The following is a 72,089-nucleotide window of genomic DNA, read 5'->3' on the forward strand; positions in this document are numbered from 1 at the left end:
CGAAATGAACACATTACTCCACTCAGTTTTGGCCTGATGCAGTAATAGTGGTTCAATGTTTCAAAAACAGATCGCAATCGTTTTATCAAGATTGATGCGTTTCGCACGCTCAGCGCATCTTCAGATTATCTTGAACAGCGGAGACGGGATTGGTCTTACTTAAAAGCAATCATACCAGTGGCTTTTAAGTATGAGTAATGCCATCTCCGCTGTTCAAGATAATCTGAAGATGCGCTGACCCTGCGAAACGCTTCACTGTTAGTGAAGATAATTGCAACAAAGAGACTGTTTTTTTAATTTTTGGAACGTTCTTCCCAAACGTTTGAAATTTGTTTTATAAATCGCAAGATAGATTAGGACTTCTTTGAATTTGCGCTTTTCCTCCAACTCTTGTGCGGTCACCTTAATTCGCCGCACGTCACTTGTTTTTAGTTGTTTAAGAGTTTTCACAGACGCATTTTCTTGTTTTGCCTTCAGGACTAGACAGCTTCTTGAGCCGTGCTCCGGCTCGGGTTCGTGCCGTTCACACGTTCGCGTCGCGCATTCGGATTGTGAGCTCTCGTTTCCTTAGTGCGTTCACTGGCGCCACTACGTTGTCGGTCCGTGTGGTCGCGAGAGTGCACGACCTCGTCGAGGCCCGGAGTCATCGAGTTTAAGCTCAGTGGATCGTTATATTCGAGTAGTGCAACCTTGACGTGTGTGTCCGTTGAAGTGACCTCATGCCATCAAGTTGTCAGTTGGCGGTTCCATACTCCGACGTTTCCCTTGCCTGACTTGATTGCCAACCACCGACGGTTGGTCGTTCGGTCGGTCGTCTCAGTCGATGACGTGTTTCTAGTCTTTCGACAGTTTCTACGTTGTTATCGTTCATGTCTACGTGCAATTCATTTTGCTGCTGTATTGTGACTGTTTTAGAATTGTTTGAGTTCTTTGTGGAATTGCCTTTTGCGGTTCCATGCTAGTCAGATTTTGAATAGGCAGTTTGGCCTTAACCATGTCTGCGTACTAGGATTTGGTGGAGTCAGTTTGTGTAATTAAATGCTTCGCATTTGACGATATTAACTTATTCTATCGTGGTATTGATTACAGGCTCTTAGGTGGATTTTTCGAGTGTGCTGGTCGGCGTTTAAGATGTCTCTAGCTTGAGTTGCCATCCTGTTAAGTGAGCGTAACTCTTGGATGCCTGCCTCACCGCTTACGAAGCTGCAGGGACTTTTTCTCAGGTCAATCCTTGGAGCACTGTCAGTGAATCACTCCCTTCTTTATTTGGTATGATTCTGTCAATTGTTTAAAAACAATATTTTGTTTAAATTATTCCTATTGCTTATGGCCTTCAGCCGACAAATAATTTGAATTCTTCTTAATAAGGCCTTCAGCTGTCAGTGTAGCTTGTGTTACAGTCAATTTTTTTTTAAATAATTGTTTTTCAAACATTATTTCCTTAAATAAAGTGTACGTGTTTACTGTGCAACCAACGGTAACAGATTAGGCCCCGTCCACACCTTTTCCTGGCTAACCACCACGTCCCACATTTGTTTTGCACTGAGAATGGTAATAACTGGGTAACTTCTAGGACGTCATAAAGCAAAACTTATTTTACTATACTTCATGTGAGGTAGTTGACCAACCCTTTAAATTTAGATCTCTCACGAGATGGTTGAAAACGATCATCACTCACTTTTCAGAAATAAAGACAAGAGGACTGTGACGTTGACGGTGAGTTGGAACAGCTTTAAACGACTGAGCAGTCCAGCGTCGTGTAGAACACGCCGTAGTTTTAACAGCCGAGAGGACAATTCTTGTGAAACCCAGTAGTAGTCTCTAATTTTTGCTATTTTAAGAAATCAAGAAAGATACGGAATGGAAAAAGTCTGTATATGCTACGTATCTGCCACATCATTCCTAACGTCGTGGACAGCAAGTTTCATTTTGTGGTTCATACTATACACAACATTTAAGTTCTTATATAAATGATTACCATCATCTGTTGCGATACCTACAAGATGTTGTTTTTTAGTACAACCTATTTGATGTTATGCTTTTCAAGAGCTACTAACAGTGTAGTAAAGATAGCTTCTGCTATCCACTTTCTGATTCAACAATATCGAAAAAATAATTGCAACAAACTCGCTGTAAGGAGACATGGACATTTATTATTAAACATATTTTATTGGAAATTCTTCGAGCATTCTACTAAAGTTTGTACCTGATCTAATAAACATAATTATACTTCTGCATACCTAGTCAGAGTGAAGCATATTGTCGACTGATAAACCATGAAGCTTCCGTAGTTCAATTAGTTCGGAATATGATTTGAATTACAATTTCTGTTTAGCTGTTACATATAACTACGTTAAGAAAAAAAATAAGTTTTGGTTATTTTTTGTTGACGTTTTGTTTCCCCACGATGTTTTACTTTACGCACACATTTTTATATACTTTGTTTTTTCTTGCTAAAAATGCTTTGTCGATAGGCACACGTTCCCTCCTTTCCACTTAATGTTTAGGAGCCTCTGAACATAATGTGGATTTTACCAAATATTTCGTCCTTTTTAGACAAACAAGGTATAGCTTTTTTCTAATTTTGAAAACGTGATAAAACAACACCATCCCCTTCCACAACTTCAAGACCTATGTTATTCATATTCTACTCACAGTTCTCAATCACCAAAGATGCACTATCTCTCTCTTTGTTAGTATTATCATTGACTTTTTGTTTTTTGGATTGACCGTCTATTTTAAATCTTTTAGAACCGCTGTCAGTATGCTGTAATTGTTTGCTCATGCTGCAGCTCCCTCTAGTACCATGGAAGTCATTCCCTCATGTCTTAGCAGATGTCCTATCATCCTCTCCCTTCTCCTTATCAGTGTTTTCCACATATTCCCTCCCTCTCCGATTCTGCGCTGAACCTCTTCATTTCTTACCTTATCAGTCCACCTTATTTTCAACATCTCGAAAGCTCCAATTCTCTTCTGTTCCGGTTTTCCCACAGTTCATGTTTCACTACCATACAATTCTGTACTCCAGCCGTACATTCTCAGAAATTTCTTCCTCGAATTAAGGCCGATATTTGATATTAGTAGACTTCTCTTGGCCAGGAATGTCCTTTTGCCATAGCTAGTCTGATTTTGATGTCTTCCTTGCTCTGTCCGTCATTGGTTATTTTACTGCCTAGTTAGCAGAATTCCTTAACTTCATTTACTTCGTGACCATCAATCCTGATGTTAAGTTTCTCGCTGTTCTCATTTCTACTACTTCTCATTACATTCGTCTTTCTTCAATGTACTCTCAGTTCATACTGTTTACTCATTAGACTCTTCATTCCGTGGAATTCCACTCCTGAACCTTTCTTTTATTTCCATCATTGCTTCCTCGATGTATAGATTGAAGAGTAGGGGCGAAAGGCTACAGCCTTGTCTTACTCCCTTCTTAATACGAGCACTTCGTTCTTGATCTTCCACTCTTATTATTCCCGCTTGGTTGTTGTACATGTTGTATATGACCCGTCTCTCCCTATAGCTTACCCCTACTTTTCTCAGAATTTCGAACGCCTTGCACCATTTTACGTTGTCGAATGCTTTTTTCAGGCCGTCAAATCCTATGAACGTGTCTCGATGTTTCTTTAGTCTTGCTTCCATTCAGAAATGCCTCTTTCGTGCCTTTACCTGCTTCCATTCAGAAATGCCTCTTTCGTGCCTTTACCTTTCCTAAAACCAAACTGATTGTCATCTTTTGCATTCTTCTGGATGTTATTCTTGTAAGCAACTTGGGTGCATGAGCTGTTAAACTGATGGTGCGGTAATTCTCGCACTTGTCAGCTCTTGCCGTCTTCGGAGTTGTGTGGATGATGCTTTTCCGAAAGTCACATGATATGTCGCCAGACTCATATATTCTACACACCAACGTGAATAGTCGTTTTTTTTTGGCACTTCCCCCCAATGATTTTAGAAATTCTGATGGAATGTTATCGATCCCTTCTGCCTTATTTGACCGTAAGTCCTTCAAAGCTCTTTTAAATTCTGATTCTAATTCTGGATCTCTTATCTCTTCTAAATCGACTCCTGTTTCTTCTTCTATCACATCAGACAAATCTTTCTTCTCATAGAGGCTTTCTGTGCAATCTTTCCCCCTTTCCACTATCTCCTCTGAATATAAGAGTCGAATTCCCGTTGCACTCTTAATGTTATCATCCTTGCTTTTAATGTCACCGACTGTTGTTTTGACTTTCCTGTTTGCTGAGTCTGTCTTCCGACAATCATTTCTTTTTCGATGTCTTCACATTTTTCGTGCAGCCATTTCGTCTTAGCTTCCCTGCACTTCCTATTTCTTTCATTCCTCAGCGACTTGTATTTGTTTATTCCTGAGTTTCCTGGAACATTTTTGTACTTCCTCCTTTCATCGATCAGTTGAACTATTTCTTCTGTTACCCATGGTTTCTTCGCAGTTACCTTCTTTGTACCTGTGTTTTCCTTCCCAACTTCTGCTATGCCACTTTTAGAGATGTCCATTCCTCTTCAACTGCACTGCCTACAGAGCTATTCCTTATTGCTGTATCTATAGCCTTAGAGAACTTCAACCATATCTGACTTCTTTGCATATTGATTCTTCCTGACTAATGTCTTAAACTTCAGCCTACTCTTCATCACAACTAGATTGTGATCTGAGTCTATATCTGCTCCTGGGGTACGCCTTACAATCCAGTATCTGATTTCGGAATCTCTGTCTGACCATGATGTGATGTAACTGAAATCTTCCAGTATCACCCTGCCTTTTCCAAGTATACCGCCTCCTCTTGTGATTCTTCAACAATTCGCTATTACTAGCTGAAATTTGTTACAGAACTCAATGAGTCCTTCTCCTCATTCCTTGTCCCAAGCCCGTATTCTCCTGTAACATTTTCTTCTACTATTTCCCCTAAAATTGCATTCCAGTCTCTCATGACTTCCATTTTCGTATCCCTTTACATACTGTATTACCCTTTCAATATCCTCATACACTATATCTCTTTAGCTTGCGACCTCGGCATGTATACCTGAACTATCGTTGTCGGTATTGGTTTGCTGTCAATTCTGATAAGAACAGCCGGCCGGGGTGGCCGAGCGGTTCTAGGCGCTACAGTCTGGAACCGCGCGACCGCTACGGTCGCAGGTTCGAATCCTGCCTCGGGCATCGATGTGTGTGATGTCCTTAGGTTAGTTAGCTTTAAGTAGTTCTAAGTTCTAGGGGACTGATGACCTTAGAAGTTAAGTCCTATAGTGCTCAGAGCCATTTGATAAGAACAACCCTATCACTGAACTGTCCACAGTAACACACTCTCTGCCGTACCTTCCTATTCATAACGAATATTACTCCCTCTATACCATTTTCTGCTGCTGTTGATATTACCCGTTACTCATCTGACCAGAAATCCTTGTCTTCTTTCCACTTCACTTCACTGACCCCTATTATATCTAGTCTGACCCTTAGCATTTCCCTTTTCAGATTTTTCAGTTTCCCTACTACATTCAAGCTTCTGTCATTCCACGCCCCGACTCGTAGAACGTTAACCTTCCATTGATTATTCAATCTTTTTCTGATGGTAGCCTCCCCCTTGGCAGTCCCCTCTCGGAGATCCGAAAGGGTGACTATCTCGGAATCTTTTGCCAATGGAGAGATCATCACGACACTTCTTCAACTACAGGCCACATGTCCTGCGGATACACGTTACGTGTCTTTAATGCAGTGGTTTCCATTGCCTTCTGCATCCTCATGCCGTTGATCACTGCTGATTCTTCCGCCTTCCGGGATAGTTGCCCACCCCAAGGTCAAGAGAGTGTCCTGAAGCTCTGTTCGCTCCTCCGCCCTCTTTTGCATGGCCGTTGGCAGATTGCAGATGCACTTCTTTTGCCGGAAGTCGTCGGCTGCCAATGCTGATCATTAATCAAAATTTAAGGAGCGACGGGATTGGAACCCGGGACCGAAGACGTTTTGATTATGGATCAAAGACGCTGCCCCTTTTCTTTTTTTCTTTTTTCTTTTTTTTAACCTGTTTTTTCAAAGCTAGATCTCCCTCTGGTCGATTTGATACCCCATTTGTTCATTTCCCGCTATTCGTTTCGTTCTGAAACCTGGAACATGAAAGGCGTCAGAGTGAAAACCGCTAGAATGTCAAGCAATAAACACTGAGCCACAAGGAAGTAAGCCATTGAAGTAACACTACAATTTTTTCCTTGTGCATTTTACAGAATATGACTCGGATTATACTATGAATCAATTGATAGAAAAATCAACTGGTAGGAAAAAAAAATTACCCAATAAGGTTGGCTCTGAGCACTATGGGACTTAACATCTTTTTTTTTATACAAATGGGTAAAAGGAAGGCCGTTCCTCTTCGGCTACATAAACAGAATAATAGGAAGTCGTCCAGTTACGAGAAAGGATGCTCCATACTATAGCCCGCTGTGAATTTTTCGATGACTGTCTTCTCGTTGCTGTGTTGTTTCCGTTGTTTGTTCAATCGCATAAAAAAAGCAACTGGGAAGTGGTGCTATGGTTATCTTCTCATGTCATCGATAATCCAGCTGCGAGGCGGATTATGGAATGCGCTCCAAAGGGAATTAGAAAAATATTGCCTGTATTTAGGGTTCTTGACGATCGCACAATGTCGTTCGTTGAGGTAATACCAAAAATCGGGTACTGCCTTTTCACCATTACCGAAGAGGTAGTGAACAGCGTGGCCGCTGACCCACGTCACAGAGTTCGTTTTTGCTCTTGGGAAATAAATCTTATCAGGGAAAAGAAGTGATCGGGTAGTTATCCTGTCGGGAATTGTGCGTGTGAGAAAATCCAATATCTGACGCACGAAATACCATACGTTCTTTGCCGACCCGCATTCGAAACGATGTTCATCTGTGTCAATCGCTTGGCATGTGGCACACAGGGGGGAATCAGCGAGTTGGATGCGATGTAGGCGGGACTGGCACAACTGTCTCCCATTAACAGTTACGTACCATGCAGATTGCACGTCAGTATCAAGGGTGGTGGCATTCACTGCCTGCCACACAGCGCGTCACTTTGTATTGGGGTGTTTGCTTTCAATCACATTCGGCGTCAAGTTCATTTGCATGGCAGCGTATATCGCCCTCGTCATCATCAAGCGTGTGGGTAGTAGTGGAGTGCGGATGTAGCTCAATTCAAGGAAGAATTGGCTGATGTAGAAGAAAGGTGCTGGGATGTCCGATATCATCACAGGGGGTGCGAGTGAGATTGGTCGTAAGACTTCCAGTAAGAGACTTGTGAGGCACGTTGGACTTGTCGCCACAGTGGCAGGTGACAGCTGACGAACAGGGCCTTCGCTCTGTTCTGAACATGACAAAGGCCTAAACCCCCTCTGCTCCTCGGGAGGGTTAGGGTCTCGCAACGAATCTTAAATAACATGCCCGTATTAACAAAGGATCCCAAAACCGCCAACATGAGGTGAGCCAGGGTAGGTGGTATGGGGAGTATCTGTGCAAAATGGGGGATACGTGACGCCAAATAGACGTTAGCATATCGTGTCCGTTGCACGAGGTCTAGATGTCTCAGACGGTGGTCACTTATTCCTGCTCTCATCTGATTCAGTAAACGCCTGTAGTTAAGGGCTGTTGAACGCTTCATGTCAGCTGTGAAATCAATGCCAAGACAGCGGATTGTGTCCCTGACTCGTAGCGGTGCGACGCTCTCGTCGGGTAGGCTTCTGCCTATAGACAGGGCGTGTGATTTGTGGAGATTGAGATGGCTCCCCGATGCCGCGCCGTAGGTCGCCACCCACGCCAGTGCTGCACGAACATCGTCATTATTGCGTAGAAGGAGTACCAGATCATCCGCATAGGCAGTGCAGCAGAAAGTGTGTCCACCGAGGGACATCCAGGTCAGGCGTTGTCGGAGGCCGCAGAGGAGTGGTTCCAAGACGAGGGCGTACAATATCGCTGAAAGCGGGCAGCCTTGTCGCACCGATCGCTGGATCTGCATCGGCGGCGTAAGAAGGCCATTATATAACACCTTGGACGTCGCGCCGCGTAGGAGACGCATCAGTACATTAACATGACGTCCGGATACCCCATGTGTCGCAGTACCTCCATCAAAAATGTGTGGTCGACTCTGTCAAAGGCCTGGCTAAAGTCGAGTGAGGCCAAAACTCCTGGCAGTTGGCGAGCTTTGGCTAGCGCGATCATATCTCGATATCGGCACAGTGCAGAGCGAATATTATGGTCACCACCTAACGATGCCTGGTCCTGCGACACAACACATCGTACTGATCGCTTTAGGCGTCCCGCCAGAAGCCGGGTGAAAATCTTTAAGTCACTGTTGGGTAAGGTCAAGGGCCGACAGTCACTGATCCTGGATCCGCCTCGTGGCTTGAGTATGGGCACAATCAGTCGTTCTAGGAAGGCCCCAGGTATCTGCGTCGTGGGAGACATAAGATCGCGGCAAATATCAGTCCACGCTGGTGCCAGCAATTGTTGATACGTCCGGTAAAGTTCCAGAGGAAGGCCATCAGGTCCCGGGGACTTACGAGCAGCCCCAGCCTGTATTGCTTCAATGATTTCCTCTTCCGTTACATCAGCAGTCAAATCCGCCGCCGCTGTCGGAGAGATCGAGCCATAAGTGAGTTGAGAGACTTCGGTGATCACCTCTGGCGGATGTCGATGTTCCGAGTACAGCCTAGTGTAGTGAGCATGAAGGGCGTTTCCTATGTCGCGCTGGGTATCAAGGCGTCGTCCGTCTTCCGTCGTGATAGCTTGGATCAGTGTCCTGCGTCGGCGCCGTCGTTCTGCAATGACGTGGTACATAGACGGTTCCTCCTGGGCCACTCTGTCTTGAGTGCGCGCTCTGACGATCGCACCCTCAAGGTGGTAACGTGTTAATCTGATGATCTGTGCCTTGGCACGGTTCACTGTCACCTGCCATACAGGTGAGTCCGGTAGTGTTGCACATTGCCTTAAGATGCTGTAGTAAAAGTCCATGGTGTGTCTCTTCCATGCTGCAACATCTCTGTCGTAGCCTATCAACGTCTTCCGGAGGGCTGGTTTGGCGCAGAATAACCACCACGGTAGGTGCCACGCCGGCGGCTACAAGAGTCCTACGTGTTCTCTATAAGGCGGCGGCATTTCTGAGAAGCTAGGTGGGCGACGTTCAACTTCCAAGGACCACGGCTGTGCCATATCTTCTGGCGGCCGAGAGTAATAGCGCAGATGTAGGCCTCGTGGTCAGAAAAAGCTGTCGGCCAAACTTCGGCAGCTCTTGTCCCCACAGCTATGGAGCGCGAGATGTAAATCCGGTCGATGTGGCTGGAGGAATGGCTGGTGTAGGGAGTAAATCCGGGCCGATCGCCACAAACATGTCCCCACGAGTCCACCAATTGAAGATTATTTATAATTGTCGTAAGTTCTGCGCAGGGAGAATGATGTGGTAACTGATCCTTAGGTGCTTGGCTACAGTTGAAGTCCCCTCCCATTATAAAGGCGTCCTGACGGCCCATAAAGAGGGGTGTGATTGTATGAGCGAAAAAGGTGGATCGTTCGCGACGCCGACCAGATCCTGACGGTGCATAGATGTTAATAAGTTTGACTCCTTGGATAGTGAGAGCCATGCCTCTGTCGTCAGGGAGATACTCGACGTCTTCTGCGGATATACCTTCGCGGAGGAGGATCGCCACACCACTGCCATTGGCAGACGCATGTCTTGTAGCCATAGGGTCCCTTGAAGTCAGCGACATACACCTCTTGAAGGAGCGCAATGTCGATGTCTGCTGCGTTGAGTAGATCCTGTAGCATCGCTAGTTTATGTCGGGCACGTATGTTGTTGATGTTAATCGTCGCTAGACGGTATGTTTGGTCAGCCAGGTCGGCAACTGGGTTGTGTAGGAGGCCAGGTGTGGGCGGCAGGGGCGGCCCCACAGAGGCTGACGATACAGCCGTAGTCACTGTTGTTGGCTGGTGCTGGGTACAGCCGAGGGAGCATCTCTGCCTTCGGCATCCTCCTGGTGCTGTGGCTCATCCTCGACATCATCCGCCCAAGAATCAGATGCAGCAATTGGTAACTGTTGATTCGTGCTGTCAGTAGAGCGCTTGCGCGTATGTTCAGTAGCAGAAGTGATGTTGTCAGACCGAGGCTCAGAAATTGTATCCGCCGTAGCATCGTGATGGGAAGGTTGAGTTGCGGTGGTAGAGTCCTGAGCGTCGTCCGACGCCGGATATTCGTCTGGGTCGCACATCCGAAGCAGGCAATCATCGGACGGCGTATGGCGCCGTTTCTTGCGTTTTCGAGGGGACCGTTGTTTCCGGACATGTTGTTCTGTGTCAGAGCTCGGGCGACAATCATCTGATGCGGTCTCCATTGGTAGGAAGGCAGAGGTCGGCACAATTTTAGTTTCTACTTCCATCTTCTCTTTAGGCTCGTCTTGGTGGCACAATTGATCACCGTCGTGAGGCAAGTCTGCCGATGACGTCATAGAGGGGCCTATGCTGTCCGCCACACTGTCGTCGACCACTGACTGCGATATGGTGTTTCGATCCTGGGCAGGAACAGCTGTTGCGGTTGCAGCCGCTGCATACGTGATGGGGAGTGAAGTAGGCGTCGACGGGGATGGAACTTCACCAACCGGTGACTGAGTCAGTCAGCGCTGAATACAGGCCGATCGGACATGTCCTTCCTGGCCACAGCCGGCGCAAATACGCGGTTGTCCGTCGTACATGACAATGGCTCTGCAGCCGCCAGTTACTAGATAGGATGGCAAATGCTTCGTCAGTTCAATCCTTACATATCGAGACCCCACAGCTTGTCATCCGTGGCGACCTCTCAGCACGGCGCTACCTCCACTATACCCTGCGCCCCGTTTTGTTGCCTTTCGTGGCAAGATAATCCAGCCGGCACACGGCACACGGCGGGAGTCTCAAGTGCTCGCCTTCGTGCATGCCAAACCATACTGTGGCCAGCAGAGTCTCTGGGTCTCTCCCCAGTTGAGAACGTTTGAAGCACTATGGCCAGGACCCTCCGTGGAGCTGGGGATTCTGACGATCTTACGCTCTGACGCTTCATTTGGGCAGAATTCGGCTTAGCACGTTGCCGTACGGTTTGAAAGCTGTCATCACAACATCTGGCGGAACTTCGAATGGCAGCTCGAAGACCCTCAGAGTGCGAAGGCCTAATCCAGCGTGGTCGATCGTGACAGTTCCTATGTGACCATCAGAATGCTTAAATTTAAAAGTCCATGAGCGTGTCGGCACACATCATCAGTGCACGCCTTTTCATTGATCATTTTTATGTAGACGACATTTTGTGTTATAGAAAAGTGGATCCCAGTGATGTCTTGAGGTGCAATAACAAGTTCTTTTCGGATGAAACGTTCAATGTCAAGTGCTCGAGGTTCTGCGTAGTCTGCTTGAAATGTGATCTTAACTGTGGACTTGCGATACGAGTGCCTTGTGCCGCGGTTCTAGGCGTGCAGTCCTGAACCGTGCGACTGCTACGGTCGCAGGTTCGAGTCCTGCCTCGGGCATGGATGTGTGTGATGTCCTTAGGTTAGTTAGGTTTAAGTAGTTCTAAGTTCTAGGGGACTAATGACCACAGCAGTTGAGTCCCATAGTGCTCAGAGCCATTTTTGATACGAGTGCGCCATGGCGCTACCGAGACACGGACGCGTGACACTCGACGCAGCGGAAGGTAAACAGTGAACAGTGGCGCGCGGTGCGCTGACAGGGGGACACGGGCGCGACGGCCTTGCCCCAGCGCTGCTATCAGCGGACTGTGATCGTAGCCCGGTGACATGGCGCGTTGTCAACCACAAAAATCCCATCGACGTTTGGAAACGTTAAGTCTGTGAGTGGCTATAAGTGACCTCCAGTGATCCATGTGAACACAGCCCACACCATCGAGGAGCCACCAACGCAGCTTGCACAGTGCTGTGTTGAAAACGTGGATCCATGGCTCCGTCAGATGTGCGCCACACTCGAACCCTGCCATCCGCTCTTACCAACTGGACTTGAGACTCTTCTCACCAGGCCACGATTTTCCAGTCAACTACGGTGCAACCGCTATTGTCACGATTCCAGGAGAGCCACTACAGGCGATGTTGTGGTGTCGGCAAAGGCCTCGCGTCGGTGGTCTGCTGCTATAGACCGTTAACGCTGAATTTCGCAGCAGTGCCATAACTGATACGTCCCACATCGATTTCTGTCAGTGTTTGACGCAATACTGCTTGTCTGTTAGCACTGACAACGCCACGCAACTGCCACTGCTCTCCGTCGTTAATTCGAGGCCGTCGGCCACTGCGTTGTCCGTGGTGAGAGGTGAGAGGTGATGCCCGATATGTGGTATTCCTGGCACACTCTCGACACTGTGGATCTCAGAGTATTGAACTCCCTAACCATTTCCAAAATGAATGTTTCATGCGTCTAGCTGCAGCTACTGTCGTACGTCCAGAGTCTGTTAATTCCCGCCGTGCGGCCATAATCACACCGCAAAAAGTTTTACGTGAATCACCTGAATACAAGTGACAGCTGCGCTAATCTAATGACCTTTCATTCCTCGTGTACGCTACTCTACCGCCACCTGTATATGTGCTGTCCTGTGAGTTCTGTCATCCTAGTGGAGTAACAGTACAATTTCTGTGTACGACTCCCCAAATTTAAATTAAATGTTACATTTCAGATATCTAGTAAGCGGAAAATAAACACTACTGGTTGGGATCGGTAATATAAACTCAGATAATGGTATGAACTGTAGACGAGGGAGGGGGAGGGTATACCATCCCTCCCCTCCGCCATACAGATCGCAAAATGCGTGTGGGACATGATGAGGGGGAACTTACTAGTTAGCGTTGCAATGAAAGGAGCAATTTACTTGGGTCGTCTATGGCTGGATGTCATTCAGCAAATTTTTGGTCGTGTACATGCGAGAATACACGCCCCCATTCCAGCCAAAGGGGATACACTGTGTACTGATGCGAGTGCCTGGGCACTCTTTATAGTGGTGTGTGTGTCTCAAAGGTCTGCATGTATCATAATACACTCATAAAATGATGGACTACCTGTTACCTTACGTGTCAGTACAGTGACCTTTTCCTTGAGGGCGTCGTAACTTTTTTATTATTCATCCGTGTGCAAATGCTCAATGAGACTGTTCTCGATGTTTTTTTATCAACTTTAATGCGAAGCTCAAGTCTCCATTTGTGAAAATACATAAATACCTGTCAAGTATACGAGCCACACTCAGCAGATGATTTAGTCAACGCTTCAGCTTGCTGTCCGCTTGGCGCGCTGCCGTCGCTATAAATAATGATAGACGAGCGCGTGTGTCTCGACTGTGTGTGTGTGTGTGTGTGTGTGTGTGTGTGTGTGTGTGTGTGTGTGTTTTCTGCAGGGTAGACTCTGGTACCAGTGTGGATGACGGGGTCCTCCAACGCACGAGTATGAAAGCTTCTCTAGATTTTAGTAGCAACCTTGATGGCGTCCCATGCACGCTGCAGAATGTTTTGCACTAGTGGTAAGATTCCTTAGTCTTCAGATGTGCTTACAAAACCTCGATGTGCTATTTTTCGTAGTTGCGAGACGCTCTTTGTGCGAGCTGTTGATGGCCCATCTGAAGAGGTAGGCAAATGTTTGCAGTCTCCCCCGCCGTCCCGCGTAGCGTAAGCACGTGTGACGCTGTGGGTGACGTTACTGAGCTCTGAGTCTACACCCACGGCTGCTTGTAGCCTACACACCACAAGCGACTTGACAGTGTATGATGGAGACTACTTCTGCTAGCACTCTAATTTCTCCGCTTTCTTCTTGCATTGGCGAATATTAGGTCGGAAAAACAACTGCAGCAGAGATCCGCGTGGAGCTTTCGTATACTAATTGTTCGCATTCTTTTCACCGCGCTGATTTGGCGTGACGCGTGGGAGGAAGTAATACACTCTAAGACAGAGGAAAACGACGCACCACGAAGGAGTTGGAAGTTTCGTCACAAATTGATATTCGTACTGATATCGACTGAAAATGCAGAATTGTAAGCTTTGGCGCCCGGTGGACGAACGTGTGATGCTGCAGCGCAATTTCGCCCCACAGCTGGCAAGGACAGTAAACAGTGTACATGTCGCTACCAGGAGATGAAGTCTTTGCGAATGTCTTTCCATTATTTGAGAGAGTACGGGTATTTGCCCTCAAAGAAGCTACTTGGAGTAATCGGCGAATCGCAGGACCGATGCTACTATTCGCCGATGTTGGCAGGAACGGGTGAACACAGAATCAAGATGGACGCGGTCCACCAAGAGAGAGGCGACAGAGCAATAGAGAGACACTCAGAGCCACGGATTCATCGTTGAAATCGATCCGAAGTGCGGCTGGTGCTTCAGTGACCTCAAGGACCAGCAATAAGCGTCTCACAGGGACGGGACGGAGTTCCTTGAGCCGGCTGCCGCTGACCTCTGGACACCGACGAGCTCGTTTGCGCTGGTCGCGGTCGCGGTCGCATTCGGCCTGGAATCTCTTTGACTGGAGAAGGGGTGTGTTCAGTGACGAGCCTCGCTACGGACTCCGCCCCGACGACCAGGGAAGTCGTGTCTGGGGACGCCCGGGACAGCAATGGGGCACCAGCCCGGCAGTCAGGAGTGCTGGTCTGGGGCGGCCTTCCCCTTACATATCGAGACCCCACAGCTTGTCATCCGTGGCGACCTCTCAGCACGGCGCTACCTCCACTATACCCTGCGCACCGTTTTGTTGCCTTTCGTGGCAACATAACCCAGCCGGCACACGGCACACGGCACACGGCGGGAGTCTCAAGTGCTCGCCTTCGTGCATGCCAAACCATACTGTGGCCAGCAGAGTCTCTGGGTCTCTCCCCAGTTGAGAACGTTTGAAGCACTATGGCCAGGACCCTCCGTGGAGCTGGGGATTCTGACGATCTGACGCTTCGTTTGGGCAGAATTCGGCACGGTATCCCTCAGGAGGACATCCAACATGTCTGCCAATCACAGTCAAGCTCAGTAATAGCTTGCAAGGAGGACAGAGCTGGACTTGCTCAGTTTCTGAAACTCTTTCTCTTGAATAAATAACCCATTTTGTTTTTTTGTACACTAACGGCAATTTTGGGAGCTGCTTCCTTCATAGCCCAGTTACATTTCCTGAGGAATGTCGCAGTCAATCTAATTCCTGAAGGGGAGGTTTACTATCTTTTGGTTCAAAACATCAGTTTTTTTATATTGCATTTTCGGATCAATGAAAGTGTTTACAATCCACCCCTGAAACGGTTTTTCCGAATACGGAACGGAAATGTTTGTTATTCGCGATTCAACAAAAAAATGCACCTGCCTGAAATCGGCCATGTTCATGCACCAGTTTTTTTCGGGAATTTCAACTTTGTAGCCACGAAAAATTATTCTATATGCTAGCCCATGACTAAAGCTGATAAAGTGCTCAAGGAGCTTACCACGTACTATGGCTTGGCAATCCGACGGCTTTCCAATTCGGTGTAAAAGATGAAGAAGTCAATTTGGGCAACGTATTTCGACAAGTGTTCGACGGATGACCACCCACAACACCAAAACCGTCCGGCTGCGAAAATTGGTTGGTGCAAGTGGCGCATTGCAGAGGCCACCGGATGTGTGCACCAATATCAGCAGCACCAGCCGCTCTCAAAAGAAGTTCAAAAAGTGATTCATCCCATCTACGAGGCCCTCCCGGAGGACGAGTTATTGTGCCGCTGCTTGGGAGGAAACACAAAATTCAAATTACAGTTTGAACGCCTGCGTTTGGAAGTTAGCCCCCAAGCATTTGCATTCTGGTGCGAAGACTCTGGAGATTGCGACTTTTCTGGCAGTGAGCAGCTTCAACAAAGGGTATTCAGCAATTCTAAACACCATGACAACGATGGACGTCGCCCTGGGACTCTATTCGACGCAGTCCCCCAAGCATTCGGACGACCACCGGATTCAAGCGGCCGAAAACCGCTTGTCACCGGTCGTACGAGCGGCTCTGAAGCAGAGCAGGATGGCCCAGATCGAGCAGAACGCCCTCTAGGAGGAAGGACTAGTTTATGGACCCGGAATAGCACATTGAACGTACGTTGCGCCTCGATGGGGATGTAATGATGATGATTAGGACAACACAACACCCAGTCTCTGAGTGGAGAAAATCTCCGACCTAGCCGGGAATCCAACCCGGGCCCTTTGGATTGACAGTCTGTCGCGCTGACCACTCAGCTACCGCGGCAGGGAAAAAAAAAAAAAAACTCTATTTTTTTTCAAATGGCCTCATTTTGTTTCCTATGGTTCAAATAACTTAAGCGAGGCACAACTCTTACAGAATCTTATATACTTCGCAACCGTCAACTCAATTTTGATTTCAGACGAGCCGGCTGACCTGTGACATACGGCGCGTGGAGCTCTACATCGAAATTTTGTTTCGTTCCGACGGCACGTCCGCATTTGCTCTGTGACATTCCCGTTCGAAAAAATTCCAGTTTGCAGAGGAAATATCAATAAACATTTCGACCAAATTTCTCGTTGATATCTATAACGCCTCCCGAGAAAAAAATTCTCAAAGAACATGCTTTCCTCTGGCCACAGATAATAAACCTTCCCTTAATGGCCGATTCTATGTGGCCGTCGGTGCGGACGGTTACCTCAGCCTTAGATCCTGATGTATCACCTATATCGACATAGTTACTTACCTGTTCCATAAATCGTCTGAAGGAATCTGATACGGAAATAACGTGGAATGATTCAGTATACAGAATATATGTACTTCGATAGCGTTAACGTTAATGAGATATCTTTATTCCTAATCTTGCAGCTACACTTAAAAACTAGCTTTTTTTAACAGGTTGCCTGTTTTTAAATAAAAACTTTGCCATGGGATACAAGTAGTTCTGCAGAAGAAATGTTCTTAGCTTAGACTGAAAACTTTCTTTCGTACCTGTCATTTTATTGGAGAGATGTTCAACATTTTTATAGCTGCTTTTTGAACTCCTTTCTGAGCCAGTAACAACTTTAATATTGTGCAACAAATGCCATTTTTTTCTCTGGGCTCGTAGGTGTGCATATTACTGTTATTCTCAAATTGTGATCGATTATTTCATTAGCGAGACAATGCATTGTAACGGCGCAGTTAAATGCCTAGCTCCATGATGACCGTCGTTGACCGTCAGATATTAGCCATACTGCTCGCATTTGTGCGATCAGAACTTGCTTTCAAAGTGACGAGTTACACAAGATAATTATTCTACAAGACACTGTTGAGTGGAAACATGCACATTACGCCAGGAGATTTGTTCGCTGTTTCCAAGACTTGCTAAAGTAACTGACAAGCTCACAAATACGCTTCTTCCAGTCCAAGTTTTCATCAGTATATACACACAAAAATTTGGAGCATTTTCTATCTTTCCAACATTGTCTAAACTATATAGTATAGCATTTTTGCATTCTATCTGTTAAGCATGATTCAAAGGCATCGATTCCATAAAACTTGTAACGTGATCTATGCAATCAAACTTCTTGTAATTATCACAGAAAGTAATAACCGGCGATATTTTGTCATTTACGTCTTGTAGCTTTTGGATAAGACTGGTTATTACAGTTGAATATTGTTTCGTGGCTTGTACGCTAAAGGTTTTATTTATCAGCCTCTTACAATCATCGAAAAATATTTGGTCACAGTTCTAAATGGTTCAAATGGCTCTGAGCACTATGGGACTTAACTTCTGAGGTCATCAGTACCCTAGAACTTAGAACCACTTAAACCTAACTAACCTAAGGACATCACACAACACCCAGTCATCACGAGGCAGAGAAAATCCCTGACCCCGCCGGGAACCGAACCCGGGAACCCGGGCGCGTGAAGCAAGAACGCTACCGCACGACCACGAGCTGCGTACCGTGTGAGAAACAACATTCTTTTAAATTCACTCTTTTCGAATGATTGCCCATGAGCTTTACACTGAAGCGAGAAAGCTCATGGCACACCTCCAAATATCGTGTCGGACATTCTCTTACCCAGCATTGACCTGGCCCTTAGTCTTGTCTTCATCAGTGTCACAACAGCCCAATGCTTACCTTCTCCTTTTCTTTCTTGCTTCTTTTGTCATTTGCTGAGCAGCTAACTCTGCTTCACGTAAACGATGTTCACCCAGTTCCCGCAGTCTTTTAGCTGTGTTCTGTCCAAATCTTACCCCTAACTTCTCCAGAACCTTCTCTAGTTCCCTCCATTAAAAGTTATTACAGCATCAGACACTGCTAACTTCAGAGTTATAAGGCCAACAAATACATTTATAGGCACAAGGCACCACACAATATTATTGAAGCACTTATTCACATTCTGGGCCCTCACATGTTAACACTTCTTTAGCAGCCAAATCTCTGTAAATAGATTTGATTGCCTCCATTACTCAGCTTGCCTATATTTACACCGACGGTTTGGTGGAGGTGGACACAAAGCATGACATGGCTTTTCATGGGTTGATATTCGATGAAAGAAAGCGCTCCACAAAGCTCTTTTCATCTTCTCTAAATTGTCATAGTTATCTCTAATGGCCTTCCCATAATATTCCTGTAATTCATCAATTACTTCGTCCATTAGTCTTCTAGCACATTTTGTCGTTTTGCCATCAGACAGTTTTGTGTGACCCAGCTAGGTATTTAGGTTACACAGACGTGTTCCCATACTCTTCTTGACACGTTCTACACACTACACACACAGCCTTCTAGACTGTGGCAGTATATACGCAGCCACGAAATTTGACAGTCACACATCAACATTCAAAATATTATTTGAAGGTCTCACAATTGTCTGATTTTAATGTATTATATACCAAAATGTTCAGGAAAGTCCAAAGTACATTATGGAGTAGAAAACAGAAAATGTCAAATTTCAACGAATTTCACATACAATGTCTCCTTAACGGCTGAATTTCCGAAAATACCCTACGTGTTTTTATTTTATTTTTGGCTGAGAAATCAAAATTTTGCTAGTTTTAGCTTCAAAATTACCTTAATAGAGACATTTTCAAAAGGCTTTTCCCCCCTATTTCACCCCCTTACGAGTGGAATTTAGAACAGTCCCTTCTGAACCAACAGTATAAAATCCTCACTCTCTCCAAATTTCAGTTTTCTATCTTTACCGATTTGGGCTAGGCCATGATGAGTCAGTGATTCAGTTTGATCCTATTTCACGCCGTCAGGGATTCAGTTTCCAAAAACAGTGCAACACTATTTTTTGTTTCTAACCAAGAAGCCAAATTCAGGTTTTCGTAGATTTAGATTTAAAATGTTTTCATAATGATATATTTCAAGACACATTCATTCCTCTTTCTCATCCCCTTTAGGGAGAGAATTTCCAAAAACACTGAGACACGTATTTTTAAAATTGTAACCAAGAAGTCAAATACCAGTTGCTATAGATGTTGCCTTAAAAATACTTTAGTTGTTCATCAATAATGGTTCATTTCCGAGAAAACCTACCCCACTATTTCACCACCACAGGCGTTAAATTTCCAAAAATGGTGGAACAGGTGTTCCTTCGTTTCTGACCGAGAACCCAAATGCCAATTTTCATCGGTCTGGCTGAAAAATTCCCGTTACACTGACATATTTTTAAAAACCCTTTCATCTCTTATTTCATTTCCTTAGGAGTGAAATTTCCAAAAATTGCTTCTTAAACGATGCCTGCAGTATAAGATACACACCCGCTCCAAATTAAATTTCTTATCCTCAGTTGGTTTGGGATGGGTGGTGTTGAGTTAGTGAGTGAGTGAGTGAGTGAGTGAGTGAATGAGTCATTTAGTCGGGACATTGCCTTTTATTTACAGAGACTACACATTAGTGGAAAGTGATTCGGCAGTATCCTCAGGTAAGTGTCATCGTCAGTCCAGATTTCTGTTTCCAAAAATGAATTAAGTAGGATTTGGTATAGGGAACTATATTAGAGAAATCCACAAATAAAGCAGCTAACGCCAGAGTTTTTGTAAGAAATATTTGGTATTTTTTTATTTGCAAGATATAAAAATACATGTGAACATATAAACATAACTTATCACAAAACGAGATGATGAGTGCTAAGTATAAAACGTGAGACATGAGTGGAAGCTACAAGTAACACAAAAGCACATTTGTACCGTTCGGTTATGCAGGGACCCTTCTGGTATGTAGATTTCTCAGGCTCGCGCAACGACTGAGAGATCTTAATAAGTTATATTGCACATTGCGGTGCCCCTGAGCCTTTCGTATTACACTGGATGGCATCTCGTACGACCGTGACTTCGAACAGAACCTGGACTCTCTCTCTTTACTCGCTCGCGAGGACGTTTGTGCAAAGGCGTTGGTGGTTCAAAGTTGGCGTCTGTGCACAGCGACTCCGCCAGCGGAAACAGCAAGTGTCCAGGGTCTGTTCAAAGCAATAGAAACGGTGTGGTGGAAGCAGCATGGCCAGATCTGTACCATTTGGAAGATAGAAATAAGAGCTTAGTTGTATGTAAGTGGTTATCGGTGCCAACTGCTGAGCATCTTCATCGGAAGATCTCGTTAGCGGACTAGATTATTTTTTTTTATGTCTTCCGAGTAGCTCTGTGGGTAAGGTAGCAGATCTGGACAGAGAGAGCGACAGATGGAGGGAGATTCCACCAGGAGTCAGGCCATAGCCACTGGTACAGGTACATGCAGATGAGAGTTTAGAGACATGGGGTGCGTGACAGTTAGATGTGTGAGGCGACTCGAGGAGCAGGAACAATGGCGAGGAATGATGATCAGCAAGACGTCTGCACGGCTCTCACGAGGTGTTATCAGAGACGTGGGAGCTCGGTCCGGACGACTGGCGACGATGCTCGAGGTGGTGGCTTCGTGATGGTGGTGAGGTATGTGGTCGGCGGTACTGGCGAAGCGGAGAGGTTCCCTGACGGTGACGCGGGACTTACTTGTGGTGGTAGCCGCCGTCGTAGCCACCGCCGTAGCCTCCCAGACCGCCTCCCAGACCACCTCCGTAGCCGCCTCCGTATCCGCCTCCGAAGACGATGCTCTCACCTCCGCCGTAGCCTCCGTCGTAGTGCGACTTGACCGGGACGGCCACTGGAACCTTCACGGGGACCGGGTAGGGCCTCTCCACGGGCACCTTGACGGGCACGGGGACGGGCCTCTCCACCGGGACCGGGTAGGGCTTCTCCACCGGGAAGGGCACGGGCTTCGGCACGGGCACGGGGTAGGGCCTGTCGACGGGGACCTTGACCGGGTAGGCGACGGGCCTCTCCACCGGGTAGGGCACGGGCTTCTCCACGGGGTAGGGGACGGGTTTCTCTACGGGCACGGGGTAGGGCTTGGGGACGGCCACCGGGTAAGGACGGTCGACCGGGACTTTGACCGGGACCGGGTAAGGCTTCTCGACCGGGTAGGGGACGGGGTAAGGTTTCTCCACCGGGTAGGGCTGCGGGACGTGGACCGGGTAGGGCCTGTCGACAGGGACCTTCACGTGGACGGGGTAGGGGCGGTCGACGGGCACTTCGACGGGCACCTTGACGTGGACGGGGTAGGGCTGCGGGACGGGCACCTTCACTTCCACCGGGTAGGGCTCGGGGACGGGCACCTTCTTCTCGACGACGACGGGGTAGGGCTTGGGCACGTGGACGGGGTAGGGCTGGGGCACGGGCACCTTGACCTCGACGGGGTAGGGCACGGGCTTGTCGACGGGCACGTGCACCGGGTAGGGGCGGTCGACGGGCACCTTGACCGGGACGGGCACGGGCTTCTCCACGGGGTAGGGGACGGGTTTCTCCACGGGCACGGGGTACGGCCTGTCGACGGGGATCTTCACCTCGACGGGGTACGGCTTGGCCACGGGGTAGGGCACGGGCCGGTCCACGGGCACGTGCACGGGGTACGGCTGCGGCACCGGCACGCCCACCTTCTGCGTCACCGTCACCGTCTTCACCTCGCCCCCGTAGCCGCCGCCGAGGCCGCCGCCGAACCCGCCGCCGAGGCCGCCTCCGTAGCCGCCGCCGAGGCCGCCTCCGTAGCCGCCGCCGAGGCCGCCTCCGTAGCCGCCTCCCAGCAGCTCACCGCCCCCGTAGAGGCCGTGCCCGCCGCCCAGGTAGCCGATGCCCAAGCCGAAGCCGTAGCCGCCGCCGTAGCCCAGCCCGAGCAGGCCGCGCTTCTTCTGCGTCTTGCTGATCTCCTCCTCCGCCTGCTTGGTCCTCTCGTCTTCCTTGGTCGCCTGCGAGTCTTCGGCCGCCACCGTTGCCGCGAGGGCGACGGTAAGCAGGACCAACAGCGTCTGCGAACAGAGGGCGCGGTCGTGTCAGGCGACGTCACACACAGCAGGTGGAAGGGGCCACAGCCCTCAGGGTCTGAGGACTCGGGAGGGTGTGCTTATAATAGCGAGAGATCGTGGACAAAGTAGATTTCAAGTGCGGCTGGAACCAAGAGCGGATGGTAACACTAAATAGCAAATTTCAGGCAATGTCGTGCACTAAGGAGAAGAGTCTAACGAGACATTCACGAACCCTCTGTGGAATTTGTATGGTAAGAGGTCGCTAAGTGCAGAACCGAAGCAGTGCTGGGGATGGCCAGCCACTGGATAGCTCAGCAGTAAGCTCACTCTCCAGGAAAGGCAAGGGGAGCCACGTCACTTCTAACGTATTATTCTCAGTAACACATGTTGTGCCGGCAGGGGTGACCGAGCGGTTCTAGCCGCTACAGTCTGGAACTGCGGGACCGCTACGGTCGCAGGTTCGAATCCTGCCGCGGGCATGGATATGTGTGATGTCCCTAGTTAGGTTTAAGTAGTTCTAGGGGACTGATGACCTCAGAAGTTAAGTCCCATAGTGCTCAGAGCCATTTGAACCATTTTTGAGCACATATTGTAGAATTTCTCAGCGCCCGAGGAAATAACTGGTGCCTTTACGATCGTCCTACTAAATTTTTGCCAGATGCGCCTTCCTGCCCACAGCAAAACTTGAACGTATATCCACGAAGTGGACTGGCTGCCGTGTCCTCCGCTGATGACTTTACACAGAGACTGGTTCATACTGAGACAGTGATTTAGTCACGTGGCGGGCGTTTTAGTAGCTAGCGCTTCTAAACGATGTAAGGATTAATCTGGCAGAAGTGGAAGAAAAGATTAAAAATATGAAGAAGAGAAAATGAGTACGTAATGGCTGAAGAATGTAGAGCGTTAAATGTGCTCCGTGGAAGGTTGAAGACGCAAAAACATGCTTCTTCACGCTGAGAACGTCCACTGAGATCCTTTCAGAGGAGCCAAAGAAAGGAGCGGGCAGTGTTTAGCTGTCTCCCCACCCAGTGACTTGGACGTCTTTAACGACGTAACGTTAGCTCACTATAGAGCAGGGAAGGGATCGGCCGTACCTTTGCGTAAGCAGTCGTTTTCCGTGATTTTTGGATACCGCGAAAAACTAGTCTGTGACGAGGATTATAACACCGCTCCTCCTACGTACGAAACCGCGCTCGGTCTCGTACTGAGCCTAAACACGAAGTGATTTTCTGCTGCACCACGTACAGGGTGCTAAGGGTACGGTCAGAGTTAAACTCACCGCAGATGACGCCGAGTACTTTGAGATAAGATGCAAACGGCCGAGAATGAAAATTTCAGGCAATACTAGCAAAGGTAATTGGGCACGCGATTTTAAATTGCTGTGTCCCTGCCGTTACACTCAAATGCAATAAGCAGTCCAGGGTGAATTTGTTTCGTGTGGTGTGCGTAAAGAGAGAAGAGTGCCTGTTTCGTATGATCGTGGCAGTCTGTCTCATTGTTCGACAGACATCTGGTGTATCTGAAAGAAGTGCAGAGATATTTCACGCGCCGTTGTGATGTTATGCGCGAGTTGCTGGCGTGGACTACTGCATGCTGTAAGTTCTTTATCTCAACGTAAAACTAAACACTGGTTCTCTACTACTGATTGTTGACCTCAAAGTACTCAATACTCGGATTTTCTGTCGTCTGCATATTTTCGAGCGGCAATGCTTGGGAGTGCTCTATGTAGAAGCAGACGTGTGTCGCCACGGCACAGAATCGAATGTTGTGAGTTGGAGCAGTGACATGACTCGATCAACTTACGTCTGACCCTCGAGTTTGACCTACACGTCCGTAACGTTTTTGTAGCCCACTCACTGCAAGACAAGAGATCACCACATCTGTAGTCAGCAAACCACTCTACTCTGTGCTGCTGAGGGTACTTTTTGTCTTTTCCTCTCTCCCTCAATCATTCGGAAAGTTAACTGAATCTTCTGTCGGTTCCTGGTGGAACAACATTATTATAAATGAAAAGCGCTATTGCAGAACAAAAGCAAACTAGCACTTTTCATTCATTAGCGAAGTGTGTGTGGAGGGTAACAACTGCCTTGTCGGTAGATAAACCTGAATTAACATGTTCCATGACTGACCCCGCCACGTAGTGTCTGGGGTTTCTATTAGTAAAACTCTCAGTGATGCAAAACGCCTCTCTTGTAGTGCCTGTTACTGGAGTACTGCGTCCGGCCATCCTGATATAGGTTTTCCGTGATTTCCCTAAATCACTCCAGGCAAATTCCGGGATGGTTCCTCTGAAAGGGCACGGCCGACTTCCTTCCCCATGCTTCCCTAATCCGATGAGACCGATGACCTCGCTGTCTGGTCTCCTTCCCCAAAGCATCCAACCAACCAACTGGAGTACTTTGTATGTATCTGTGAAGCTCTCGCGGTTAGTAAACGACCACCAAACTGTCCTATCTCCTGATCTTTAAAGAATCGGACGCCCACGTATAAAACAGCTCCAAACGTCTGATTACATTACAGATTATTTACTACGCTAAACGTTTGACGTTGATGTAAACGATAGAAAACTATACAGAAGGTTTGAAATTATATTTACAGTTTGTTGGAAGTGCTAACGGCTCCCATTACCATGCACTTGGTGAGAATGGTGAGGATAATTTGCGCTCCGTTTTAAGCAAAACCAAGTTTTTCACGAGTCTCAGAAATTCTGACATCATATTGCGTGAACTGCGTGTCGTGCAATGATATAGCCTAATTTTGGAGCTACATCGGATGATCCAAAATGGGATTCTGTCACAAAAAAATGTGTTGCAAAGGTGTTAGCAGTAAAGAAGTAATAAATTAAAATGTCATACCGGGTGCCAGAGCGATGAACTTCGTTGCTTTCATCATTTTGTGGCGGATGTCAGCGGCAAAAAGTTTCGTAATGGTTTGAAATTATGTACGAAGTTTACTGCATGTCGCTAACTGCTCCCATTGTCAAACACTGGGTGAGAATAGTGAATGTTTTCGGATATTTGGCGCCTCTTGAGTAGAACTGCCATAAGACGGATACGAGGTGTGTGGGAACAGTAATGAGACTTGTACCCGGCGAACGGTCTACCCGACGGGAGGCCCTTGTCACACCACATTTTTATCATCATCTCATCATCATCGAAACGCAAGTCGCCGAACGTGGCGTCACCGGAAATAAGACTTGCAACCTCAATGCCGCCCGATCATTTCATTTCAGTTTCTTGTGGACAGAAGTCCTTCTGTGTGAAGGAAAGTCACAGCGATCACGATTTCCGCGCTCTGCAGCTGTACAATGCCAGCCTTCACACACTTCAGTCGGCGGCCGGGGAGGGAGGGGACCCCTGTGTGCGGACCGCGCGGTCGAGTCGCTAGGTGGACAGGCAACCGGCCCAGTTCCCACCACTCTCCCAGCCTGGGGACACAGACACAGAGGCCGCTCTTGTCTGGGACGCCGCTAACCAGCCAGCCCCTCTCTCTTTCTGAGGTCCCGCTGTTCTTTTTCTGTCACAGTGGGGTACTTTCGCGCCTCGGGCGACGCGACCTTCACCGTTGAGTCAGAACTTGTGCGACTGTCGTTGTGTGACGGTGTTACCTGTCTGGCATTCCGCTACGCCTCCTGTTTTTTTGGTCTCCGAACCGCAGGAGCGTTGCGGAACGGAGCGAAACCGAACCGGGACGCTCTAGGCAGTCACTGGGGCCGCGGCGACCGCTCTGCCGTAACAGCGAGTTCTGGCGTTTCGAACCAAAACAGTCCCTCCTCAGGCTCCGGCCGTCTACTTTCTCTAGCTATAACGCAACGCGTCCGAGATATTCTTTAGTATTGGTCAACGGTCTGGGTCCCTTACTTTATACGCTAGACAGAGGAAATGGAGCAGATCCTAGCAAGAGCATCGAGTAAAACTGAAGTGATATCAGGTGTTCCCCAGGGAAGCGTCCTGGGACCTCTACTGTTCCTGATCTATATAAATGACCTGGGTGACAATCTGAGCAGTTCTCTTAGGTTGTTCGCAGATGATGCTGTAATTTACCGTCTAGTAAGGTCATCCGAAGACCAGTATCAGCTGCAAAGCGATTTAGAAAAGATTGCTGTATGGTGTGTCAGGTGGCAGTTGACGCTAAATAACGAAAAGTGTGAGATGATCCACATGAGTTCGAAAAGAAATCCGTTGGAATTTGATTACTCGATAAATAGTACAATTCTCAAGGCTGTCAATTCAACTAAGTACCTGGGTGTTAAAATTACGAACAACTTCAGTTGGAAGGACCACATAGATAATATTGTCGGGAAGGCGAGCCAAAGGTTGCGTTTCATTGGCAGGACACTTAGAAGATGCAACAAGTCCACTAAAGAGACAGCTTACACTACACTCGTTCGTCCTCGTTAGAATATTGCTGCGCGGTGTGGGATCCTTACCAGGTAGGATTGACGGAGGACATCGAGAGGGTGCAAAGAAGGGCAGCTCGTTTTGTATTATCGCGTTATAGGGGAGAGAGTGTGGCAGATATGATACACGAGTTGGGATGGAAGTCATTACAGCATAGACGTTTTTCGTCGCGGCGAGAGCTTTTTACGAAATTTCAGTCACCAACTTTCTCTTCCGAATGCGAAAATATTTTGTTGAGCCCAACCTACATAGCTAGGAATGATCATCAAAATAAAATAAGAGAAATCAGAGCTCGAACAGAAAGGTTTAGGTGTTCGTTTTTCCCGCTCGCTGTTCGGGAGTGGAATAGTAGAGAGATAATATGGTTGTGGTTCGATGAACCCTCTGCCAAGCACTTAAATGTGAATTGCAGAGTAGTCATGTAGATGTAGATGTAGATTGCCGGAGGACTGACCCACTGCAGGCGTGGCTCACGCACGGCCTCGGTTGCAGGTTGACTAACATCTTCCAGGGTGAAAAAAATTGTGATTTTCAGTGTTGCACATAATTAATGACACAATTTAAAAATTTAAAACGCTGTCTAGTCTATTTAAAAACTAAAAACCCACCGTGATTGCGAAAAAAGCACCTAGTGTTAAATGTTAATCCATTTTTCGGCGTAGATAACTACGCCTTCTTCAGAACAATAAAACCCACCTATATACATTCCGCTCAAGGACAGTAACGAAAAATTTAGGAAATTAGGCGTCATTTGGAGCCATGTACTCGGTCGCTTCTTCCTCGCTGTGTTTGTGAGGGGAACAGGAAATAAAATGACTCATAGTGGAACAAGGTATTTTCCAGAGTACCTCAAGGAAAAGCGTCGGAAGACGTTTAAGACTCTTCGCAAATGTGGTTGTCTAGGATAAAGTAGCAACGCCAGAAGACATCCTCGATTCAACCAATGACCTTCAGAGGATTGATGAATGGCGCAGGCTATGGCAATTGACCCTGAATGATTATATATATATATAGTGCGTACACAGGATAAGAAATCCACTGATGTACAACTACCCTGTTGCTGACAAAATACTGGCATAAGAATCTACGGGAAAATATCTAGGAGTAGCTGTCCAGAGCGGCTTAAAAGTGGAATCGCTACATACAACATATAATAAGAAAAGCAGATGCCTGACTGAGATTCGTAGTGATAATCTTAAGGATACGAAACTCATCGGCGAAGGAAGTGGCTTATGAGACGCTTGTTCGACCTATTATTGTTGTTGATCAGTATAAGATCCATACCAGGTAGGACTGATAGGAGAGGCAGAGAAGGTCCAACGGTTTCGTCACGGGATCATTTAGTCGGCGCGACAGCGATACAGAGATTCTCAACAAACTGGAGTGGCAGACGGTAGAAGAGAGGCGTTCTGCATCACGGAGAGGTTTACTATTGAAACTGCGCCAGAGCACTTTCAGTGAAGAATCGGACAACATAGTACTTCCTCTCTAAGACATCTCGCTAAATGAGCACGTCGAGAGACTAGATCTAATACAGAGGCTCCCCTACAATGATTCTTCCCATGCGCGACTCGCGAGTGGAACAGGAAAGGGGCGACCAGTTAGTCGTATCAGAAGTACCCTCCGCTGTGTACCCTCAAGTGGTTTGCGCAGTGCTGGCATAGAAGCAGATTAGCGAGATGGAACACGAAATTTGGGAACGGTAGTGCGGGCACAAGTTGGTCCGCCACACACCATTAGGCGGCTCGTGAAGTTCTGACACAGAGATGTAGGTGAAGACGTAGCAATACCATTGTCTGCGAATCAGCGCAGCACGCTACGGCCGCAGGTTCGAATCCTGCCTCGGGCACGGATGTGTGTGATGTCCTTAGGTTAGTTAGGTTTAAGTAGTTCTAAGTGCTCAGAGCCACTTGAACCATTTTCAATCAGCGCAGTCGCCGGAGTGTGGACGACGGCACACACACATCTCAGCCTGACGGTGTTCATGTCCATCGACATCTCTATTTTGTAACCCAGCAGGTTACTTGTAGTGTTTCGCGTACTGGTAGTAATCCGCAGTCAACCACCAGACTCTGTGAACTGCTTTCGCGGTAATCTTGCGAGAAGTGTATGGGAGGATGTGAATACAGTGGCAGGCTCTACATGTGACGTACTCCGACGGAATTTCAGCAGCAAACCTCCGCGCGATGCGCAACGCCTCTCTTATAACGTCTGCCACTGACTTTCCCTGAGCATCTCCTTATCTCTCACGTGTCGAGCATTCCCTATATCTTCCGTTCATTTGTGTTACTAGGGGCCCTCACCGGCAGTCGGTACTCGACAACTGCTCAAGTGTTAGCGACTTGCTCCATGAATGAACGAGATTTTCTCAGAATTCTTGCAGTGTGTTAACGGATACTGGTCTCCACGTTCCCAGGTTTACCGTCTGTCTTTCCACCTTTAATTCCTCGTTACAATCCCTCCTAGACAGTTGGCGATTTTGCCTGGTGCCAAACGGCGGAGCGTGTGGTCTGAAGTGCCGTTGAGGATGCCTCTACGAGAATTTCATGATGGCGAGTATCATAGGGTGTGTGTGTGTGTGTGTGTGTGTGTCTGTGTGTGTGTGTGTGTGTGTGTGAGAGAGAGAGAGAGAGAGAGAGAGAGAGAGAGAGAGAGAGAGAGAGACGGACGAAACAGTAATCAATACCGTCGTATTGAAAGTTATATGTCGCACTTATTATTTTTTTTATTTTGGGTTCGCAGTTCAGTAGCGTGCCTATTTCTCCTCCAGGACGCTTAATAGAGACGTCGGCAAGAGGCAGTTCCTGGCCCAGCTATTAACTGTGCTTCATCGCCAAAAGGAACGCGGCGCTGTATTCCAACTTGCCGGGCAATATCGGTTCTACTTTATACCTGGAAAGACCATTTAACGAGGTACTCCTGAAGATTGACTTGTATACGAGAAGTAATGTCTACGCGGGAAGCCTGGTCGGTTCGGCAAACGACCCGTCTGAAGCGGGGAAAAACTCATCCCGATGGCGGAGCCCCGCGAGACGTCTCGATCCCACCGCTGCCGACAGCTCTTCGACGGGCCAGCAATTACTTTCGCATAATGGCCGGGACGGCGCCCATTAGCTGCCGCGCGCGTGTTTACTCTTCGGCGGTTTAACGACCTCCGTAATTCGCGCGCCTGATGGAGCCGCCTCATCGGCTGTTATGACGCCGGCCAGGGGCGGTAAGTCTTCGCTGTGGAGGATCGAATGTACGGCGACAGCAAAGGCCGGCTGACAAGTGATCCACACCCAGCCACACAGCTCCTGTAGCAGGGACGTACAGGTGACCGAAATTGGACTCTCTTGGAAGAAGAACGATATTCTTCTCTCGATGGTTCTACTGTGAGGTCACAAAAGTCACGGGATACCTCCTAATATCGTGCCGGACCCCGTCTTGCGCGATGTATGGCACCAACCCGACGTTGTATGGTCTCAACAAGTCGTCGGCGGTGCCCTGCAGAAACAGCCGTCCACAATTACGAGAGTATTGGCCGTGCAGGATTTTGTGCACGAACTGACCTGTTATTACGTCGCATAAATGGTCGGTGAGATTCATGCCCGACGAACTGGATGACCAAATCGTAGCTCGAATTGTGTAGAATGTTTTTCAAAACAATCGCGAACAATTGTGGCCCGGTCACACGGCGCATTCTCATCCATGGTCATCAGCTGTGCAATTTTTCTGCCCAAATAGCATAGCCCATCTACTGCTTCAATGTGCCATTTGCCAATTTAATTTTCGAGCGCCACGCAGTTACCTCCGACTACACTAAAGAGGCAGTTGGTGTGGTACCTTTGTGAGCACGATCTCTCGCAGCGGTAGCACTTGACCACTGTGGAGGAGACTGCAGTGTTTACTGTGCACTGTATGCAGGGTGGTCCAGCTGCCCCTACCGATGGGTTTTATGGAACCCACAATAACTTCAAATGCCACTTGCAAGGTTTTCATATCGTGTCACTTACTTTGTGCAGAGTGTCAGAAGAAACGAAGAGGATCTTTTTTGTAAATGTAAAGGAGTTAATTTTTGCACTGGGATACAGTCTCGCTTGATGCCATGTTTTTCGAATTACTCAATAAAAACGTATAAAAATGACCTTCAAAGGCGTTTCTCTTCAATAACTCGAAATCCGTGACCTCTGGTGACAACTTATTCTAGTGCAATACTGAGCTAGTATACATTTCCTACAGAAAGGCCCCACTCGTTTTTTTTCTGTAGGACTAATAGTTTGCGTATAGCGAGAGAGAGAATATGAAGATTTTGCGCATGATTTTTGAATGTGTTGCGGGTTGCATGAAACCCAGCGGTAGGGTTAGCGGAATAGGAAATACGGCGTTTCGAAGTATTGTATGAAACACTTACGGGTGCAATAGCATGTGATGGGGAACAAGTTCCGTTAGGAACAAAAGGTTCGGGAGGACGATGGTTCAATCCCGCGTCCGGCCATCCTGATTTCCTTAAATCGCTCCAGGCAAATCCTGGGATGGTTCCTCTGAAAGGGCACGTCCCTGCAAACAGCCCAACCAACTACAGGTTCTCTGTCACGTCCCAGCGATACGAGGCATGTTTTTATTGAATTTGCCGGCCCTGGTGCGACGATATTTCATGGAAGTAAGAGTGGCCACTGTGTGCTATATCTGCAAACTACCTACCGCGGTAAACTAGCACAGTTATTTTCAACAAGGAAATCTAAAGAATCATTGTGGAATAGAGGAGTGGCTTACAGAACAACACTCGCTGCATACGCAAGTTGCAGACTGCCTAGGCCGCAGCGCCTGTCAGAGACATGACGCTTAGCGTCGCTGGGAAGAGTCAGCGAACATTTTGCATCGAACAAAAGTTGTTCCCTACCACGTGATCTATCACGCCAAGACGTTCGAGGCAGAGACTCGGAGAAACCCCGCATATGGAGGCGGGTGCTGGACTGCAGTGTGCGTGACGCGAGGCGCGCTGGAGAAAGCTGGAGTCCAGCGGTGCGTCCAGTCCAGTTCCGCTCGGCCCGCGACGCAACGCAACGCCGGGCCGCCGCCGGCGCTTTTAATTGCCGCGCTGTGTTGCTCAAGGGCCTCCGCGGCGCTTCCTGCACACAGGAGCTCTCCTCTCGTAGCCTTCGCTTTGGCACGCGCTGTCCGACCACCGACGCCTCAGCCCCGAGGATTCCAGCGACGGATGGCCGATCGCGTACTGGAAAGGTCGCATGTGTTTTAGGTCTAGTACGCCCATTTCACCGCGTCCTATGTGTGTGGGACCACCTGCTGCTATCAGCAGCAACTGTTGATCTCCAAGTGTGTCTTCGTTTCGTAACAGGTTCCCGACCACGGTGCTCTCCCGTTCACGAGTTCGTTCGCCAGCAGAGCCACAGGAGATATACGGCAACACTTGCCGCCATACCATAGATCCATTACGCGCAACGAACACTGCCCTCTCTTTCGACGACGCTATCCCATCGAGACCACGTTAGAACCTACTCCGAAATCCCGTAAGGAGCCGCCTCCTTAGCCGTGTCCGCTAATGCACTGCTGTGCTACGGCACTTCACTCTGAGGTAAGTCGCTTGGAACGCCGGCGGCGTAGGCGCTGCAGTCATGGACTGTGCGGCTGGTCCCGGCTGAGGTTCGAGTCCTCTCTCGGGCATGGGTGTGTGTGATTTTCCTTAGGATAATTTAGGTTAAGTAGTGTGTAAGCTTAGGGACCTTAGCAGTTAAGTCCCATAAGGTTTCACACTCACACACCAGTCTTTCCGCCGGTCTAACTGCTTTTTATGAGAAATGTGTTGGAAACTTTCCTCATGTCAGCACGTTGTAGGTGTCGCCACCGGCGCCAACCTTGTGTGAATACCCTGAAAAGCTAATCATTTGCAGGTGACAGCATCTTCTTCCCGTCGGTTAAATTTCTCGTCTGTAGCACGTCATCTTCGTGGTGTAGCAATTTTAGTGGCCAGTAGTGTAGTTTCATGTGGCCGTCCCACTTTACAACGCGCCTTAGACATACTTCTGGGTATTGAAAGGATGTATGTGCTTCCAGTGATTGCTATGCAGTCGTGTAATGATCCAATAATGGGTCTTTCTGCCTTCTTATCGTCGACACGTTACATTTGCTTATGTTGAGCGGCAACTGCAAACCCTTGCACCGATCGCCGATGCTCTGCAAGCCTTTGTGCGCTACAGAGAGGTTCTCCAGTGCTGACAAGTTTCCTGAATGACGATAGCCCCCCTTAGAGTGCTCAGCACACTGGCAGCTGGCAATTTTTAAACAACTGTATTGATTCTCTTAGTGACAAAGGCAGGCTCTCGTTCAATATCACTGGCTGATCAAAAATTGTCTGCTGACTTTGAGCTCAATATTGTGACTGTATCGTTACCAACTCGGTAATTCTGTAGCCATTCAGAGCATCCAAAATACTGGAGTACTATTATGATCTAACGGTGATAACATTGAAGGTTCCTTTTCCCACAACTCTGGCGATCTAGATTTGTGCAAGGAAACAGTTTCGAACGTATTAACTGGCACGGTTAACCATCTCCTCCTAGTCTTTCCTACGAGTTCACAGATATCAACAAGGGGTTCCTACTTGCTTCTAATTGGTGAAGATATTTATGAAGGTATTTATGTCGTGGCGAAATGAGAGAAATTTTCCGTGAAAAACGCCCGAGGCTCAGAAAAATCTATACCTGGCCGGCCAAACAAAATCAGATTCCGTATTGACGTGTAAACACTACAGCGCAGACTGATTTACGAAATCCTTTCTGCCCCCGCACAGGTCGTGTCCGCTGAAATGGAGGTGGCTACTGCAGCCCTCGCAGCGGTGGACCAGTGTGTGTGTGTGTGTGTGTGTGTGTGTGTGTGTGTGTGTTTTGCCAGGCAGCGCGCTCCGTTGACAGATGAAAGTCAAGAGCAGCTGCAACCTGACGATGAGGCCCGGAGTGTGCGTGCGAAACCTCCACACACACACACACACACACACACACACACACACACACACACACACACGCCACGGCGGGACATGGAGGACACGCTCTCACTCGCCTTTCTCCGCCATTTCTTTCTTTTTTTGCCGCTTATGGCGACTCTGCGCGGGACGGAGACAGCGGGGCCGGCTTCGACACCTGCTGCGGTCCGCTTTCTCGGAAGGAATCAAGCCCGGGGTCAGCGCGTCCTGCCTTGCCGACCACAGATGCCGCGCGACCAAATCGCCAGATGCTGCCTCTAAGCTTTCTAAATAGTGTTCGCGAGAAAAGCACATATTCTTACCTCGAGCCATCCACATTTAAGTTTCCCGTACATTTCCACGATACTCGTGTGTCAATCGGAGCTACCGGTAACAAATCTAACAGCACGCCTCCGGTTTGCTTCGATGTCTTCCTCTATTTCGACCTGGTGCGGATCCCAAACACTCGAGCGGTCATAACTGGTACCACACAACCGTTTTATGCGCTACACACAACTCAACGACAAATGATCTCATAACCAGGTTCTCAGAAGCAGTCCATGGGGTTAAAACGCTAAAAACTCTACCGAAACAATTGGGATCGGCATTTTAGTTATTTTATCGTTTTTGGTTAGAGAACACCGCATCTATTCTGTTACATTATCCTGTAGGAAATACTGCGACCAGCCACAGGTTTCGGGCTTGAGCCCATCGTCAGAGGGTATCCCTGACTGCGACGCAATCACAAAAACTTTGTTATATTTTAGGACACAAATGTATAACATGCCAAAAAGTAAACGTTACCATCCGACGATGACCTCAGGCCTGAAACTAGTAACAGTACAATAAAATAATTTTAAAAAAACCGCTTGTCGGTTGCGGTATTTCCTACAGTATAATCTTCAAAGACTTTTTAATGTTTTAAACTCACGCCTGGATTCTGACAACCTGATTATGAGAGCACTGTCCCTCAAAACGCGTTGTTTGGTTTTCTGTAGGACGTAAAACTATTTATTACAACCAATTATTAATGATAAAATATAATAGTGGCTACCTAATCCAGTAAAATTGATAAAATTTGAGCTGTATCGAAGAATTGGACACAAAAGTGTTGTATACGCAGTCTCCTTTGTAGATGAACTACACTTCGCTAGAATTCTCCCACTATTGTCGACCATTCAGTTTCCCTACGACCGTCCTTACTGCTGCTTCCATTTCATGTGCCTTCCAACGGTTCTAAATCCTTCCTCCTTGACAAATGGCCAAAAGTCCAGAACAGGAAAAAATGAGATAGTGTCAGTCCCTTACAGGCACAGTGACAAATTTATTTCAGTAAAAGGGTATAACACTATTTTGAATACTTTAAACGGGAAATATATTTTTCTCCTTGTACTGACGTTAACATGCACAGATATAAGTAACTCTTAGCCACAAGGATAGTAGCGTCCCTTGTTACACTGTCCAAGTTGTACTTAAACGCTCCTATCCAAAGACGTGCGAAATGGTCTAGAGCTTAATGTTGGAAGTTCCTGTGGAAATTTTGGGACTAGTAACTTGGATAAAGAGTCTGCGACAGAGACTTGTTGGATTTGTCGTGTTCCGGTTACAGGCAGCCCAAGTGGATAAACCGCGTGTGAATAATAGGAAACGTTGACGCCCATTTCTATTACATTTGCGTGATTTTCATGGGGAGCAATCCAGAATGACACAGCCCATAGTGAAAATGTTATTGCACTCGTAACAATACTGAGGGATGTAGCGTGCGTGTGAACTAGAACGTGTAAAACAAACAGTGACTATTTTTTTACGTATTTTTCTCTTTGTGGATTGTTGAATGTTGACCATTCTTGTACTAATCACTGCCGAAATTGAAATGAATGATCAAACTCCTGCAGACACATGGCCACAGCAACGATCTCTTGTTCACCTGCATCTAAGCTCCACCCTCCAAATTAGCCTATTCATTTGGCGATTTGTGCCAGCCGTAAATGTATATCTACACACTACCACTCTGCAAGCCAGCTTACGGTGTGTGGGGGAGGGTATTAGGTATTCTAGTGTCACCCCCCCCCTTTTTCCTGTTCGAATCGCGTATGGTTCGCGATAAGAAGGATTAGTCGGTAAGCCTCCGTGTAGGCTCCAATGTCTCTGATTTTATCTTCATGGTCTCTTCGGGAGATATACGTAGAAGGAAGCAACGCATTTCTTGATTCCTCTCGGTGCACTTGGGAGTGATACAGGCAAGGGAGTCAACAAGTATATTGCTTGATTGGTCGAGCTGACCATCTCTGTGAAGATTCCGTGTCTACTGTATGGACCTGTGACGAAACGCGCTGCTCTTCTTTGGATTTTTTCCATTGCCCCTATTTTTTCTATTGCCCCTATCAATCGTATCTAATACGGATCACAGGATGACCAGCAATATAGAAATGTATTCTTCCCCTGAATCTCGGTCTGGCATGTACCTTACTTGCGATTAATTTTAAATCGTTTCATATGCAACCTTCTAGATATTTAATGGATGTAACTGCTTGCATCGGTTGTTCTGCAGTCGTTTAATCATTAGAGAATGGGTCTTTCTGTCGATGTATACGCAGTGCGTTACATTAGTTTACACTGAGGGTCAGTCGCCGCTTTCTGCAGCAGGCGTCGACGGAGTTTTGTACCCCAGCGACTTTTGCTGTATACAACAGCACCCGCCAAAAAGCTTTGTGGAACTTCCGACGGTATTCACAGTCCCGCTGTAAGTCCATCTATATACAGGACGGTTGAGGGACTGTTCAGTGTTAAACGGCAAATCAAAAACACCCTGAGCCTTGAATTTTATTTCCAGCATTTCATCTATCCTCAGCAACTGTAGTAATAACGAAGTAATAAACAAACAGTTGCATAAAAGAAATTTGTTTTCCGATTTCGGGCGCTTAGTGCCCTTGTTCACTTAGTGCCCGAAACCGGTAACGAAATTAATTTTCTTTTATTCAGTGACTGCTTGTTATATCGTTATAAATTTTACTTTACTTATGTGAACCCGTTTCGGTGTTTCACTACGCCATCTTGAGGCTAACTGATGAAAGAAGGGCCGGCCGCCATGGTCGAGCGGTTCTAGGCGCTTGAATCCGGTCGCAGGTTCGAATCCTGCTTCGGGCATGGATGTGTGTGATGTCCTTAAGTTAGTTGAGTTTAAGTAGTTCTAAGACTGGAGGACTGATGACCTCAGATGTTAAGTCCCATAGTGCTCAGAGCCATTTGAACCATTTTTGAACGAAGGGATCGCGTTGTTAAAAATAAGTGTACGGATACCACTTGCTGAATGCTGGCAGCTATTTCGGTGGCCCATAATGTCGGACACTTCCTACATGTCGGTCACGGAACCTTAAGATGGTCGCGTAAGTAAAATAAAAATGTGAAATATGGATAGCTGAAGGTGTGTTTGATGTGATGTTTTCTATTAACTATGGTCCTGCAACGCTTCCTTGGGGTACTCCCGAACTTAGTTTTACGTCTGAAAGTTTCCCTCGGTTAAGAAAGAGGTGCCGTAAGCTATACGTCAGATGGGACAGGGTGGTAAATCGTTAAGGATGAGAAGAGAGCAGAGGCTCTTGACAACAGGGTTGCCTGGCTGGAATGACTGTATAGAGATGGAGAGTCCTGACTGGAGAAGTTAGTCTGGACTGCTGCTTGAAAGACGATAGCGATGAAGACGACAGCGACTGTACTTGCTCCGGGTCGTGTGGCGGTCCCACCCCCTGGCTGTTCTGTACGAAACTGGCTCATCAGCATTATCCAGCAAGTCCTGGCCGGCATTTTCGGCTCGAACTAGTTTTCTCGCGTACCTCCCCAGAATAGAAGGTTTCAAGTCCGTGCAGTGCTACAGAAGGTTTTTTTGTGGCTGTTGTGGGGTGGTGTGTACGTGTAGACAACTCACCTCTCTCCTCATGACTCCGTGCGTGCGATCGCGTCAGGTGGATATCACGTCCGAAGGAGACGTCCGCTGAGACTGCCGATGGAGGCTGCGCCCGGCCCTTATATAGGGCTAGTGCAGGGCAGGGCAGGGTGGCCAGCGGTGGCGGCGTCTGGAGGGGAGGGGAGGGGAGGGAGGGAGGGGGCGCCGCGCCGCGCCGGACGCCGGAACTTTCGCCAGAGCGGATCAGCCGCCCCCACCACCACCCCTCCAGGCTCGCGTCTCGCTCACCGGCCGCCGGCAGAGCACGCTCTGGACACTGGACCCCGTTACGTCAGCCGCCGACACCACCTCACACGTCCGAAATCCCCCAGTGGTCTCATTATTTACTCCGATGACGAGTAACCCTTTCAGACGACGTGCTACCGTTTGAAACCACCAAGAATTTTCTCACTTCGTGGCGTATGCACAGTAGCTACACCTGCAGCCATTTACGTGTCGCGCAGGGATGGCGGTTATCGTTGAAACAATAGGTTTCGGAATGAGATTTCCACTCTGCAGCGGAGTGTGCGCTGATATGAAACTTCCTGGTCCCGAGTTTGAGTCTCGGTCGGGCACACAGTTTTAATGTGCCAGGAAGTTTAATAGGTTTTCGGTTTTCTGTTCCTATTATTTCCTGTAATTATCGTAGAAATCGAACAAAAAATGAAAACAGTGATTTAAATTCTTCTGGGTATCATGCCGCGTCATTGCTAAAAACTAACAACAATAATAAACTAAAACCGACGTTTCGGCCGAATTGCAACTGCCTTCCTCATGGCACTTCTGGGTATTACGCCGCGTCATTGCTAAAAACTAACAACAATAGTAAACTATAACCAACGTTTCGGCCGAATTGCAACGGCCTTCCTCAGGGCACGACACGGCCTAAACGTCGGTTTCAGTTTATTATTGTTGTTCGTTTGTAGCAATGACGCGGCATAATACGCAGAACAATTTTAATGAGTATGTCACCGCCTTATATCAAAGATTGAAAAAATCAGGCCAAGTTTCAAGATACACACACTGAAAATATTAAATTACGTAGCTAAACAAAAGAAAACTTAGTCCGTCCACGATTCGCAACTTTTCTCTAAAAGTAATAAGCGGTTGAATACCACAAAAAATCACCAGCGTTCTCCTATTGATCCTAATTTTTTGAAACTCCGCTCAAAAACCATATTGCAATCTGTGCTCTACCATTATTTGGACAATACGAATAATCACTGCTGTTCTTGCTGTTGTGGCCTTTAGTCCAAAGGCTGGATCGATTTCGCTCTCCGTTCTACTGTATCCTGTGCAAGGCTCTTCATCGCCGCCGGCCGAGATGGCCGAGTGGTTCTAGGCGCTACAGTCTGGAAACGCGCGACCGCTACGGTCGCAGGTCCGAATCCTGCCTCGGGCATGGATTTGTGTGATGTCCTTAGGTTTAAGTAGTTCTAAGTTCGAGGGGATTGATGAAGTTATGTCCCATAGTGCTCACAGCCATTTGAACCATTTTGAACCTCTTCACCTCCGAATAACTACTACAACCGACCTCCTTCTGAATCTGCTTACCATATTCACCTCTTGCTCTCCCACGCGTCCCTCCAACACTAACCTGGTGGTCTCTTAATGCCTCAGAATGTGTCGTACCAACAGATCGCTTCTTCTACTCAAGCTGTGCCACAAATTTGTCTTCTCCACAATTCTATTGAGTACCTCCTCACTAGTTACGTCATTTACCCATCTAATCTTAAGCACTCTTCTGTAGCACCACATTGCAAAAGATTAACTTCTCATGGTTGGTATTCACATCCATATAATATTTCTTAAAAGACATCATAGTCGCCGTTGACTGTATAAAATATTTATTGCAATTTCGGCCTTATAGCCATTTTCAAGTTTTATATTCTGACAATGTAACTTTTGCAGCTTTACTTGAAAATGGCCATAAGGCCGAAATTGTAATAAATATTTTATACAGTCAACGGCGACTATGATGCCTTTTAAGAAACATTGCAAAATCTTCTATTCTCTTCTTGTCTAAACTATTTATCGTCCATGTTTCACTTCCATACAAATACTTTCAGAAAGGACTTCCTGACACTTAAATGTATATTCGATGTTAACAAATTTCTCTTCTTCAATAAAGCTTTCCTTGCCATAGCCATTCTACATTTTATATACTTCCTACTTCGAGCATTATCAGTTATTTTTCTGCCCAAATAGCAAAAATCGTCTACTACTATAAGTATATGAAGTTGGTATCTGTTCTTTTGGACATGTTCGAGAGAGCAGATACCATCTTCATATAGTTAAGGCTAACCGGCCATTGACCTCCATCGTCTGTGCTGGATGCACACGTATTGCCCGAACTCTTACGGGACTCGCTAAGATTGCCTGCCGCGAGTAATGTGTGTAATAGACAGTGGCACTACGAATGTTGTGTGTGGACATTAAGTTGGAAATGTGGGTCTCACGGGGAGCGTGCGAGGGATAAGTCCCTGCAGTCGCGCTCTCCTCTGTGCCCTCGGTGGCTCAGATGGATAGAGCGTCTGCCATGTAAGCAGGAGATCCCGGGTACGAGTTCCGTCCGGGGCACACATTTTCACCTGTCCCCGTTGATGTATATCAACGCCTTTCGACAGCTTAGGGTGTTGATTTAATTATCATTTCATTCACTACTCTAAGTGTCTCGTTTTCTAATTCCGCCAGCATCGACTACATCCCATTATCCTCAGTACCAGAGAGTAAAAACTGAGTTTGAAGAAGTCTATTTCTCATGTTAATTTGTCCGTTTTCCGGGGCTAAAAGCAGATAAAGCGATGTTGTGAAGACACAGCAGATCAGCTGCGTCCTGTTTTTATTGTAAAGTATGAATGAAGTGTTAAGTTTTAGGTTTTCTTCTCATATTATATCGCAAGTTTGTTGTGGCTCATCCTGTTTTTAATCCTCTACAGCAAATGGAGCATTGTACTTAGCTGATACCACGCTTCGTGAAATACTTGGACACTATTTGTGATAGAGCTACTCACGGACGACGACAGAGGGAAATCACCGTACGGACCAGGTGTGTCGGGTCTCGCACAGTGCCTGTACACGCGTACCATCCAATAGGCCGAACCACACGGCAAAAGGGCCAGTATTGACTCAGAAATTATGTACCAATTCTTACGCCATGTCTTTGTTGCTTGTTTATGTCGGTATTGTTATTAAAATCGCACTGATCGCTTTTTCCCATTTTCTATAATAATGCAATACTTCAAAGCTATGTAAATTTTACGAACTAAAATTATTCGTTCTTTGAAAACGCTTATTCAAAAAACTAAAAATTGTACCGCTGTTGCTATGGCCATTTTATGTTTCGGTCTTTTTACCCGGTTGTTCGTAAAAAATAGAAACACCTGTTGTATCTGAGACCAAAAAAATACCGCTTACTCAGAAGTAAAATACCGGTATCGGTTTTAATTGGCCGGTTTTTCCCACCCCTGGTCTTCCCATCCCTGTCGCGGCTGCAGCTTGAACAATATCATAGTTTTCAATCTTAGCAGTTAAACGACCAAATGTAGCTGCCATTTTCTATGTTGTGGACAACTGTGTTCAAATTGTCATTGGATTGCCTCCATTAGGCATGTTCTGCGTATGGGTTAGGTACGGAACATGAGTAGCCGTGAGAATTGGTGGTATTTCCAGTGTCACTCGATGTACTCTCTCAGAACAGGGGCCTCTCGGAAGGGATTGGTTCCGATGCCGCTTCTGACTGACAGGATCACTGAAAGTGAAGAGTCCGCGATCTCGATATTCAAACAAAAAATCAAATCTTGTCTTGTATTATTCCGTGAGTGAGAGTAAAGGACCATTAGAAAAAAAAGAAAATAAAACTGTTGTTCCAGTAGAAAAACATGCAACACAAGTAAAGCATGTACCTATGCGTAGCACCTCAAGACACTGTGTACGCTGTAGCACAAAAAAGGAGCATCGCAGAAGCAGGTGCAAGTGTGATCTCTGACCAGTAGCCCTGTGGGTGGCTGCTGAAAGGAGCTGCACTTTATCTTATCACAAAAAGTAACGACACTTTAACTGATCACGTGCGGGATGGTTTCAGATGGAGCCACTGTGCATAATGTACGTAACACTTGTTTTTCACATTTCTCTGTCTCAGTGTACATCTAACGATCCAATAAAAACAAGAAAAGCCAAAAAAATAATTTTTAATATTTCGATCCTGAAAACGGTTAAGAATACAGGCGAAACACCAGTACCGCAATAAAGGCAGCAGGTGAGAGTGCACCAGTACTGGGCAAAGAAGGGCAGGTTGGGAGCCTAGAGCAACGTAGACAGAGGAGGAACGGCCAGTGTTCAGATATGTAACAGGAAGCAAAAAGGACTAGTAAACCTTGGCTTTCAAATGCATACCTTAAGATTGGGGACCGTTCAAAACATAGACCGAAAATTTAGATTTCAATTTATTTTTTATTTGTTAGAAGAACTCATGGACAATAACTTCTCTAAGTTTAATTGATGAAATCGAATCCGAAGTGCCTGAAAAATAATTAAATGTGTGACGCGACCTTTCTGCCACGCCCACTTTTTGGACCGACACTTCAGCACTAGCTCGGTGAAGGACGATTCCGTGCCTCACTTTTAAGCAAACTCACTCTGGTTACAGATGTAAGGCTGTTTTGTTTTACAGGTTACCTTTGACTCTGTTCCGTATCTTAGAAATAATAGCGAACCATTCCTATTTTGTCTCGTTCCGCTGACGGAGACTAACGCGAGTGGTCGCTTATCGTGCCGTTCTTGTATTCAATGACGGAACCGGAGGGAGCGTGACGCCATAAGGAAGAAATACAAAATCTTGTACATGGCTGCACGTTCAGAGACCGTCAATACAATTGAAAGAAAATCAGCCCTCGGTCACTATTTTTTACAAATTAACCTGGTTTGGACACTGCTAGGAGTGTCTTCCTCAGAATTTAAAACAATGAATGGTCTATATTCTATAACACGGTCACAGAATTATGACTAAAAGTGTATGATACAGTATAAGTACCGAATCATCGTGAAAGACTGGCAGTACTTATATGTCATTTATAAAACAATAAATATGCCAAAAGGGCATTAGTCACAAAGATATTTAAGATCAAGAAAACTGTGATGGCGAGCCGCTAAGGGCTGCTCGTTACTTGCGTGGTGCAGCTTGAGAAACGGACTGAGAAGAAATATTTCTCCAGCGCCTGTCTCCATCTGAAAAGTCAGTTGAAGACCTGGTAGAGTAAACATGGCAGAAAACAGAACACCAGAAGAGAAGCCTTGAAGGGAAACAGCGCCCTGAGTACAAATACGGGGTCTCCTGAAGAGGTGACGTAATAAAAACCACTAGGTTCAACTTTAAGTTGCATTTCCTGCAAACTATGTTTTTAAAGCTCCTCATAATCTATGAAGAGTATAATTATGAAATTTTTACAGTTATTTCTGTTAACACAATAAATGTTGTTTCAGGAGTACGTTTTCAAATTCTGAATGAAAGCTGTGCTATGGGTTAAAGTGCTTGAAATTTTGCATGAATTTTATATTATACCTATCGAATTATAATTTAAAAATTATGAAAATTATCGTATTCGATGTATTCAAAAGAACCTCGTGAGATAAGCTTTTCATGTGTAAAGAGATTAACCAGACAACATTTTGTAGATATCTTTTGAATAGTTTGTGAGAAAAAGGTACATGTATTATTTTCTGAAAATTTTTGAATTCCGTAAGAAAACTGTTAGATATACGTAATGCAAGGGACTTAACAGTAACTGGGTTAATTTCATGTAAAGTACGGTTCAAACTTTCATTGCTGTATCTACAAAAACGTGAATTTCTCGCCTCTTATAAAGAATGTGTGGTTTTCATGAACGTGCTCCCTCAAGAGCTTTGAACACTTGTTTATCTTCGCTACTGTGAAACACATCTCTTCTGCTGAACAAGTTCAAATGGCTCTCGGCACTATGGTACTTAACATCTGAGGTCATCAGTCCCCTAGAACTTAAGAACTAATTAAACCTAACTAACCTAAGGACATCACACACATCCATGCCCGAGGCAGGATTCGAACCTGCGACCGTAGCTGTCGCTCGGCTCCAGACTGTAGCGCCTAGAACCGCACGGCCACTCCGGCCGGCTACAAGTTTTATTGCATACTAGGTGCACCTGGCTTGACACAGAAAGAAAATAAATGTTTGGTTTCATGACCTGTTTATTGAAGTGCTTTTGGATACACATTATTTTTGGTCTTTCCGTCTGGTGCGTCTTGACCGATTGTCTTGAAATTTTTACGCAACGTTGTATTGGATTACGCCAGTGGCTTCATATACACATGTAATGATGTATGTTGATGACGTATGCAAAGTATGTTCTGTATATAGCTGGTAGTAACAGTGTAACACATTCTTTTCAGATGCGGCAGTTTTACGGTATGTACAGCGAGAATGTAACAACCGATAACCTTTTTTTTTTCATTCATAATTTCGTGGTGGTGTCAGCGAGAAAAATTTTCGTAAAGGTTTGAAATTATACACTATGTATGTTTCTTACTGTCGCTAAGTCCTCTCATGAATAAATCTGGGTATATTCACGCTGTAGCATCATATAGATAATCATATCTCCTTAACTGTGTGTCGTACACTTTTTACTGGGGGGGGGGGGGGAGAGGGGCGTACGGATAACAGCTCTCCAAAGTTTCATCACAATCGGACGAATGTTATGTTTAGGAACGCATAGGGGACAAACATCTTTTTTATACAGATTTCGTTCAGCCGTATACTGATATTCTGAGGTCATCTTCATTCTTTTGAATAATAACAGTATCTGCAAACAGAAGCACATTCAGATATTCCTCATTCTTTATCTTAGTTCCTTTGCTTTGTCCATGTCTAATATTCAATTAAAAACAGTAGAGCGGTATATTTTGATGCGGCCTATTATGCAGTTGCGGTTCTTTTAATCTAATGTGGAACTATAATTTATTTCTAGGACAGTGTGTGTATACTTGGGTGTTAGTGCACGGAATGGTGTGCTTTTGCCATCGAGTGTGTGTCCTTGAAAGTTACGTAAAGTAGAGGAGGAAGTAGGTGAATATGCGATGGGAGATATGACGCTGCGAGGAGAATTTCGCAGCAGAGCACTGAAAGGTCTGAGTAGGAAGAAGGCAAGTTCCCTCAGAATTACTGACACCATTGGTCGAGCCCTACTGACAGAACTATTCCACCTAAACTGTAGGATATGACGCTGGCAGAAAACCCTCCCAGTACCAGGAGAATGCAATATTGCCAGTTCCAACCAACACACCTGCTGACAGGTGTCAGCATCACCGAACTATCAGCTCAATACGCCGCGTTTGCAAGCTGCTGATACGAATTATTCACGGACGAATGGAAAAGTGGTCCGCATCAGGGAAGGTGGCTTTGCATTCTGCAGAAATGTAGGAAACAATACAGACCGCACGACTCAGAAGATTGGTTAAAGAAAGGCAAGCATACATCTATAGCATACGTAGGTATAAGGAAAGTGTTTGACAGTGTCGATCGGAATGCAGTATTTTAAATCCTTAAGGTAGCAGCAGTGAAATACAGAAAACGAAAGGTTATTTACAACCTGTACAGAAATCAGACCTCAACCGCAAGAATTTAAGGACATAAGAACGAAGTAATACTTGAGAAGGAAGCGAGACAAGGTTGTGGCTTATCCCCGATTGTTCGACCTGCGCATTGTGCGTGCAATAAATGGAAAAGAATTAAGCTAAGAGGAAGAACAAAACAATTGAGGTCCGCTAACGATTTTATCAGAAACAGGAAAGGATCTGCAAGATCACTCGAAAGGAAGATATATTACATTGAAGAGAGATTATGAAGCATCGACAAACGTAAAATGAAATGTGGTCGACCTAATACGAATCATGCTGAGTTAGGTTAGCAAACGACTCGCTAAATGTAGTGCATGAGTTTTTCTGTTTACGCACAAAAATAACTTACAAGGTCAAAGTATACAATACATAACATGCAGACCGAAACAGCGAGAAAAGAATTTGTGAAAAAGTCACATTTCAAAACCCAATGTAAATTTAAATGTTAGAGTATCTTTTCTGAAGCTATTTGTTTGGAGTCATTCAAGTACGGGAGTCAAAGGCGAACGATAAACAGTACATCTACGTCCATCCTCTGCAAGCCACCTGACGGTGTGTGGCGGAGGGTACCTTGGGTACCTCATTGGTTCTCACTTCTATTCCGGTCTCGTATTGTTCGTGGAAAGAAAGATTGTCGGTATGCCTCTGTGTGGGCTCTAATCTCTCTGATATTATCCTCATGGTCTCTTCGCTAGATATACGTAGCAGGGAGCAATATACTGCTTAATTCCTCGGTGAAGGTATACTCTCGAAACTTAAACAAAAGCCCGTAGCTAGCTACTGAGCGTCTCTCCTGCAGAGTCTTCCGCTGGAGTTCATCTATCATCTCCGTAACGCTTTCACGATTACTAAATGATCCTCTAACGAAGGGCGCTGCTCTCCGTTGGATCTTCTCATCTCTTCTATCAACCCTATCTGGTACGTATCCCACACTGCTGAGCAATATTCAAGCAGTGGGCGAACAAGCGTACTGTAACCTACTTCCTTTGTTTTCGGACTGCATTTCCTTAGGATTCTTCCAATAAATCTCAGTCTGGCATCTGCTTTACCGACGATTCATTTTATATGGTCATTCCATTTTAAATCGCTTCTAATACCCACTTCCAGATAATTTATGGCATTAACTGCTTCCAGTTGCTGACCTGCTATATTGTAGCTAAATGATACAGGATCTTTCTTTCTGTGTATTCGCAGCACATTACACTTGTCTACATTGAGATTCAATTGCCATTCCCTGCACCATACGTCAATTCGTTGCAGATCCTCCCGCATTTCAGTACAATTTTCCATTGTTACAACCTCTCGATGTACTACAGCATCATCCACAAAAAGTCTCAGTGAACTTCCGATGTTATCCACAAGATCATTTGTATACGGTATATTGTGAACAGCTACGGTCCTACGACACTCCCCTGCGGCACACCTGAAATCACTCTTACTTTGGAAGACTTCTCTCCACTGAGAATGACATGCTGCTTTCTGTTATCTAGGAAGTCTTCAATGCAATCACGCAACTGGTCTGATAGTCCATATGCTCTTATTTTGTTCATTAAACGACTGTGGAAAACTGTATCAAACGCCTTGTGGAAGTCAAAAAACACGGCATCTACCTGTGAACCCGTGCCTATGGCCCTCTGAGTCTCCTGGACGAACAGCGCGAGCTGGATTTCACACGACCGTCTTTTTCGAAACCCGTGCTGATTCCTACAGAGTAGATTTCTAGTCTCCAGAAAATTCATTATACTCGAACATAATACGTGTTCCAAAATTCTACAACTGATCGACGTTAGAGATGTAGGTCTATAGTTTTGCACATCTGTTCGACGTCCTTTCTTGAAAACTGGGATGACCTGTGCCCTTTTCCAATCCTTTGGAACGCTACGCTCTTCTAGAGGCCTACGGTACACCGCTGCAAGAAGGGGGGCAAGTTCCTTCGCGTACTCTGTGGAAAATCGAACTGGTATCCCATCAGGTCTCTTTTGTAGATTTGTTGCGTCTCCCACCTAAATGCTCTGCGAACAAGACGCAGTCTTTGGTTCTCTTTCCCCGCAACATTTTCTGTAGGGTGGTTCTAGATTAAGTTGTTCGCAGTTTATAATCTCTAGATACATATTAGAATCGAGAGCCTTTACACTTGGGTGAATAATCGTGTAACCGAAATTTAGCGAACTCATTTTACTTCTCGTATGGGTGACCACTCACTGTTCATTATTTAGAGTCAGTAGCCGCTTTTCGCATCGTACACACATCTTTTCTAAATAACTTTGAATTTTGTTTTAATATTCTGATGACGTTACAAGATGGTAAATGACAACATCGTCTGCAAACAATCTAGGATGATAAGAGGGCTGTCCATATTGTCTCCTAAAACTTTTATGTAGATCATGAACAATAGAGGGTCTGTAACACCTCCCCGAAAACTTTCCGCCAATTTCTACGAACTGTGATCTTCCTCATAGAAAATTACCACTTTAGTCTACCATAAAACCAGTCTTCGATCTGATGGCCATAGCAACATACCCGAATGAAAAATTAAAATATGTTTCAACCATTTCACATTTACATAAATAAAAACATTCGGTGTTTTGCACAATTAGTGCACAAATGGAACTCAGATTTCAATATAAATATGTACTGCTACAGGTAAGTTATTTCTAAATAAAAAAGGTACTTTTTGTTGCTTTTAAATAAATTTTAGAACACTCCTTGTTATTTCAAGATCTCATCTGACCGTTATATAAGTTTGGAATATTCGATATTCTGTCATATGATGAAACACGTTCGTCAGATGCTGAAGGAAGTAGAGGTATGTTACATGTTCTCAGAATCGCCATTCCTCGGGAAAACCCGTCTTCTATAGTAAAAAAAAAAATGGAAAAGTCAGCAGTTCTGGTCTTGTCACTGTGGATATGCGTCAGAGCTACCTCACTAATATCATTAAAACTCAAAAATAATTTGTTTCAACTTCACTCTGCTGCTCGTCATCCGATTTCTCTTCTTTTTCTGTTGTTATATCTGCGATATTTGTTGTAAGCTTCCCCTGACCGTTATGAACAGCTCAGGAGAAACACTGTTTTAAATTTTTCATAACGTTGCAAAGGCGGCAGCAGTAACTGAAAGTTATTACTTTAGGGTAGAAATGCAAGTGTTTAAATCGTCACAAGACGCTTTCTCGATAGAAATTACTGCAAAGTGCAAGGCACTACCCATTCCTTTCAGCTGAGCTTCCAAGTCCTTTGTCGCCTCTAATAGAATTACGATGTCACCAGCAAAGTACAGTGCTCCTGTTTCTCCTCTCTGAATTTTAATTCCCGTTCCAAATTTCTTCTCGACCTCCGTTACTTCTAACGTAAACCATGAGGCCAGTAACGCCTTGTGTGTTTCTCCGCAGTTCGAACTGATATTCTCAGAGGTCGACTTCCGCCAGTCTTTCCCTCGTTCTGTAAAACAAATTCGTGTTGGTATTTTGTAACTGTGACTTATTAAAGTGGCGATTCAGTGATATTCACACCTATCAGTGTCACTGTTAACTCTCACGTGTTGTCTCGTGCTGACTTGAAGGTAAAAAGACGTCTGGTTGACAACAATATTGTTTCGTCATCCCCGCTAAACAGAGGTAACGCTTGGCTGTTCCATGCCGAAAGAAACGCAAGTCCGCGAATGCGAAAGCTCTCAACCGTCTGTTCTCCCCCGCACGTCCTCCGTCTGCCGGGCGCCCAAGTCTAGTAAATGTGGGCACTAAAATGCAGACTTGAAGAGCTGTGTTCCTTTCTTCATTTTCGATACTGTCAAACAAACCTCTTCTACGAAGGGCTGTTTCCTTGTCATATTCTAAGACAAAAACAAGAAAATTTATTTCCAGTAAACGTGAGATCTAAAAGTGCATCCCGTAAGAGCCATGAGCTCTTGCTCATCTTCCCTGCTGTTAAACACCTCTCTTCTACTGAACAAGTGCTCATAGCCCTGAAAGCCCCCCCAAAACACGCATCAATTTCTTGGCCGACCGACCGACCATTTTCGTGTCATCCTATACACGTGCCGGCCGACCGACTGCACTCAGGTTCATTGTGTTTATGTTCTACGAGAAACCGCTTGGTTTTACACAGAGACAAAAGCGGAGGTTCGCCTTGACTGTTTGAGGTAACAAAGCAGAAAAAAAGAGAAGAAGCTGTGGACAAAGAAGTGGCTAAAGAAAGTAAAGAAATTCACCCACGTTTCCTGTTACTCAAACAGGTGGGTGCCGATCATTTAGTCCACTGGAACATGGTTACCCCATAAACTTCAACCAACTCGTTATACTTCACAGATTCATGATTTTCTCCGTATACCGATGGCCGACTGTGGTTTGTTGAGAGAATCCTGGGAAAGTGCATCGAGATGGCATACAGAATGCGTGTGCGACCCATTCTCGATTAATGCTCAGTATTTGGAATCCCCACCAGGTCGGATGAAACGAAGCCGTCGAAGCAATTCAGAGGCCCGCTGCCAGATTTTTTATCGCGGCTCGATCAGTACGAGCATGCTAGAGTACGAGAATGTTAGAGTAAATATAAAATTGTACAACTGGAGGAGAAACATGATTTTTCCTAATTATTTAACGGCTTTATACAATCACCTACGACAAGCTCTGTTCGCTTGATGTGAGGCTGCAAACCATCACAGCTTGATGAAACGTACACCACACACAGAAGAAACTGCTGCAGTCTGCTACAGGAAGTAACCGAAAGAAATACGCAATGAGACGAACGGAAATGACACATTTATTCAAAGACACGTCCTAATTAGAACCGTGTCCCCGTTCGGGTGACCATCATAAACCGCTGTGACTCTGGTGTAATTACTGTGCCACCATCGAGGAGGACAACGCGTGTTCTCGAAGCTGCTCGCACGCTGGCCAGGAGCTGGTAGGGAGTGCTTCCCCCATGTTTGCCACTGACGACGGCCGGGTGGCCACTGTTGCATGTGGACAGGGTGCAACACGCCTCCCTAATGAAGGGGACTGTCCAGGCAGGTGGGGGCTCTGGAGCGGTGCGGGTCGTGCGCAGCTGGAGTGATGTGGGACCCCTGATGCGTCTAGATGCGACTCTGACAGGTGACACGTACGTGAGCTCCCTGCATCCATTCGTGTCCATTCCAGCAGGACAATGCGACACCCCACAAGTCCAGAATTGCTACGGAGTGGCTCCAGGAACACTGTTCTGAGTTCAAACACTTCCGCTGCCCACTAAACTCCCCAGACATGAGCATTATTGATCTCGGATGCGTTGCAACGTGCTGTTCAGAAGATATCTCCACCCCCTCGTACTCTGACGGATTTGCGCGATGCGCAACGAATTGACTAGTGGAAGCTGCTTTGAACTGCAGCTTGCACTCATGTGGTCATCATCAAACGTGAGCTACTGTAACTATGCCAAGTCGAAGCGTGTTTATACGGACTGTGTTAAAACAGAGCATTATGACAGTTATATATGTTCCACATTTTTAAGGCTCATATATGGCGGAAATGATCATCAGTTGATGAACGATACAGTTTTTTTTCCTCCTTGACGATATACAATGAAGGGACAAAGAAACTGGGATGCCTGCCTAATATTGTGTAGGATCCCCACGAGCACGCAGAAGTGCCGCAAAACGACGTTGCATGGGACCGACTAATGTTTGTAGTAGTGCTGGAGGAAACTGACCTGCAGGGATGTCCATAAATCCGTCAGAGTACGAGGGGGTGGAGATCTCTTCTGAACAGCTCGTTGCAACGCATCCGAGTTGTGTTCAATAATGCTCATGTCTGGGGAGTTTAGTGGCCAGCAGAAGTGTTTAAACTCAGAACAGTGTTCCTGGAGCCACTCCGTAGCAATTCTGGACTTGTGGAGGGTCGCATTGTCCTGATGGAATTGCCCAAGTCCTTGGGAACGCACAATGAACATGAACGCATGCAGGTGATCAGACAGGATGCTTACGTGCGTCTCCCCTATCAGAGTCGTATCTAGACGTATCAGGGGTCCCATATTACTCCAGCTGCACACGCCCTGCACCATTCCAGAGCCTCCAGCTGCTTGAACAGTCCCCTGCAGACACGCAGGGTCCATGCATTCATGAGGTTGTCTCCACACCCTTGCACGCCCATCTGCTCCACACAGCACGTCTCGTATAGAGACTTGTCCGACCGGGCAACGTGTTTCCAGTCATCAACAGTCCAATGTCGCTGTTGACGGGCCCAGGCGAGGTATAAAGCTGTGTGTCGGGCAGTCATCAAGGGTTCACGAGTGGGCCTTCGTCTCCGAAAGCCCATTTCGATGATGTTTCGTCGACTGGTTCGCACGCTGACACTTGTTGATGGCCGGGCAATGAAATCTGCAGCAATTTGCGGAAGGGGTGCACTTCTGTCACGTTGAACGATTCTCTTTAGTCGTCGTTGCTCCCGTTCTTGCAGGATCTTTTTCCAGCCGCAGCGATGTCGGAGATTTGTTGTTTTACTGTATTCCTGATATTCACGGTACACTCGTGAAATGGTCGTACGGGAAAATGCCCACTTCATCGCTACCTCGGAGATGCTGTGTCCCATCGCTCTTGTGCCTATAACACCACGTTCAAACTCACTTAAATGTTGATAACCGCCGGCCGTTGTGGCCGAGCGGTTCTAGCCGCTTCTGTCCGCAACCGCGCGATCGCTACGGTCGCAGGTTCGAATCCTGCCTCGGGCATGGATGTGTGTAATGTCCTTAAGTAGTTCTAAGTTCTAGGGGACTGAAGACCTCAGATGTTAAGCCTGATAGTGCTCAGAGCCATTTGAACATTTTTTTTTTATTTTTTTTTGATAACCTGCCACCGTAGCAGCAATAACTGATCTACCAACTGCGCCACTTGTTATATATAGGCGCCGTAATCTGCCTGTTTACATACCTCTGTATTTGAATACGCATGTTTCTTTGGCGCTTCAGCGTAGAGTGAATATAAAATTCTACAGCTGTCGCAGAAATCACCAACGAAAAGCTCTGTTCGCTTGATGTGAGGCTGCAAACTAGCACAGCTTGATGAAACGTACACGCTACAGTCTGCTACAGGAAGTAACCGAAAGAAATACGCAATGAGACAAACGGAAATGACACATTTATTCAAAGGCAATAATTACACTGGAGCCACTATCCCTCGAACAGTACACAAGACGGGACTCGGTTGTTAATAGGATGTGTCACCACCAAGGAGGACAACGCGTGTTCTCCAACCTGATCGCACGGTGGCCAGGAAGTTGGTAAGGAGTGCTTCATTGACAACTGCCGGACGGTCACTGTTGCCTGTGGACGTGGAGCAACACGTCTTCCTAATGCACCCCACACTTAAGTCTGGGGGCGGGCAGGCCACCTCGTTTCAAGAGCCCATCCAACTGAATGATTCGATGCGGTCTCGCATTGTCATCCGTAAATATGAAGTCAGGGCCGAATGCATCGCTGGAAAGAAGCGCAGGGGGAAGGAATAAAGTTTCACAGTAACGTCCACGGGTCACTGTGCCGTGTTCAAAGATCTGGAGGTGAGCGCGCCGACGTAAGATCATTTCTGCCCACGCCGTACTACTTGGACCACAAAAACGATTATGTTCGACAGTGATTGACATATCCTTACATTACGAGAGCTGGGAACAGGTAATGCACTCAGGAACACTGAAGCAATGCGACGTCCTACGACGAGAACTCTCTATGAACCTCCGGTCCAGTGTGGGAGCACCCAGCAGAGCATGCATTACCGCCTTCGCCGTCACAATGCATATATTCGCTAAGGAAATTCGCCAGAAGAACAGTGATGTACGCGTCCACAACACTACATGGAAAAAATGTTCTTTATTACCCAGTGTCAAATCTGACAGTGGCTCAGAAAGAAGTTGAGAGTGCAGCAACAAAAATTTTTGATCATTTTCCCTGTAACATGAAATGAGTGACTAGTAAAGTTTTAAATCAAATTTAAAATCATTTCTCCTGGACAACTCCTTCCTTCCAGTGATGAATTTTTACTCAAAAACTGGTAGCCAGTAAAAATAGAGACAGGATGTAGTACTATGAGTAGAACTAAAAATCGTGATGTGTTCATTGATGTTGACACTGATCATGTATACATATCATGCAAACTGGCTCGTGGCACATTTCTCCGCTAAAAGACTCGTTCAAATGATCTATGGAACATGTCACTAACTAACTAGTTCACATACCGTTTTAAGAACCATGTCGCGCCTTTTGTAATGTCCGTGGGACCGTCTTGGATCGCGGTGCCTTTTGTGTGTAGAGTCTCGTACCGCGAGCAAGGGAGCGGATGTTGTTATGCGTGGCTCGTATCCTCTTTCTGTAACACAAATCCACACGGCGATTAACACAGGTCTTTATTTACATGAACTGGAAACTTAACTTGAATAGAGTCCATGTGCTGTGGTACAAGCTCAGCAGTAATAGTCCCCTTGCTGACTGAGGTAATGTCAATGAAACTAGTCCTGATGTAGTCACTGATCTGGTCGCTATGTACTGTCGTAGCCTGTGACGAACTGAATCTGCTCTGCGAGTAAACTGACAGACGCGAAACTGGTTGAGTGAGAGACATCAGTCAGCTGCGACAGCCTAAATCCGTCCTGTCGAGAGGACGTTGCCGGCTTGTTGCTTGCAGGTGTGTCTCTGGCCTCTCCCGTGATAGGTGCACTTGATCCATCACCTACTTGTCGATCTTCCTTGTCGACCGATGTTCAGGCGAAGGTTTACGCCAGCACCCTGTGCACTTAATATCTTTCAAGAAATGTGCCATTTCTGACCGTCTCATTACATATTTCTTTCAATTAACATTCTTTACTACACTATACATTGTATACATGGAAGAATCCTGGAGCTACTAGAAGATATCAGATAGATTATATAATCGTAAGCCAGAGATTTAGGAACCAGGTTTTAAATTGTAATTCATTTCCAGGGACAGATGTGGATTCTGACCACAATCTATTGGTTATAAACAGTAGATTAAAACTGAAGAAACTACAAAAAGATTGGAATTTAAGGAGACCTGGAGACCTCGATAAACTGAAAGAACCAGAGGTTCTACAGACTTTCAAGGAGAGCATAAGGGAACAATTGACATGAATGGGAGAAAGAAATACAGTAGAAGAAGAATCGGTAGCCTTGAGAGGTAAGTAGTGAAGACAGCAAAGGATCAAGTAGATAAAAAGACGAGGGCTGGTAGAAATCCTTGGTTAATAGAAGAAATATTGAATTAACTGATCAAAGGAGAAAATACAAAAATGCAGTAAATTAAGCAGGCAAACAGGGATTCAAACTTCTCAAAAATGAGATCGACAGGAAGTACAAAATGGCTAAGCAGGGATGGCTAGAGGACAAATGGAAGGATGTAGAGGCTTATCTCACTAGGGGTAAGATAGATACTACCTACAGGAAAATTAGAGAGACCTTTGGAGAAAAGAGAACCACTTGCATTAATATCAAGAACTCTAATGGAAACCCAGTTCTAAGCAAACAAGGGAAAGCAGATGCGTGGAAGGAGTATATGGAGGGTTTATACAAGGGCGATGTACTTGAGGACAATATTATGAAATGGAAGAGGATGTAGATGAAGATGAAATGGGAGATCAGATACTGCGTGAACAGTTTGACAGAGCACTGAAAGACCTGAGTCGATACAATGCCCCGAGAGTAGACAACATTCCATTAGAACTACTGACGGTCTTGGGAGAGCCAGTCCTGACAAAACTGTACCATCTGTTGGGCAATATGTATGAGACAGGCGAAATACCCTCAGACTTCAAGAAGAATATAATAATTCCAATCCCAAAGAAAGCAGGTGTTGACAGATGTGAAAATTACCAAACTATCAGTTTAATAAGTCACGGCTGCAAAATACTAACGCGAGTTCTTTAAAGACTAATGGAAAAACTGGTGGAAGCCGAGCTCTGGAAAGATCAGTTCGGATTTCGTAGAAATATTGGAACACGTGAGGCAATACTGATCCTACGACCTATCTTAGAAGAAAGATTAAGGAAAGGCAAACCTACATTTCTTGCATTTGTAGACATAGAGAAATATTTTGACAATGTTGACTGGAATACTCTCTTTCAAATTCTGAAGGTGGCAGGGGTAAAATACAGGGAGCGAAAGAATGTTTACAATTTGTACAGAAACCAGATGGCTGTTATAAGAGTCGATGAGCATGAAAGGGAAGCAGTGGTTGGGAAGGGAGTGATACAGGGTTGTAGCCTCTACCCGATGTTATTCAATCTGTATATTGAGCAAGCAGTGAAGAAAACAAAAGAAAAATTCTGAGTAGGAATTAAAATCCACGGAAAAGAAATAAAAACTTTGAGGTTCGCCGATGACACTATAATTCTGTCAGAGACAGCAAAGGACTTGGAAGAGCAGTTCAATAGAATGGATAGTGTCTTGGAACGAGGATGTAAGATGAACATCAACAAAAGCAAAACGAGGATAATGGAATCTAGTCGAATTAAGTCGGGTGATGCTGAGGGAATTAGATTAGGAAACGAGACACTTAATGTAGTAAAGGAGTTTTGCTATTTGGGGAGCAAAATAACTGATGATGGTCGAAGTAGATAGGATATAAAATGTAGACTGGCAATGGCAAGGGAAGCATTTCTGAAGAAGTGAAATTTGTTAACATCGAGTATAGATTTAAGTGTCAGGAAGTCATTTCTGAAAGTATTTGTATGGAGTGTAGCCATGTATGGAAGTGAAACATGGACGATAAATAGTTTGGACAAGAAGAGAATAGAAGCTTTCGAAATATGGTGCTACAGAAGAATGCTGAAGATTAGATGGGTAGATCACATAACTAATGAGGAAGTATTGAATCGGATTCGGGAGAAGAGAAGTTTGTGGCACAACTTGACAAGAAGAATGGATCGGTTGGTAGGACATGTTCTGAGGCATCAAGGGATCACCAATTTAGTATTGGAGGGCAGTGTGGAGGGTAAAAATCGCAGAGGGAGACCAAGAGATGAGTACACTGAGCAGATTCAGAAGGTTGTAGGTTGCAGTAGGTACTGGGAGATGAAGAAGCTTGCACAGGATAGGGTAGCATGGAAAGCTGCATCTAACCAGTCTGTGAACTGAAGACCACAACAACAAACATCTATACTGTAGCAGTTCTTTTCACATATGGTCCAAGTGTCATTGAGTTGTGTTATAGTGACGTATTGTGGGAAAGTTACGTTCGTCCATGAGTGTAGATGACGACCTGCGGTGCTCTAACCAATATTCCGAGCGAGGATGGCCTCTACTTTCTCGCGTTGTAACGAAAACTGAATTTCGCTAAGTGGAGAGTAGCCGCCACAGTGTCGGTACGGGCAGAGGACAGATATTTGGGGCAGGGCGAGTAGAAAGCGCTGCCGATCTGGCGAGCAGGGCCGCCAGCCACTTCCAGTTTACGAGTTCGCAGACGTGATTCTGCCTGCAACCTGCGAGCAGAGCCTCGCCCGCGGCGCGAAAGCGACCGAGCCGTCCTCTTAATCGGAGCGGCGTGGTCGGTGACCAGCGCACGGCCCGGACCGTCATCTCGCCGCCTGGTTCGGCCTTGCTGCCGGCAAACGAGTTCTGCTTTATGGCAGGCGAGGCTTCGCTGCATCTCTCGCTGCTGCTCGCTTCTCGTCAAGCATGCACAGCGGGCGACCCCCAACAGCGCTGCGTGTAGCTTTATTGCTGTGTAACCTCCTTTTGGACGGAAATTCATTTTATGGCGTTCCCAGCCGTTGGTACAACTACCTCTCTGCCGTACTTACTAGCCGACAAGGCGAACTGGAGACCTCGCGAGAGTGGCAGCACCGTCGTCAAAAGACCGAGGGCAGGCAGTGACTTTCTTTTTTCCGCAGGTGATAAGCATAGGCCAAGTGTTGTCACCCTGTGATTTCTATCAGGACGTGAAAACCAATGGGGAAGTAGAATGAGATTTTCACTCTGCAGCGGAGTGTGCGCTGATATGAAACTTCCTGGTAGATTACTACTGTGTGCCCGACCGAGACTCGAATTTGGGAGCTTTGACTTCGCCGACAAGTGCTCTACCATCTGAGCTACCGAAGGCATAGGTCCCGACTTCGAGAAAGTGTTTCATGCTATAGCCACGTACAGAGTGACAATTATTCAACTATATGAAAAATAGTAAATTACTTACAAACTACAGGGGGCACACACTTTGGTCAACTTGTAAACGTCAGTACAAATATTCGGATCTAGGTGATGAGATGTTCGATATGCCTGCCATCATTCGCGGTGAAGTGGCGGAGACGAATAGCGGAATTCTGCATGACCCACTCAACTGTCAGAACATCGATGCTGTTGGCGACCTCCTGAAGGCCGTTTTGAGCGCAGCAATCCTTTTTGTACACTTTGTCTTTAATATAGCTCACGTCTTCTGATCTGGAGAATATGGCGGCCAATCGAGGCCCATGCTCGGCCGCTGTGGCCGAGCAGTTCTAGGCGCTTCAGTCCGGAACCGCGCTGCTGCTAAGGTCGCAGGTTCGAATCCTGCCTCGGGCATGGATGTGTGTGATGTCCTTAGTTAGGTTTAAGTAGTTCTACGTCTAGGGGACTGATGACCTCAGAGCCATTTGAACCATTTTTTGAGGCCCATGCCTTTGGCCTCTGGGTACCCCAGCAAAACGGCGGAAGCGAAATAGTAGGCCTAATAAAGGAGCCACAAGTGAGTACAGACAGTAAGCTAGTCAGGCTAATTACACTGATGAGCCAAAACATCGATACGTCGTGCTTAATAGCTTGTTTGCCCGTCTTTGGAACGAAATACATCGCAGATTCCACGTATCAGGAATCCGGCAGTTTGTTCGTAGGTTTGTGGCATAAGATGTCTACGCACAAATCGTGTGATTCGAATAAATAACGAGCCACTGAATTGCGTACGCGGTGATGGCGTCCGACAGCGACCCAGATAGGATTTACATCAGGCGAATTTGGTCGCCGAGACAACGTTCGTGTGGCTAGGGCCTCCCGTCGGATAGACCTTTCGCCTGGTGCAAGTCTTTCGATTTGACGCCACTTCGGCGGCTTGCGCGTCGATGGGGATGAAATGATGATGATTAGGACAACACAACACCCAGTCCCTGAGCGGAGAAAATCTCTGACCCAGCCGGGAATCGAACCCGGGCTATTAAGATTGACATTCTGTCGCGCTGACCACTCAGCTGGCGGGGACGGACGACATCAAGGTGAGTTCACTACACTACTCCTCAACCTACTACAGCAAGATTCTCGCTCCGAGACACGGGAAGTCGTACTGCTGAAGAGATGACGTCGCCGTCGGGGAAGACTTCAAGCATGAACTTGGTTCGCTGCTGTCAGCGTGTCTTCGATTACTGCCACAGATCCCGTGCAAGCGCAGGACAATGTCTCTCATAGCATAATAGTGCTCCCACCAGCCTGCGTCATGGAGCACTGCACGTTTAGAGCCGCCGTTCACCTCGATGACGCCGTTCGTGAAGACGACAAGCGCCCTAGGGCAGCAAAATTCTTATTCACCCGAGGAGCCGACACGTTTCCATTTATCGACGGTCGAATGCCAATGGTCCCGTGTCCACTGCAATCGTACCTGACGATATCGTAGGGTCAACACGTGAACACGTAGGGGTGGTCTGCTGCGGAGCTCCACGTTCAACAGTGTACGATGAACGGCGTGCTCCGAAACACTTGTGCGGGCACCGGCACTGTGCTCTTTCGACGGAGACGCCACAGGTCACCATCTGTCCCACTTTTGAGAGCAGACAAGCCTCCAAACCACGCGTTCTGAGAAAAGTCCTAGTACCTCGCAGGTCGCACCAGTGTTTAAGAAGGGTAGTAGGAGTAATCCATCGAACTACAGACCTATATCATTGACGTCGGTTTGCAGTAGGGTTTTGGAGCATATTCTGTACTCAAACATTATGAATCACCTCGAAGGGGACGATCTATTGATACGCAATCAGCATGGTTTCAGATAACATCGTTCTTGTGCAACGCAGCTAGCTCTTTATTCGCACGGAGTAATGACCGCTGTAGACAGGGGATCTCAAGTTGATTCCGTATTTCTAGATCTCCGGAAAGCTTTTGACACCGTTCCTCACAGGCGACTTCTAATCAAGCTGCGGACCTACGGGGTATCGTCTCAGTTGTGCGACTGGATTCGTCATTTCCTGTCAGGAAGGTCGCAGTTCGTAGTAATAGACGGCAAATCATCGAGTAAAACTGAAGTGATATTAGGTGTTCCCCAGGGAAGCGTCCTGTGAGCTCTGTCTGCTGTTCCTGATCTATATAAATGACCTGGGTGACAATCTGAGCAGTTCTCTTAGGTTGTTCGCAGATGATGCTGTAATTTACCGTCTAGTAACGTCATCCAAAGACCAGTATCAGTTGCAAAGCGATTTAGAAAAGATTGCTGTATGGTGTGTCAGGTGGCAGTTGACGCTAAATAACGAAAAGTGTGAGATGATCAACATGAGTTCCAAAAGAAATCCGTTGGAATTCGATTACTCGATAAATAGTACAATTCTCAAGGCTGTCAATTCAACTAAGTACCTAGGTGTAAAGACCACATAGATAATATTGTGGGGAAGGCGAGCCAAAGGTTGCGTTTCATTGGCAGGACACTTAGAAGATGCACCAAGTCCACTAAAGAGACAGCTTACACTACACTCGTTCGTCCTCTGTTAGAATATTGCTGCGCAGTGTGGGATCCTTACCAGGTGGGATTGACGGAGGACATCGAAAGGGTGCAAAAAAGGGCAGCTCGTTTTGTATTATCACGTAATAGGGGGGGAGAGTGCGGCAGATATTATATGCGAGTTGGGATGGAAGTCAATACAGCAAAGACGTTTTTCGTCGCGGCGAGATCTAATTACGAAGTTCCAGTCACCAACTTTCTCTTCCGAATGCGAAAATATTTTATTGAGCCCAACCTACATAGGTAGGAATGATCATCAAAATAAGAGAAAGCAGAGCTCGAACAGAAAGGTTTAGGTGTTCGTTTTTCCCTCTCGCTGCTGGGGAGTGGAATGGTAGGGCGATAGTATGATTGTGGTTCGATGAACCCTCTGCCAAGCACTTACATGTGAATTGCAGAGTAATGATGTAGATGTAGACCTCGTGGTAATTTCACTGTCCATCTAGCTCTTTCCGTAGATGCTCGCGACAGTACCACTTGAACATTAGACCAGCTTCGCCGTTTTCGGCGTACTGGTTTACAGGCTCTGCGTTATAATTATCTGCCCTTTGTCAGAATCGTTTACCTCCACGGGTTCTCCCATTTGCAGCCCATACCTTCGCTAGGCTCGTTCGCGTCCTTGTCTCCTCCGCCTACATGCTTTTGTTACTGCGTCACGTGTCAGCAATGCCACCAGCCAGCATCCAACGTCGCTGGTTGCTATGCCATATTGTTTTGGCTGATGAGTGTAAACAATAAATAATTGAAAGAATGAATGAATAAACAGAAGTAAACAAAAAAAGTTAGTAACAGCATATGATATAATATAATTACAAGTCGAGCGCGGTCAGACGCTACGCGTCTGTGCTTTGCAAGCCGCCATGTGGTGTGTGGTGGAGGGTAATTCGTATACCACTGGCACTTTCCTCCTTCCCTGTTTAACTCACCAACGGATAGCGGGAACAGACAGTAAGCCACCGTTTGTGCTCATATCTCTGTAATGCTGTGTGCGTTGTCTGTTCGTGAGACAGGCCTAGGAGGCAGCTGTATGTCGGATGACTATTCTCGGAACGTACGCTCTCAGAACTACAACAGTAACCTACACCCTGATGCAGCACGCCTCTCTTGCAGCGTGTCGCAGTACAGTTGGCCTAGCCTCTCTGTGACGCATCCATGCTCACTAAATGAACCTGTGACGAAACGCGTTGTGTTTCTTCGGAACTTCAGGATTTAAGTATTGATGCAACAAGGATTTTGTGATGTACCTACTTTGAGGAGAGCCTAAATTTCCCGATAATTGTTCATATGAATCCCAGTCTGATATTGCCTCACCTGTGATTTGTTTCGTCTGGCTGTTCCTCTTTAAATCGCTCTATACGCGTACTCCGGCATACGAGTTAATGTATGAGATTCGTGAGCTTTGCGCGGCTCGTGTTCATGCCGTTTATTGTCTGTCATCTTCTCTTACGGTACTGCCGCCTCGTTTTCTTATTCCATTTACTAGCGCCACTAACTTCCTGCCCTTGAGTGGCAGCAGCAGCGCTTATTGATAAGTGCACTGTCGTACCATCTCTGCAGCGACCGATAGTATTTCCTGGTCTTCGTGTGTCGGGAGCTGAGTTGCGGACGGACCAGCTGTGGAGTCAGTCGGGGGACGGACCAGCAGTGAAGTCGGGGACGGAGCGCCAGTGCCCACCGACCGCTGGCGACACACGTGAAGTGTGCGACGGAAGGAGATTGGTTGGTCGTCTGATTTTGGTCCTTTGACCGTTTCTGGGCCTCGTCAGTTGGTCATCTTGCTGGACGTGGCTCGGTTCCTTCCTTGTACAGAGATGTGGTGGCCAGTGGGCAAGAGTTACCTCTGCATGGTTGGGTCCGAGCCAGTGTGCCCGGGTCGCCGTGTCCCCGATTTCCGAACGGACATCGAGTTGACTCGGATTGGAGCTGCAGTCAGCTTCGGACAGCGAAGACTTCGCCAACCGCTGTCGGCGCACGTAACTTCAGTGGGAACGACCTGGGTTGGTCGTTCGGTCGATCGTCTCAGCGGATGACCTTTAGCTGGTCCTCTGGTCCCCGACCGCCTGTGGAAACACTCCGTGTGTCGAGGTGATTCGTTGGGGGGGGGGGGAGGTAATTGTTCCACAGTGCTTGCTTTTACGATTGTTGTAGTTCTTGTGCAAGTGTGTTTACGTGGAACTGTGTGTAGCTTCCGTGATTTCCACTGAGCATTTGAATGCGGTCTGCGTACTGGAGTAGCAGTTGGTCGGTTGCGACAGAGCCAATTGATTAGGTTGTTGGTTGGTTCTTCAGCCGTCCCTAGGTCGTGCTGCCACCCGACTATTTGGCGTTACGCTCGGCTGCCTGTCTCACCTAAACCTTGGTTAGAGTTTCCTCCCCAGGCCGACCCTTAGAACAGTTGTGGCCACCACCGTTGGTTGTTTGTGACTGTCATTTCATTTGGTCGCAGGTACTGTGCCAGGCCTTCAGCCGTGTATTAGTATTGTCTGTTTTATGTTTAGTATGTGGCCTTCTGCCTACTTCATGACAACTATTTTTAGATTAGCCCTTCAGCCGTGTTTTATTTAAAATTCTTGTCGCTCTGTATTTAGGCCGTCAGCCGTGTTTGTTTCAGGTACTGTGGCTTTAATATGTAAATCCTTGTCTGTAAGGTTTCACTTTATTTATCTTGAATTCTTGAAATGGCCTTCAGCCGTGGTCTGTAAATGTTCATCTTAAGGTGGTTTTTATTCTTGAGTAATTGTTTGGCCCTTCAGCTGACAAGATACTTCAAGTTTTTTTAAGATGTTTTGTTGTACCGTGCAAAAGCTCATCTTTAAGCCTTTTATTATGTAAAAAAAAATTATTGGGCTTTCAGCCGAAGGATTTATTTGAATTTTCCTTAATATGGCGTTTAGCCGAAAATTGTAAATGCTTGGCTTCTAAAGAATCTCCTTAGCTGATCTGAAATATTATTTCGGCCTTTGGCCGAGAAGATATTGCAATTTTACATAAGTAAAGCCCTCAGTCGTTACTCTAAATCCTGGTGTTTTAAAGGGAATCGTTCAAACTTATTCTGAGAAGTTACTTGGGCCCTCAGCCGTGAACAGATCTTTGTTGTTTTAAAGAGAAAACTGTGCACTGGTCTGAGGAATAAAGTTGTGTGTGTTCTGGTATAGCTAACAGTAATTGACCTTGGCCCCTTTCCACAGCCTGATCTGCCCTGTCCTGCGACAACCAGGATTTCAATTCGTTTTTCTCGCAGTTATGTAAACGTGCAGCAGTTGGTAATGCTGCCTATTTATGGGTAACACATCACTTTTAAGGATCAGCTGCCGATCCTCAGCAGATCTTCCTTCATTGGCTACAATTTTCTAGGGCCGTCATTTCTCTTTATACAACAGCATCATCCGTGAACAGTCTCATGGAGCTATCAGAGTTACCCCACTACCGCGTAACTGACGGTATATCGTAGGAACCGTGACCTGTTTTGTTGTGATAAATAAACAAACACCGTCCGTATCACTTCTCTTACCATCGACTCCGGTTTCAATCAGCACAGTAGATCATCGTCACGTATAGAAAGAACAGAAGAAAACGCAACAACAATCAAAATCACAAAAGTGTGATACTACGAACTCTGTCGTCTGAGGCTGTACCAGTAATAACAAAATATTGAGAGATCCGCCCATACCTGTCGCCGCAAACAGCAGTTTGTCAACTTACGTACAATTTTTTGTTTAGTCACGTGATGTGCGTTAATACATTACAACCGCGTCAAACAGAGTCCTCCATAAATAAATAATGAAACCCAGAATGTACCCTTTCAGTGCTCCAGACATTTATACCGGGCGTTTCAAAATTCATGCTACACACATCTTGAGGCTGTAGAGGGGACTTCATATGGTTTCACGTTGGAACCCAGTCCGGAAACCTCATCCAACAACATTGTAGAGCGTTGAAGTTATAGGCACCGGTGCCTGAAAATGTGTGTACATAGGTTGATTCGATGACGATGTTGCAGACTTTGAGGGATGTTCGAGGCGGATAAATGTATCAATTTGAGGTAATGGCCCCTGTACCGGAAACTAACGAGTAGAAAGTTACAATAGAAAATCATTCCGATAGCTCTGACAATGGGATACATGTCCAATATTGCTGTTGCTAAGGTTCCAGGGTCGACAACATTCAGAGGTGGTAACATGGACCAAAAATGAAAAAAATGTTTAGTAAACATGTGCTTTAAAATCTATACCTTAAGAGCTACGAACACTTGTTCAATAGAGGAGATGTTTCACACTAGTGAATATCAACAAGTGCTCATACCTCTTATGGTATGCTTTTTGGGACCCATGTTTACAGCACATTTTTTCCTTGTTTTGGTCCACAGTACCACCTCTGAAAGCTGCCTACCCTGCAATCTTGGCAACACTGTCAGAGGTATCAGAATGACTTCCGTTTGCAATTTTTGACTCGTTGGTTTCGGGTATAGGGACCCGTACCTCAAATTGATACGTTCATCCATCATCCCTGAAAGTTTGTAATATGAAGGAATCGCTCTTTTTAAACACACATTTACAGGCGCCAGCACCTGTAACTCTGACGCTCTGTAACGTTGTTACAAGACGTTTCCGGACACGGGTCCTTCGTAAAACTTCACCTACCAAGTCGCATCTACAACCTCTAACAGTGTGTAACAGGAATTGTGAAACACGGTGTACACACTAACTGTTTCAGTGCTCTAGGCGTATACATAGGACGTGCTGTGAAAGACATTTGCAGCGGTTCGTTCCCAGCTACAATGGTACGGATTCGTATAACGTCTACTAACCGGTCAGCGAGTCGGAGGCGATTGTTGCAAAAGTACGGCGTGTAATTTTTTTAATACTGGGAGTGACCTAAACGGCTTATTGAATGTTGAATTCTCTTTGAAGGTTATGTCCCTTGGCATCGCCAATGGTCCTCCCTTCACGGAAGTAAGCTCCGGCGCGTTAAGCCTCTCCCAGCTGGAAAAACGCAAACAGTGATGAAATTCAAAGCTTCCTTGCCGTAAATTTCTTATGCTTCATGTGAGAGAAAGTGAAACAAACTGTTAGTGGATCAACGACCCGTTAGTGTGTGCTGTTTGCGCAGTTCACATCATGAGATAGGTACCTTCTGTTATTAACAATGCTACTAGTGTAGACAACAATGAGGATCCTGCAGGCGACAAAATATGGAAAGTTAGGCGGACTGTGGGTCGTCTCAGAAAAGCACTTCCAGAAACTTTCCATTCTTTTAAAAATCTGTGCACTGACGGAAATTTAGTTCCCTATTAAGGTCGTATCTTCTTCAAACAGTGTATTCCATCCAAACGCCAAAGATTTGGCGTATAACGTTTTGTTTACCAGGGAAAATTGCCACACAGCTGCTTGTTTTGAGACATTATTTAATATAGGCAAGCAGTTTCGGGATCTCAGTAATACCATCTTCAGGCCCTGCGCACCCCAGGAGAAGATGGTATTATTCACATGACGAAACTAGTTGTCTAAATAACGTAACTTTTTAAAACCTAAGGGTGTTCGCCGATTTTCCTTGTTAAATATTTGGCCGGTAGCTCTGCCGATTCCACACTGGATCAACAGAGAGATAGTTTTTTGTCTCATGCGACTGTCAAGCTGGATATATTCTTGCCTTTACTATTTGTGTGGGGTGCAGCAACGGACGATTGTAGAACTCTAAAGAAAAAATGTAAAATCATGTCCGCTTTATATTAAAAAAACTGGTGAGGTCGAGTTTGTGTCAACAGATTAACTTCTTGCTCTCAAGAGGCAGAGGAAGCGAGAAGTGGGGGCGCTTTCAGTTCTTCATAAAAGCGAAATCGACAGAAGCACAAATTAAGCAAAAAGGAAAGCCAGCTTCCACCATAATGTACACCGGAAACACGATGCGGACCGTCTATAGGAACGACATGCCGCTGACTTTTGTAGTGCGTGTTCGAGAAGCTGTAAAATCGTACAAAAAAAGTATTTCTTCATTTGGTGGATCTGTCTCCACTGATCGCTCATGCATTACATAAAACAAACGGAAATAAATTTTTTATGTTGTTTTCTGTAGAAACTGGTCGACGAGATACAGAGATTCACCACAGATGACCGTCGCGGGAGTAGATCAGCTGATGGTGATAACTCCTTGCGCCTAACTGAGCGCCACATTATATCGCTAGTGCCAGGAACACCGAAGAAGAATACCGCCCACAAAAGGTGTTCAGTACTGAATGTGCAAAACATGATAAACGAAGTGACACTACATACATTTAAATAAATATGATGTACCTTTACGTTTGAATTTGTTTCTAAAGATACCAACCACACTTTGGAAGTATCACAAATGTGATAACTTATGTATTTTTTCTCCTAATAAAGTACCTTTCTGGAAAAAGTCGTGTTCTCTGTAGCATCTGGGACTTAGCTATTTCTCGATAATAACTGTACACTGCTACAGTCGTATATATACGCACCGCTTACTCAGTGGAAAGGTTAAAAAACACAAAAACGTAATACACTTCAGTCTGTATGACGCCAAATACAATAAAAGATAAAATAGGAATGTAAAAAAACAATCTCACAGTACAGTGTATATCGTACATTTTCAATCTAGCTTGTATATTTAAAAAGTCGGTACGAAATTAATAAACATATTTAGTGAGTATAGTTCGTTTGGCATCTGTTAATATAGTAATTTAGGAATGGGCCTTTGTTTTAATGAATAAAAATATACTGAGGACCCATATTGTAAGTCAGAAAACGGGAGGGAATGTAGTTAAGTTACTGTAGCTTTTGGCAAATACTAGACATTATAAAAGCACCAATGCATCGGCCGACCGACAGGCCGGCCAATTTCGTGTCATCCTATAGACATCCCTACACGATGCACTCAGCTATTACAACGCTGCCCTGTTATGATTTGTTTACCTTAGCTTCACTGAGTTTTTTTCTATAGGAGCCCTCTTGGCTTTACACAGAAACAAGAACGAAGGTTTACCTAATGCAAGGAAAGAAATTTGCTCGCGTTCTGTTACTTATGCAGATGAATGATTCAAATGGCTCTGAGCACTGTGGGACTTAACATCTGTGGTCATCAGTCCCCTAGAACTTCGAACTACTTAAACCTAACTAACCTAGGGACACCACACACATCCATGCCCGAGACAGGATTCGAACCTGCGACCGTAGCGGTCACGCGGTTCCAGACTGAAGCGCCTAGAACCGCACGGCCACACCGGCCGGCTCAAGCAGATGAGAGCCGATGATTTTCGTAATGACTTGTGAATGGATGAAACACGCATTACGGCGCTGTTGCACATCTTCACACTATTCTTCAAGGAAAGAAAAGTCGTGAAAAAGGCTGTAAGCCGCGAGGAGAGGCTGTTAGCTGCCTGTAGCCACTGGTGGGAGTTACAGACGACCTCTGATTCAGTGTTCTTGTGCGCCAACAATTATTAACTCAAATGATTCCTGAAACCTGCAACGTGATTTATAATTGACAGAGGAAACACATCACGGTAAAACAAAATAATGAAAACCAAACATGTTAATGTAAACGTTATTAATTTATTTACGTACCTGGATAAACTGACTAAAGCAGAGGATGTACAGAGTCTTAGGGAGAGCATAAGGGAACAATTGATACGAATGGGAGAAAGAAATGCAGTAGAAGAAGAATGGGTAGCTAAGAGGGATGAAGTAGTGAAGGCAGCAGAGGAAGAAATCGGTAAAAATACTAGGGCTAGTAGAAATCATTGGGTAACAGAAGAATTATTGAATTTAATTTATGAAAGGAGAAAATATAAAAATGCAGTAAATGAAGCAGGCAAAAAGGAATACCAACGTCTGAAAATGAGATGGACAGAAAGTGCAAAATGGCTAAGCAGGGATGGCTAGAGGACAAATGTAAGGATGTAGAGGCTTATCTCACTAGGGGTAAGATAGATACTGCCTACAGGAAGATTAAAGAGACCTTCGGTGAAAAGAGAACCACTTGTATGAACATCAAGAGCTCAGATGGAAACCCAGTTCTAAGCAAAGAAGGGAAAGCTGAAAGGTGGAAGGAGTATATAGAGGGTCTATACAAGGGCGATGTACTTGAGGACAATATTATGGAAATCGAAGAGGATGTAGATATAGATGAAATGGGAGATACTATACTGCGTGAAGAGTTTGACAGAGCACTGAAAGACCTGAGTCGAAACAAGGCCCCCGGAGTAGACAACATTCCATTGGAACTACTGACTGCCTTGGGAGAGCCAGTCCTGACAAAACTCTACCATCTGGTGAGCAAGATGTATGAAACAGGCGAAATACCCTCAGACTTCAAGAAGAATATAATAATTCCAATCCCAAAGAAAGCAGGTGTTGACAGATGTGAAAATTACCGAACTATCATTCTTTACAGACGAATGGAAAAACTGGTAGAAGCCGACCTCGGGGAAGGTCAGCTTGGATTCCGTAGAAATGTTGGAACATATGAGGCGATACTGACCATACGACGTATCATAGAAGAAAGATTAAGAAAGGGCAAACCTACGTTTCTGGCACTTGTAGACGTGGAGAAAGCTTTTGACAATGTTATCTGGAATACTCTCTTTCAAATTCTAAAGGTGGCAGGGGTAAAATACAGGGAGTGAAAGGCTATTTACAATTTGTACAGAAACCAGATGACAGTTGTAAGAGTCGATGAGCATGAAAGGGAAGCAGTGTTTGGGAAGGGAGTGAGACAGGTTTGTAGCCTCTCCCCGATGTTATTCAATCTGTATTTTGAGCACCAGTAAGGGTAACAAAAGAAAAATTTGGAGTAGGTATTAAAATCGATGGAGAAGAAATAAAAACCTGGAGGTTGACCGATTTCATTGTGATTCTGTCAGAGACAGCGATGGACCTGGAAGAGCAGCTGAGCGGAATGATCACTGTCTTGAAAAAAGGATATAAGATGAACTTCAACGAAATCAAAACGAGGATAATGGAATGTAGTGGAATTAAGTCGGGTGATGCTGAGGGAATTAGATTAGGAAATGAGATACTTAAAGTAGTAAAGGAGTTTTGCTATTTGGGGAGTAAAATAACTTATGATGGTCGAAGTAGAGAAGATATAAAATGTAGACTGGCAATGGCAAGGAAAACGTTTCTGAAGAAGAGAAATTTGTTAACACTGAGTATTGATTTAAGTGTGAGGAAGTCATTTCTGAAAGTATTTGTATGGAGTGTAGCCATGTATGGAAGTGAAACGTGGACGATATATAGTTTGGACAAGAAGAGAATAGAAGCTTTCGAAATGTGGTGCCACAGAAGAATGCTGAACATTAGATGGGTAGATCACATAACTAATGAGGAGGAACTGAGTAGAATTGGAGACAAGAGAAAATTGTGGTACAACTTGACTAGTAGTAGTGATCGGTTGGTAGGACATATTCTGAGGCATCAAAGATCAAAGGATCACCAATTTAGTATTTGGGGGCAGCGTGGAGGATAAAAATCGTAGAGAGAGGCCAAGAGACGAATACACTAAACAGATTCAGAAGGATGTAGGTTGCAGCAGTTACTGGGAGATGAAGATGCTTGCACAGGGTAGAGTAGCATGGAGAGCTGTATCAAACCAGTCCCTGGACTGAAGACCACAACAAACATCGGAAATACAGAAGGTCGAAGGTCTTATTCTCTCTATGTGCCACGTGAAACCATGGCGAATTCATTTAAGAAAAATGGAAAAAGTGCTTCATTTGTTGCGTCTGTGTTGCTATACTCCCCATACCACGTGTTCCTCAAACAATGAAGTCATTGAATTTGCCAGAGATTCTGTCCTTACAGTTCTGTCCGCCTCGCACCCTGTCCCGTCTATTAGAACAGCATTCAATCCCGCACGCAGTGACAAAAGACGAACTCCTGTGTGACGGTGGGCGCGACATCGCTACGCGCGGCGCGGCTTGTTGGGTCGAGTGGTGGGGGGCCGGCCTTCGGGCTGTCCTACGCGCCCGACTTCCCGTCAAGGAAAGTTGGTCGGTCGGTCGGTCGGTCGGTCGGTCGAAACGCCTACCGGAGGGCAATTTGTGTATCCGTCGGTTGGTATGACTGTAGAATGAAAATATCCTGAAGACCCTTACTGCAAGTTAAAAAGCGGAAGAAGAAAAGAAGGAATGTAGTTATAAAAATAACTACAGCTTTTGGCAAGAGCCCCCTCCTCCTCTCTTGGCAGGTCCCCGGACTCGTACACGGTTAGTGAACATTCGCGCGCCGGAGATCACCGCCTCGTGTTTCTGTGTGCGCCGTCGTTTGTGGTTCAGTGTTATTCGTTTTGTGCACCTACGTTCACGTGTGACAACTTTCGACTACGTATGTGTCCCGGTTCCTGAACAATTTTTATCTTGGACTGTACGCCCGTGAACGGCTCCATGTATTTTAAAAAGTGTTTGTCTCCGTTTATATGTCCACCATCTGTTCATCTCACATTGTCATCATTCCTGTCTTGTATGTTTCTCTGCGGCCGAAGAGCGGAGTAGTATGCTGCTGCAGGCCTGCCTGTAAACAGGTTTTAAATAACAGTAAAGGGGGGAAAAAGAAAAAAATTGGCAAAAGCTACAAAATGCAAAGGCTTTCAATGATAATAGTGCGAGGGGAAATGACAGATAGGCCGCTAGAGCGCGCCACCAACCGTAGCAGGTTGAGTGAGGACCGACGCGGTAGTGTGTGTGGGCGCGCCGTAGGCTGCAGTCCGAGGCGGCCATCTAACGTGGTAAACAAATTAGTGTTTTGCGAAACGAGGAAGAACGTCGGGGACTGCACACGTATTGGAGACCGGCATCGTAAACATTCACCATGTTTGGTAAGCTTCTTCCCGTGTTCTTTCCTTGTGGCACTATACATTTGGTAAAAAAAATAAATCTCAAGTTCCCCAAGTACGTCTAGATACCGCACCTTACTAGCTTTGTACAAAATACCCACGTTATTGTCAGTACAGTTACAAATGCGTACTTAGTGAAGTTTTAAGTCTGTGTTCATTAAAGCGAGTTTTAATTATTCGACCACCTTTCCCAACGTAGTTCTTTGGGCAGTTCTAATTATTTCCTTGTGCAATGCTATGACGAATCCCGAATCACAGCGTATTTTTTCGTTCTAAAGGCAATTTTCACGTTCGATTTCATCAGAAGTTGGGCCACGCTACACCATGGAGACGTAGTTTAGTTTAGTTGCATAGTTGTACACCCTTTTATTTATTGTATATGTGGATAACCATAGAATGTCATAGCCATTTGGTTTCGCATTATGTTTCAAGGACTCGATCTAGTACTGTGCCGAAGGCAGTCGTATGAGTCTACCAAACACTGAGTTAAAATATGCTCCTTTATTCCGCGTAGAGTAGCGCTATTTCACACTGGTTATAGTAGCAGTACTTGTCAACTTTCCAAATATGCCGTAATTGTTCCACATTAGCTTTTGAAATCTACATCCATACTCCGCAAGCCACCTCACTGTGTGTGGCGGAGGGTACCTTGAGTACCTCTATCGGTTCTCCCTTCTATTCCAGTCTCGTATTGTTCGTAGAAAGGAAGGTTGTCAGTATGCCTCTGTGTGGGCTCTAATCTCTGATTTTATCCTCATGGTCTCTTCGTGAGATATACCTAGGAGGGAGCAATATACTGCTTGATCGTTAAGATAGTTGAGGATATTATAGTTTTATATTTCTAAAGTAAGCTATATTTCAGAAATCGTGGCACTCATTTCCGTAACCAGATGCTTGATGTCTTCCTCATTCTCTTGAAATATTATATACATCGAATATTAAAGCACTCGATTTTTAACTAATTAATGTTTTCCAAGTCGTTCAGAAAGGCAACAAGTTTGTTTGCGTGGTCATCCTCCGCAACAAGCACATATATATTTGTTTTGTGAACAAAACCGCCTTTTCTTGCTGCACTGTATTTTATTTCACCCACACACGTTTCGCCTATTTTTACTCTAATGCACCTTCAGTGGAATCCTTTTGGATTATCAAACAGTTAGTCTCGTTTTTTTATGTAAATAAGTAATTACAGTTTGTCGGGGCCTGCGTTTCCTCTCATCTGGTGTGGAGGTCGCACTACCACTTGATTTACGAAACATGAGCATAATTTTATATTCCCAACTTTCTCTTTCACACAGTTCACAAGGTTTCTCCTCATTTTTGGTCCACTATTAGTCTTTTGCA

General features: G+C 45.8%; 1 protein-coding gene across 1 annotated transcript; it reads right to left on the minus strand.

Annotated features, from left to right (window-relative positions):
* Positions 1-19,954: 19,954 nt before the first annotated feature.
* Positions 19,955-37,615, minus strand: LOC126293510 (tetra-peptide repeat homeobox protein 1-like). Its single transcript, XM_049986761.1, has 2 exons — positions 37,535-37,615; positions 19,955-22,254 (listed from the first exon to the last, which is right to left on the minus strand). Exons 1-2 carry the CDS (start codon positions 37,544-37,546, stop codon positions 20,902-20,904), a joined length of 1,365 nt encoding a protein of 454 aa, XP_049842718.1. The 5' UTR covers positions 37,547-37,615; the 3' UTR covers positions 19,955-20,901.
* Positions 37,616-72,089: the final 34,474 nt, after the last annotated feature.

This window comes from Schistocerca gregaria, chromosome 10 (genome assembly GCF_023897955.1).
Source record: "Schistocerca gregaria isolate iqSchGreg1 chromosome 10, iqSchGreg1.2, whole genome shotgun sequence".
NCBI classification, from domain to species: domain Eukaryota; kingdom Metazoa; phylum Arthropoda; class Insecta; order Orthoptera; family Acrididae; genus Schistocerca; species Schistocerca gregaria.